This window comes from Nicotiana tabacum, chromosome 19 (genome assembly GCF_000715075.1).
Source record: "Nicotiana tabacum cultivar K326 chromosome 19, ASM71507v2, whole genome shotgun sequence".
Classification (NCBI taxonomy): domain Eukaryota; kingdom Viridiplantae; phylum Streptophyta; class Magnoliopsida; order Solanales; family Solanaceae; genus Nicotiana; species Nicotiana tabacum.
Window position 1 is genome coordinate 81,923,304 of NC_134098.1, and position 72,089 is coordinate 81,995,392.

Sequence of the window (72,089 nt, forward strand, 5' to 3'; positions counted from 1 at the left end):
CGACCATCGATTTGGTAGCGTTGGAATCATCGGGAGCTACGAAAGACCTGGGAACCCCGTAATCGTCGTCTTCACCCATCTCCTGTTTCTCCGGTTAGGACGGAGCCGGTATCAGTAGTTGCTATTTGGTTTCTCCCTTGTTGACCGGACCCATCTCCTTAGGTGCCGAAAGTGTTGATATCGGAACCACCTCGTAGACTTCGAACATCTCTTTGGCGGCAGGTTGTTGTCCGTAAACCGTTTTTGTTCCTCCTGGCACCGAGAACTTCAACACCTGATGTAGAGTCGAGGGTACCGCCGTCATGTTGTGAATCCACGGTCTTCCGAATAGAGCATTGTACCTCATGTCCCCTTCTATCACATAGAACTTTATTTCCTGAAAGGTCCCGGCGGTGTTCACAAGTAATGTTATTTCCCCTTTAGTGGTATCATATGCCATGTTGAACCGGGTTAGGACTCGGACCACGGGCACGATCTGATCCTGTAGGCTGAGCTGTTCCACAACCCTTGATCTGATGATGTTGGTCGAGCTACTTTGATCAATTAACACATGTTTAACTCGAGATTTATTTATGAGTACTGATATTACCAGTGTATGGTTGTGGGGCTGCATGATCCCCTCAGCTTCTTCATTGTTGAAAGATAAGGTTCCCTCCAAAACGTAATCCGAGTCCATTTTTCCCTTGTGATAGATACTTTTGTGTGCTTCACCATCGGCCCCTGGAAACATCGACCCCACCGATGATCATGTTAATGACATGCTGAGGTTCCTCCTGTTCAACCTGTTTGCCAGAATCTCTATTCCTAAAGTGGTTCTTGGCTCGATCACTCAGGAATTCTCAGAGATGCCCGTTATTAAATAGTCGGGCTACTTCCTCTCTTAACTGTCGGCAATCTTCTATCCTGTGGCCGTGAGTGCCATGATATTTGCAATTAGGTTAGGATCCCTTTGGACTGGATCGGATTGTAGAGGTCGAGTCCATTTGGTGTCTTTGATATGTCCAATGGAAGATACGATGGCGGCGGCGGCGACGTTAAAATTGTACTCCGATAGCCTTGGCGCTTCTTTCGGCCCGATGGGTCTATCGAAACTGTTTTTGCTCATGAGTCCCCGATTCTTTTGGCCTCGATCACTTCTTCTTTTAATTTTCACGGGGTTTCGCCCAGATCCACTACCTCTTCGGTCTCCATTGTATGGCTGATACCGATCCATGTTCGACCTTGGTTCACGATCAATGTCTCTCTTGACTTTGTCAACTGATCTCACGGGATAAACGGACCTAGAAGGGGCCCCGAGTTGATCATCTTCGGCCCTGATTTTTGATTGATACCGATTATGCACGTCGGCCCAGGAGACAGCCGGGTATTCTACCAGATTTTGCTTCAACTGCTGTGAAGCCAACGAGCTGTGAACATTGAGTCCCTGTGTGAAGGCTTGAACGGCCCAATCGTCTGTGACCGGAGGCAAGTCTATTCGTTCTATTTGAAACCGGGACACGAATTCCCTGAGCATCTCATTATCCCTCTGCTTCACTTTGAAAAGGTCCGACTTCCTGGTCTCGACCTTGATAGCCCCGGCGTGTGCTTTTAAGAATGAATCTACAAGCATAGCAAACGAGTTAATAGAATTGGGAGGTAGGTTGTGATACCATATTATAGCTCCCTTGGATAGAGTTTCCCCAAACATTTTCAGCAGGACAGACTCGATCTCGTCATTCTCCAAGTTGTTCCCTTTGATGGAGCATGTGTATAAGGTCACATGTTCATTTGGGTCGGTCGTTCTCTTGTACTTAGGAATCTAGGGCATGCGAAACGTTTTTGGGATCGGCTTCTACGCTGCACTCGGAGGAAAAGGTTTTTGAACAAACTTCTTAGAATCCAGGCCCTTCAATATCGAAGATGCTCTTAGGATTTGGTCTACCCTGGAATTGTAGGTTTTCACCTTTTTGTCATTGGCTTTGATTTTCTTCTCCCCTGATTCTATCCGTTTTGTCAATTCCTCGTGCATTTTTATGATCTCGGGGTTAGTCCCTGATTTATTTTCATTCGGCTTCTTCGTGATCGGTTCATTTCTGCGGGTGACTTCCCGGGATGGTTCGGGCTCAACCCTGCTCGGCACTCGGCTTTGGTTCTGCAGCTGGACTATCGCTGCATGTTGAGCCTATAATATTTTGAAGATCACTCGCATGTTGATCCCGTCATTTTCACCGGTGTGCGTATTCTGGGCAATTGACCGGACTCCCCTGCGTACATTGTTCTCGGGATCGGTAGGCAAATTTGTGTTGATGGCCAAATGCGAACTGGCGACGATGAGGTCTGCCACCGGAACTCCACTGAGATCAACTGGGGGCACCTCGATATCAGGTGCTGCATTGTTGTTCTCGCCACGGTGGCCAGACTCCTCATCCGTGTTTAGAGGGGCAGATTGTGGGTTTGACATTTCGATTTTAACCTGGAATCAAAGTCACTTCAAAGAACAAGTGTAAAATAGGGTGTGTTACGGGAATTTGTATTAAATTTTCGCTATTATCCTTAGCCCCACGGTGGGCGTCATACTGTTTACCCTCAAAATCGGATAACAATTAAATTTGTAAGTGGTTTTAAGGATACACGGATTAACTTGATACAAAGCGATAAATTAAGTTGTTACTGAATAAATAAAGATAAAACAAATTTAAATCACACGAGTTGGATAGTTTCAGCTTTAATGGAATAATCACTCTCGAGCCTGGCTCACCACGACCGGTGTCAGTCAAAAAAGAACAAAAGTTTAAATAGAGAGAAAATAGTAATATATTGCTTCTGAGTGCGTATTACCATGTATCAAAATGAATTATTAGACCCCTTTTATATAGTAGGAGAGTCCTATCTTAGGTACAACTCTATAAAAGGTAAAAAAATATTTTGATTCACTGATTGTCGGCTCCTTATCGATACGCGCCGAGATCACCGCCGTAATATTCGGATGGTTCCGGATATTTCGGCCTTCTGTTGGCTATGTTGTATTGTCTGACAATGTTCTTCGAAGTCGCTCGAGGCTAAGACCGATTCCGGGATCATGGCCTCGATATTCTTAAAGGCAGGCGTCATGCTCTCGGCCCCCGGGTTCTAGTCCGGTGGGACTTTGGCTCGATTTTGGTCCCTTATTGCCATGTCTCGAGCTTGGCTTATCTTGTCGGAGGTTAGGATGCATCATGAGCTCGGTTTTACCCGTATACATACCTTTAAATATAGTACTTATGATTTAATCACTCTCTATATATTCGACTTCCGCAACAAAAATTATTAATTTAAAATTCAGTAAATTAAAAAGATTAAAATTTCGAACCCATAAGTTTTAAACCTTAGCTCCGCCTCCGTGGGTGATTATATCTTAATCTGCTTGTTTATGTAGTGAGGTTGACATTTGCATTATATTTGGATCTTCGAATTGTAATTTTTATTCCTTTTGCTTAAAATGCTTTGTTTGGAGTTAAAGCTACTGTTTAAAATGGATGTTTTCAGTTAGAGAATGGGCATTTTATTTGGTGATTCTGCTGGTTGATGAAGAGATGGGGATTTGTTTTAAAGGTTTTCTTGGTATATGTGATGGAGTAATTAAAGTTGGATTTTGGTGTTTCAGACTTCCAATATTGGATGAGGATCAAATTGATTCTTGAGTGTATTGCTGGTCTGGTAGTTAATTTGGTTGCTCACCTATACTGCAGCCTAGGTCTGGCCACTACTAGTTGCTGCTGATTGTTATGTGTTCATCCACTTGCCGAGAGTATTGAAGGGCTAACTTCAGATAACTTTACAAATTGGGCCCTCTTCTACTAAACGAATAAATTCATTATACTTTGAGTTCAACTATGTAGTAACAATCTAAGAAAAATTACACTATCAAGTAAATGTCAATAATATATAGTAAGATAAATGAGTTATCTTGAAGAAAAATCAAGTAATCTGATATAGTAATAGTTTAAATTGCATCAAGCAGAGGGTAGGAGTTTGGTTCCTTTAAAGTGGGGGCCACGGGTTGTTGGTCGAAACTATTATATTTGATAGCCAAAAAATGTATAAAGTATATATATATTATATGTATATGATTTTTATATATATTTTGTCGGATATTATTTTTGAAAGCATTAAAGCCCAAGCACTATCAATTCCCAGCGGCAAAAGACAGCACTTAACTTTTTTTGCCTCCATTTACAAGAAGAAGGGATTTCCTTTTTGTTTTAATAAATATGTGAATGACTCTCTTGCTTATATTTGAGATAAATAGAGTCATATATTAAAGATAGATCTGTATAGAGATGAAAAAGGTTGATGCAATGAACAGCATTTGGTATGAAACTCATTATTAAGAAAACATTTAACACAAATGTCTTGGTTGAGTAGCCCAATGTTAGGTCTTGAGTGTGGTATCCGTTGTGTAGTGCCCAAATTTATCACATGCTTGACTTGAACATCAGTAATTAGCTAGAAATTAGAGTTTCACATATTAAACAGTGTTGTTTTAAGCTTTCAATTGAATAAAAGAAGAAAACAAAAAAAATGATTTGAAGTTTTCCATTTAGACTTAAAAGCATATAATACAGCGACAAGAATAAGGTGGGGGTGCTGCCGAAAGAGCCCACGTAGGAGAAAAATTGAAATCAAAGGCCCTCCGACAAAATATTTTATGGTGCAAATTAATTTATGGGCCAATTATAGCAATACAAATTTTGATTAATAGGTTAGTCCTTTTTGTAGATATCGTTTTCATTGGTTGGTATGTCGACTTAGCTAAGAACAGCTTCTTTAATTTCTACTTTCATTTGATATAAATGGCATAAAGAATAAGAGGTGCTAAGTCTTACGTTTGATCTCTGCTAGTGTATTTAGATTAATGCCATTGACATTTTCCTATCTCTGCACTATTTAGTAGGCATTTGGACATGAAATTTGTAATTTTTGAAAAAAATTAGTATTTGGAGTTAAGTTGAAAATAGTATTTGAAATTTGAAATTATCTTTAGGACATATATTTCACTTGAAAAAATGTTGCAGTTTTGTAAGTGCGGATAAAAACAATTATGAAAATTTTGAAAAAAATAGTCAAAACCACTTTTTGGTTTTCGAAAAGCACATTTTCAAAAAAAATTCAAAAACTTACAAAATTTCTTTGGCAAACACGTTTATGAGAAAAAAAAATTTAAAAGGAAAAAAACAATTATAGGCAAATGGGGCCTTAGTATCCCTATTTAGAGTCCGTTTGGCCATGAAATTTTTTTCACTTTTTTTTCGATTTTTTTTTCTTTTTTTTTTCAAAATCAGCGTTTGACCATAAAATTTTCAATTTTCACTTGATAATAATTTTTGGAATTTTTTGAAAATTTGAATAACTCTAAAAAACTGTTTTTCAAAATTTTTACTCAAATCACTCACAAAAATTCAAATACAACCCAAAATTATATTCATGTCCAAACACAACTCTAATTTTCAAATATCATTTTCACTTGAAAAAAATTTCACTCTTTTTCGAAATTTTACAATTCTTATGTCCAAATGCCCACTAAGTACCCTGCTTCCTCTAACTCTTCAGAATCCTACACACCGAAATAGAAGTCGCAAAAGAAAGAAAAAACAAAAAATACTATTCAACTTACTGTTTGTCTCTTGTAAAATAGGTTTAGAATTTGTGTGGTTACTACTTCTTTGCTTTATCCAATGCCCAGAATTTACTAATCTGATAGTCTAGATTCACGTCATGGAAAACTGATCAGTATGAGAGTTTTAGCACTTCCTACAGAAAATGAATTCATTCCCAAAATTCAAACTCGGTACAAGTTAATAAAATGAAAAAAAACTTTTATTATTTACTATTCGACTGCACCCTTCGACAGTTGAGTGGTCACTAACCATCGCAGTAGAAAGTAGAAAGTTTCTTTGAGTCCCTTTTAGAATGCCTTACGTTAGGGGTTAAGAATATAAGATATGATCTTTTTGTCAATTTTTCCAATTTATTTGATGCTGAGATTCAATTTACTCAATTAGGAAAAAGAAAGATTCAAATTGTTCATAGCGCTATTGACCAAATTAAATACATTTAACTACCCAGACGCGGTAATCCAAAAGAGGAAGAAAATAATAAATATCTATTTAAATTAGAGGCTAATACAAGATTTAAAGTTTATAATTGTTACTGCGACTTCAAAATAGGTTCACATTTGAATAATTCAATATACAAAACAAAAAATTACTAGATTCACATTAGCTCGTATGGTAGGCTATGGATATGCCAATGATATATATATATATACACACTTGCCATAAACCACCAAGAAATAGAAAAAGAAAAAAGAAAAAAAGGGAGAAGCTGAAACCACTTTATGCTTTTTCAAGCATATTCCATCTGTTTATTTCTTTAGGATGACGCTTCTCTAAAGCTGGTGAAGTATATATGAAGTTTTGGCTTTCTCTTCTCCTTTTAACTGTCCGTTCTCTAGTTGGAGTGTTCCTGACGTTCCTCATCAATATAACAGAAAGTAAACTCTAGCAATTTTAACTTCCGAGTGCTGTGCACATTTTGACCGACAAAACAGTACTCATGTCGTACTCAATCTCAAAACAGTTGAATTTAATTATAGAAAAATATGTCTATTAAATTTTTATTTTTATACTCAAAAGATATGTCACAACTTGGCTGACCTATCACATGACCCTTGATATGAAGATAGGGAGATCGAGGATTAGGGTAGTAGAATAGGTAGTCTAAAGTGTTCATAACAGTAGTATTGACACGCAATCTCGCTTTCTGTTGGTAGTAGATTTTTATAACTAACCGTTGTTTTCTTTCATTGTTGATCACCTTAATATCTTGTTATTTTTATTCTGCTTTTATATGGCGTTTTGGTGTTGTCTCTTCTTGTATATATTTTTATTAATGTGGTGCTTATATTTTCCTGAGCCGAGGGTCTATTGAAAACAGTATGCGTACACACTACACTCCCCAGACCCCACAGTGTGGGATAATACTAGGTATATTGTTGTTGTAATTGTTAACCTACCTAGCTCTAATTCTTTATTCGAATTTGGATCTGCTATACTTGCGAAACTCATGTAGATAATTATATATTCGTTTAAAAAATATAGATAATTATAAACTTTCCCCGCCTCAATTTATGTGATTTACTCCTTTTAGTCTGTCCCTAAAAAAATAATATTTTTTTTTATTTAAAAATAATTTAATTTTAAACTTCTCAATGGTTGCCTCATTAAAAACCTCACCGGAAAACCCATTTGGGACAAAACCGGTCTAAGGGAAAAAGAGTGCAACGCATGCTTTCATACCTAAAGGCTTCGTGTGGAAGAAATCCATTGTTGTTTTTGGTCGAACACCTGCAAGGGTTAGTTTAAAATATAAATGAAAATGGAAGGGGTCGTACCTTAGCAGTAGTATCGTTTTAGGTGCGATACGTTCCAATTGCTGGGCAGTTGTTCGCCATTCATCGTGCCGAGCTTGTAGGATCCTTTTCCGATGATTTCGAGAACCTGGTACGGTTCTTCCCAGTTCGGACCCAGTTTCCCTTCATTCGGATTTCTGGTGTTGAGGGTGACTTTTCTTAGCACCAAGTCTCTGATGTTAAAATGTCGAAGATTGGCTCTTCGATTGTAGTATCTTTCGATCCACTATTTTTGAGCGGCCAATCAGACGGGAGCGGCTTCGCGTCTTTCGTCCAACAATTCTAGGCTCGTGTTCATGGTCTCGTTATTCGATTCCTCTGTTGCATATCGCAACCTAATGCTAGGTTCTCCGACCTTGACCGGGATCAGAGCTTCGGCGCCATAAACTACCGAGAACGGTGTTGCTCCGGTGCTAGATTTCGATGTTGTGCGGTATGCCCATAGAACCTCGGGTAATATTTTTCTCCATTTTCCATTGGCGTCGGTCAATCTCTTCTTAAGATTTTGGATGATGGTTTTGTTGGTCGATTCGGCTTGTCCTTTCTCGCTGGGATGATAAGGTGTTGATAGGATCCTTTTGATCTTGTGATCCTCGAGTAATTTAGTTACTTTGCTGCCGATTAATTATTTTCCATTATCACATACAATTTCGGAGGGCATCCCGAATCGACATATGATGTGGTCCCAAATGAAGTCTATGACTTCCTTTTCTCTGACTTTATCGAAAGCCTGTGCTTCAACCCACTTAGAGAAATAATCAGTCATAAAAAAAATAAATTGAACTTTACCTGGGACCGACTGGAGAGGGCCAACGATTCCCTATTTCATGAAGGGTCATAGGGACAGGACCGAGTGGAGTAGTTCCCCGGGTTGATGAATCATGGGCGTATGCCTTTGGCATTTGTCGCATTTTCAAACGAACTCCCTTGCATCCTTCCATATCGGTCCAATAGTACCCTGCTCTGATTACTTTGTGGATCAGCGATTTGGCACCGGAATGATTTCCACAAGTTCCCTCGTGAACTTCCCGTAGGATGTAGTCGGTATCTCCCGATCCAAAATATATTGCCAACGGTCCATCGAACGTCTTTCTAAACAGCGTTCCGTCTTCGAACAAAGTGAACCGTGTTGCCTTTGTGCGCAGAGCTCTCGACTCCTTTGGATCTGATGGGAGTTTCCCATTCTTTAAGTACTTTATGTATTTGTTTCTCCAATCCCAGGTTAAACTTGTGGAGTTTATCTCGGCGTGACCTTTTTCGATTACAGATCTCATTAGTTGTATGATAGTCCCCGAGTTGAGTTCGTCGTTTTCGACCGATGAACCTAAGTCTGCAAGAGCGTTGGCCTCGTTGTTCTGTTCTCGAGGTACATGTTGCAAGGTCCATTCCCTAAATTGATGTAAAGTTACCTGTAATTTATCCAAGTGCCTCTGCATTCGGTCGTCTCGGACTTCAAAAGTCCCGTTAACTTGGTTTAGCATGAGGAATGAGTCACACTTAGCCTCTATGACCTCCGCCCCCAAGCTTCTAGCTAGTTCAAGACCTGCAATCATGGCCTAATACTCGGCCCCATTGTTAGTCAATTTTGTAGTTCTGATAGACTATCTAACTACATTACCTGTGGGTGATTTTAGTACGATACCTAATCCGGACCCCTTCGCGTTCGAAGCACCGTCCGTGAAGAGGGTCCAGACTCCCGAAGATGTACCCGATTTTATCGGTAGTTCTTTTTAAACCTCGGGTATGAGAGTCGGCGTAAAGTCAGCCACGAAGTCCGCCAAGATTTGAGAATTGATGGCAGTTCGGGCTCGATACTCAATATCGTACCCACTGATTTCTACGGCCTATTTGGCCAATCGACCCGAAAGCTCGGGTTTGTGTAAAATATTTCTAAGAGGATAAGTTGTTACAACACATATTGGATGACATTGGAAATATGGTTTTAGTTTACTAGAGGTGCTTATTAAAGCAAGCGCTAATTTTTCTAAGTGTGGATATCTAGTTTTGGTCTCACCTAAGGTCCGACTAACATAATAGACATGGAATTGCGTACCTTGTTCTTCTCGGACCAGGACTTCACTTACAGCTATCTCCGAGACTTCCAAGTATAGGTAAAGTTGTTCGTCCACTTTAGGGGTGTGAAGCAGCGGCGAGCTCGATAAATACCGCTTTAGTTCCTCCAAGGCCTGCTGGCATTCCGGAGTCCATTCAAAATTTCATTTCTTCTTAAGCAACGAGAATAATCGATGGCTCCTATCTGAGGATCTCGAAATGAATCGTCCTAGGGCGGCTATCCGCCCCGTCAGTCTCTGTACGGCCTTTACAATACCCACTACCGTGATATCCTCAATATCTTTGATTTTATCGGGGTTGATCTCAATTCCCCGATTGGACACCATGAAACCAAGAAACTTGCCCGAGCCAACCACGAATGCACACTTTTCGGGGTTGAGCTTCATATTGTACTTCCTCAGTATATCGAAAGTCTCATGCAAATACTTTAAATGGTCCTCTGCTCGCAGGGACTTAACTAACATGTCATCAATATAAACTTCCATTGATTTTCCTATTTGTTCTTCGAACATTCAGTTTACTAGGCGTTGATAAGCTGCACCAGTATTTTTTAGACCGAATGGCATTACATTATCACAGTAGGTACCGTACTTAGTGATAAACTAGGTCTTTTCCTGATCCTTCGGATTCATCTGTATCTGATTGAACCGGGAGTAGGCATCGAGAAAACTGAGAGTTTCGTGGCCGGCCGTGACATCGATCATACGATCTATATTAGGCAAAGGAAAAGAATCCTTGGGCATGCTTTATTCAAGTCTTTATAATTTACACACATTCTAAGTTTGTTTCCCTTCTTAGGGACTACCACTACGTTTGCTAACCATTCGGGATACTTTACTTCCCGAATAGATCCTATTTTGAGAAGTTTGGTTACCTCGTCCTTGATGAAGGCATGTTTGACCTCGGAACTGCCTTCTTTTTTGATTCACCGGGCGGAATTTAGGGTCCAGGCTCCGTTTGTGAGTGGTGATTTCTGGTGGGATCCCTGTTATATCGAGGTGGGACCAAGCAAAGCAATCCATGTTAGCTTTAAGGAAATGAATAAGTCTTTTCCTGAGCTCGGGGGTTAGCCCCGTGCCCAGGTATACCTTTCGTTCGGGCTGATGCTCGGCCAGTGTGACTTGTTCCAGCTCTTCGATCATCGATTTGGTGGCGTCGGAGTCATCGGGAATTATGAAGGATTGAGGGATCCAGTAGTCGTCATCCTCGTCGATCCCTTGTTTCTGTAATTGGGTCGAGGCCGGTGTGTGTGGTTGCTATTTGGCTTCCTTCTTTCCCTTCGAATCCGATCCCTTCATTAATGAGAGCGTCCATACCGGTATCACTTCATCGACTGCAAACATCTCCTTGGTGGCGGATTATTTCCCGTACACTATTTTGACTCCCTCCGATGTCGGGAACTTCAGAACTTGGTGAAGGGTCGATGGTACTGCCCTCATGTTATGGATCTAAGGCGTTTCCAAGCAAGGCGTTGTACCTCATGACACCCTCGATCACATGGAACTTTGTTTCTTGGATGGTCCCGGCCACGTTCGCTGGCAGAGTAATTTCACCTTTGGTGGTTTCGCTCGACATGTTGAAGTCGTTAAGTACTCGGGTTGCAGGCACAATTTGACCTTGTAGGCCGAGTTGTTCTATGATCCTCGATCGAATAATGTTGACCGAGCTACGTAGACCAATTAAAACACGTTTAACTTGAATTTTATTCATAAGGACAGATATTACCAGTGCGTCATTGCGGGGTTGTAAGATCCCCTCTTCATCCTCGTTATTGAAAGACAAGGTCCCTTTCGGTACGAAGTCCCGAGTCTGCTTTTTCCCTCATGACCGACACCTTGGTGCGTTTGAATATGGGCCCCTGAGGAATATCGACCCTCCAACAATCATGTGGATCACGTGTTGCGGATCTTCTTGCTCATTCTGTCTGTTTGAATCTCTGTTCTTGAAGTGGTTTTTAGCCCGATCGCTTAAGAATTCTCGAAGATGCCCTTCGTTGAACACACGGGCTACCTCATCCCTTAGCTGTCTGTAATTTTCTGTTCTATGACCATGGGTGCCATGATATTTGCACATTTGATCAGGATTTCTCTGGGCCGGATCAGTCTGCAGAGGTTGGGGCCACCTGGTGTATTTGATGCGCCCAACGACCGATACAATAGCTGATGCATCAATGTTGAAAGTGTATTCCAATAATCGTGGTGTTTCTTTGGGTTCGACATTCCTGTTGAAACCGCTCTCACTCATGAGCCCTCGAGAGCTTTGTCCTCGATCATTTCTTCTATCAATACGAACGGGGTTATGTCCAGGCCCTATTGTTTCTCCGATCTCCACTGTATGGCTGATATCGATCTCTGTTTGACCGTGGTTCCCGGTCAATATCCCTTTTAACTCTGTCGATGGTCATGTTTGGATAGACGGACCCGGAAGGAGTCCCCAACTGGTCATCTTCGACCCTAATCTTTGACTGGTACCGATTATGCACATTGGCATAGGTTATAGCTGGATATTCGATCAAGTTCTGCTTTAACTATTGTGAGGCTACCGAACTTCGTACGTTTAGGCCTTGAGTGAAAGCCTGATCGTCCCAATCATCGGCGACCGTGGGCAGATCCATACGCTCTATTTGGAACCGGGATACGAACTCTCTAAGCATCTCGTTGTCTTTCTGTTTTACCTTGAAGAGGTCCGACTTTCTAGTCTCGACCTTTATTGCTCCGGCGTGTGCTTTGACAAAGGAATCTGCAAGCATGGCAAAAGAATTAATGGAATTAGGTGAAAAATTATGGTACCATATCATCGCCCCCTTTGATAAAGTTTCTCCGAATTTCTTCAGCAGTACGGACTCGATCTCATCGTCCTCTAGATCGTTCCCATTTATTGCGCATGTGTAATAAGTGACATGCTCGTTAGGGTCGGTAGTTCCATTATACTTGGGAATTTCTGGCATACCGAATTTCTTTGAAATGGGCTTAGGAGCCGCGCTCGGGGGGGGGGGAGGTTTTTGTACGAACTTCTTTGAATCCAAACCTTTCAAAATCGGTGGTGCCCCCGGAATTTGATCAACTCGGGAGTTATATGTTTTCACTTTTTTGTCATTCGCTTCAATCTTCTTCTCCCCCGATTCAATTCTCTTTGCCAGCTTCTCTAACATTTTCAAGATAGCGGGGCCAGTCCATGACTCATTCACATTTGACCTCCCCGGCACTGGTTCGGCCATGTGAACAACTTCCTGTGGTGGCTCGGGTTTGATCCTACTCGGTGCGTGGTTCTGATTTTGGAGTTGTGCCATTGCAACTTGTTGAGCCTGTAGCATTTTGAATATTATTCGAAGGCTGATTCCGCCTTTTTCGTCGCCTTGTGCGTTCTGACCGGCTGATCGAACGTCTCTGCGGATGCTATTTTCGGGGTCGACGCCCATATTTGCATTCAGGGCAACATGGGAACTGGCGTCGATGGGGTCTGCAACTGGTACTCCTTCGAGATCAACTGGAGGCACTTCGTTTCGTGGGGCGACTATATTGTCGTTTTCGCCATGAAAACCAAGACCATTGTCGATGTGTATAGGTACTGCTTGAGAGTTCGACATGCTGATCCTTGAATCAAAAACGCTTACAAGAACGAGTGTATAACAGTTTGTGTTATGAAAATTAGCACCAAGCAATCACTATTATCCTTAGCCCCACGGTGGGCGCCAAACTGTTTACTCTTAAAATCGGATAACAATTAAATTTGAAAGTGGTTTTAAGGATATGTGATTTCACTTGGTACAAACTGAGAAATATAAGAATTGAAGTTAGAAATTAACTGTAATATGAAGCAAACTAATGTAACGCGCAACTTTGGCCCTCGAGCTAGGTCGCCCTCAAACCAACTGAGTATATTATTGAGGAGCAAGAACTGAATAACTGAATAAGAGAACTTAAGAGAGAAAACGTAATATATTGCTTTGTTATGCGTCAATCCCCCTTACAAAATGATTGGAACCCCCCTTTATATGGTAAATGAGTTCTACATATGGTACAATTCTAAATACAGAAGGAAATCTTCTGATTGGCTAATCAACCGGTCTTGACTTGATATATGTCGAGATCTCTGCCACAATCCTCGCCCGGTCACGGATTCCTTGGCTTTCTGTTATTCGACTTAGCAAGCTTCCTTCGATCTCGCTAGATCCCTATCTTTCTCGGTCTCGACCTTAGCTGGTCTCGATCTCGATCGATTCCTGAATCACGAGCTAGGCAATATTTATTCACGCAACAATCCAATATAATTTGGGATTGAACCTCGGTCTGCCACCCCGGTCTGTATTAACCATACAAAATCGAGTAAGTACAATTTTGACCGTATATAGATATATGTGGCCCTTTTCCGAACTGAAAATCCTAAATTATAGATACGGCGAAGTCATCTTTTTCTTTTTCTCAGGATAATGAAAAGTGATCTCTCTATATTTTTGCCAGGATAATGAATTATAGAAATACAAGTGGCTGGGAATAGTTGGGAGTAACTAGAAAACAATATCTAATGGGGACATAAAAGGAGTAATGGGAGTCACATTTCTCGTTGCATGTGAATTTTAACTGACACTACTCTAGTTGTTTTTTGTGTCGGCGCTTATTTGCTTCCCTTCTTTCCAATCGGTGCTCTCTATTTTTCCTCTCCCGTGATCCCTCCATTTACTCTATTTTTGCAACGACTATTTAATTCTTTTGTTTTATTTTATATAATTGTATTTGACTGAATATAAAATTTTAAAAAAAAGTTGACGTATATGAAAAATATTTTTAAAATTTATAAATTTAATTAGTGTGACATAATATTTGTAATTACAAAATTATATTATTAAGGATAAAATAAAAACTTAAGATCAAAAGTTAACTATAGAAAAGATGACATTTTTGTTTACACATATAAGAAAAACTATCGTATAAAATAAGACGAATTTTTTTTTTTGGTTGTTGCAGTTTGTAGGATACTCTTTCTATTTTATTGTCTTTTGAAAAGAAAGATATTTTTTTATATTTTTGAAAATTATATAACTTAATATTCTCATCGTACACATAATATATTCTTGTAGCTATAAAAATATTGTGACATGTTTAGAATCATAAGTTTCAATAATAGTTTTGATATGCGTCGAAAGTCTTTCTCCTTAAGTACACTCCTTCATATTATTTATAATATGTTAAAAGCACAAAAATTCTTAGCAAAAATTCATTTATTTTTTTGAACTTGAATATAATTTTGTACAAGAAGCACCAAAAAGGTCTCACACAAGTGCACAAAACCACCATTTAAATAAATGAATCAAGAATATTCATGCATATATGATCGTACAAAGAATAATTGAATTATATTCTTACTACATGTATATATTTAGAAACATTTGTTAGAAGTTAGTAGAATATATCATGAACGCTCATGTTATTAAAGTGACCAATATATTATGAACGTTGATGTTATTAAATTGACCATGAAGTATATGGCTAAGCATATCTATATATAAAATACAATATGATTGAATATTCATTCCTAGTGTAAAATATTATATAGGACCACGATTTTCATAGCAAAGTTGAAATATTAAACTTATGGAAAATGCATGTCAACAGATTTAGACTCAACTTTCATTTAATTAGTCAATCTTTAAAATTTTAATACCCACCTTATACATGGGTAAAACAAGATTTATTTTCCGACCCAAAATCTAACTAGTCGTGATGACACCTAACCCAACCCGCTAGGTAAGCCAACTAATAATAAATCAGTTCAAATGATATTTATTACGAGAAGAAATGATAATACAACTGAACTATTATACAAAGAATTTTTCAAGAACTGGTAGTACAAATCATGAGTGTCTAAGAGTTAGATTTCTTTACAAAAACTGAATTGAAATAATTGAAACATCTGTTTGAAATGTAAATGAACATAACTCGAATCTAATGCTGCCAAGGACTAGTGATAGCCATAACTGGAACGCAGGTACACCTTCTGATCCAGCTCCCGGCGTACGCAGCAACATCAGCATCCAACATCTGCACGCAAGGTGCAGAAGTGTAGTATGAGTACAACCGACCCCATGTACTCAATAAGTAACAAACCTTACCTTAGGTTGAAAGAAGTGACGAGCTGGGACAAGGGTCAGGGTCCAACTCTAATAACCAGCCACAATTCATAACAATATAATAAAAGTGGTGCAAGAAAATAATTCGGAGATAAGATGTTCAACTCGTTCACAGTTACGAAAAATAGGCATGCTTTTTAAGTATAATAGTAAATCCCAAATCTTTCGCCGAAACACCAAAAACATATGAGTAAGTTTAAAAACTGTATTTTTCTCATAAACCTTTCAACAATAAATAAGATATTTCATTCTCAGATAGCATGAGTAAAATATATCTCTATGCCTACGTGTCAATATACATGTGAAATCATGAATGTCACCAAAATCGGGTAGTAGAAGGAAATGCATCTTTATGAATATTTCTCAAGTACGCATGTCAAATGCGATGCATCTCAATGATTAACTCATCTACTCACACTCTCAAAGTACTCAATCTCATTGTCTCACACTTTTCACTCATCACGCTCAATCACTCGACATACTCAATCACTTAGTACTATACAGGGCAGATCCAGCCCAAATATAATAACTGCTAGCAACTGCGCCTACTATGGATGTGCAGACACCGGAGGGGCCGATCCAGCCCAAGCGCTATAATAAGTCAAATGCTGGTATGAATCAATAAATCTTGATCCGCACAGACAACTCACGTGCCATAGTATCAATATCTAGATCTGCACGGATAATCCACGTACTATAGTATTAATATTTGGATCCGCACGGATACTCATGTGCTGCGCAGATAACTCACGTACTATAAAATCAATATCTGGATCCGCACAGACACTCATGTGCTGCACGAACAATTCAAGTTTTATAGTATCAATTTCTGGATCCGTACGGATAACTCACGTGCTGCACGGATAACTCACGTGCTACAGTATCAATATCCTCACAATGAGGCCCTCGACCTCACTTAGTCATCTATCTCTCCAGTCTTTGGGGCTCACAATGTCATGAGAAATCAACCCAAAATAATGATGTGATGTATCAATAAATGGTAACAGAGACTAAGCTATAATGTGCAAAGGAATGCGTATGACTGAGTACGTAATTGCAATATAAACATATAACCCAACAACATAAATGACCTCAGTGGGCCCCAAAAGGATAAGCATATAGTCTAAACATGATTTCTAGCATAAATTACAGCTCGAGTGCTCTAACCCATAGAGTTCAGTAAAAAAAATGTTCAGATAAGATAGCTACACAGTTCCATGGAATTAACTAAATCACAATTCACACGGTGACCACTCACACATCCGTCACATAGCATGCACGTCACCTCGACATCAATCATATAACACGTAATTCAAAGTTTTATACCGTCAGCACCAAGTTTAGAAGTGATACTTACCTCGAACAAGCCAAATCCAATACCAACCAAGTCAAACGATCCTCCAAAAATGTCGTCTCGCGCGTACCGATCTTCCGAACGACTCGAAACTAGACAGAAGCAACTCAAATACATCAAATAAAGCCTAAGAAAATAATTCCTAATGATAAAGGTCGAATCTTTACTCAAAATCCTAAAGTCAACAAAAAGTCAAATCCGGGCTCGCGCCTTGGTACCCGACAAAACTCACAAAATCTGACAACCCATTCAATTACGAGTTCAGCCATATAAGTTTCATTCAAATCCGACTCCGAATCGATGTTCAAAACTCAAGAATTTACTCAATTTAATAAAATTTAGTCAAAACCCCCAAACTTTCTCTTTTGAAATCATCAACCAAATGCTAAAAATAAAGATAGATTCATGAAATATAAACAAAATCGAATAAAGAACACTTACCCCAATCCATATGGTAAAAATTTCTTCAAAAATCGTCTCAATCCAAGCTCCATAGCTCCGAATATGTAAAAATGGGTGAAACCCCCGAAATATAGTACTTTATAATCACTAGACGAGTCAATGAATCGCGATCGCGAAAAACAAATATTAAACTGCCCAGAATCACCCTATGCGATCGCGGAACAAACTTCGTGGTGGCGAAGCACAAAAAGGCCCACCCTCGATAAGTCACTACGCGAATGCGGCCCCAGGCTCGCGAACGCAATGAAGAAGCCATGAAGACCTGCCAAGCTCAGCTCTACACTGCGAACGCGTGCGCACCTGCGCGAACGTGATGCGCAATATGCCGCAACCTATGTGAACGTGGACCATCATTCACGAACGCGAAGAAGGAGAAATACTCTGCTCCAATTTTCCCCGTACACGATTGCACCTCTAAGCCCGCGACCGCGAAGAACATTCAGTGCACTAGACTTCAGCAAAAACCAACAATGCGATATGAAGAAAAAATGGTCCGAAATCGATCTGAAACATGCCCGAGCCCCTTGGAACTACGTCCGAACATTCCAACAAGTCTCGTAACATAATACGGACCTACTTGAGGCCTCAAATCACACACAACAATATCGAAACGACGAATCACACCTCTATTCAAACTTAGATGAATTTTGAACTTTCAACTTCCAAAACTCGTGCCGAAACATATCAGATCAACCCAGAATAAACTCAAATTTTGCACGCAAGTCCCAAATGACATATCGAAGCTATTTTTCATTCCCGGAACCACAATCCAAATCCGATATCCTCAAAGTCAACTTCCGGTCAAACTTATGAACTTTTTAAACCTTCAAATTTTTAACTTTCGCCAATTAGTACCGAATCCTTCTAAAAATATCCAAATGCAAATCCGGACATACGCTCGAGTCCAAAATGATCATCCGGATCTAACAGAACCATCAAAACCCCAATACGAGGTCAAATACTAAAAAGTCAAACTTAGTCAACTCATCCAACTTAAAGCTTTAATCATGAAGTTCATTCTTCCAAAACAATTTCGATAACCTGAAAACCAAACCGACGATTCACACAAGTCATAATACATCATGCGAAACTATTCATGCCCTCAAACTACCGAGCGATGTGCACATGCTCAAAATGACCGATCGGATCGTTACAATTTTTAATAAAAAATTGTCTATACTCTAAATCTTACTACATAGGAATAGGAATACGGCCTATTTATGTAATTAGTCGAGTGTAAATGAAGTATCCTAGAAAGAAGTTCATTGGTAAAGTAAGGTATGATAGAGTTAAAATAAAAAAATTAAAAATTTATAAGGACTGTAGTATTTGTACATGGAGAGTTCAGATACCTATATGATTTCTAAGGTATGAACAGGGTAAAGATACAAATTTTAGCATTTTCATAAAATTAGTAAATGCGAGTAAAGAATTTTTAGTTATTGGTAAGTTATCATACACGATTTTTGTGTAAAGTTGAACGGCCTTCTGTACCTTTCAATCAGATAGTACTCCTATAATATTTTTGTACAAAGATTAAGCATGCTAGAACAAACTAGAGGAAGAACCATTAAAGCAGATCTAAATAATCCTTAAACATAATTAACATTAGTATTATTTTGGAACTTAAAATTATTTACTAATTTTATTTTATAACACGAATGAATCTTTTAGATATAATTTATCTTATTTCTAGAAAATTAATTCTAATTAATAAGGAATATACTCATGAGTGGCGAAGTCAAAATATTTTTCTAGGGCGTTCGAATTTGAAAAAAATGAAAAAAAATTAAATATATTTTATATACTATTAAAATTTAATATTTAACTTACATACACAATATAAGTTAAATATTGCACTACATTCTACTTGTACTACTATAAATGCACGAACTCAACCAATTTTTTTCACACAACCAGTAAGAAGAGAAGAAGATAAGAAAATATGAAGAACAACATTTCTTCAAAATTCATGTTTCTTCTCCTTTTACTTGCAGTTGAAAAAATCCATGGAAGCTACCACGACTACACAGACGCATTAACAAAATCCATTCTCTTTTTCGAAGGCCAACGTTCTGGTTATTTACCACAAGACCAGAGAATGAACTGGCGAGGACATTCCGGTTTAGGCGACGGGTGGACAGTGAATACAGATTTGACCGGCGGTTACTACGACGCCGGCGATAATGTGAAGTTTAATTTTCCGATGGCATTTACCACTACATTGTTGGCTTGGAGTGTGATTGAGTTTGGGGAGTATATGCAACCCTCTGAGTTAAGGAATGCATTAGTCGCTATCCGTTGGTCCACTGATTATCTTCTCAAGACAGTCTCTCAACCCAATCGCATTTTTGTCCAGGTTTGCTAATTATAACCTTTTTTGCCTTTTGATGGGACTAAACGAAACGAACACCATTCATTTTATCAGAATTCGGACCTTTTTTTTGTTCTCAATTTGTACTGGACTTGTATGTCGTGCATGTAAAAATATTAATCCACTCATTTCATTTTATACGACGGTACTTGATTAATGAACACGGAAAAAGTAAAAAAGATCTTTAAAATTTGAAATTAAGAGCAAAATAAGATATTTAAAGTTAAATTATTTTTAGATATATAAAGCTATGATTATTTTAGAACAGAAGGCGAACCTTGGCGTAACTAATAAAATTGTTGTCAGGTGACCAAAAAGTTATGGTTCGAGCCATGAAAATAAACTCTTTCAGAAATGCAAGGTAAGATTGCGTACAATAAACCCTTGTGGTACGATCTTTTTCCGAACCTCACGCATAACAGGAGCTTAATGCCTCTTTTATTATTTTTAAAACAGACAAAAAAAATCCACGTAAATTGAATCAGTTTGAAAGTGATATTGAGTTGGAAAGCTTTTATTTTCTCTTTTACTATCAATGGTGTATGTGCCAACTCGCTTTATCTCTATTAATTCTATAAGTGGTAGCTATCTTTCATCGGGGCACAAAGATAGGATATCTACCCATCAGTCAAAGACTTAGGCAGATACCTTTTTGTTGGGATTTTACTTATTTAATTAACCGCTAAATCACACTCTTAGAACTTTGATTTTCACTCATTTTATTAGTATTTTAATTTCAATGATTAGGTAGGAAAAACTTGGTTTACTTAAAGAATCAGTTGAATAAATAAAGGATTCTTCAGTGGCAGGTTTTATGGTTCTTCTGATATGAGACATGTGAACCTATGAGTTAATAATAGCAGTAGTAGTACTGTGGGATAGATGATGGGGTTGGTTGAAATTGATTCTTAGAGTGGATATGTTTTGTCTCTTTTTTCTCAACTCTTTTCTTTTGGGGCATACGGCGCTATCTTTTGGTTTCACCAAAATTTTAGTACCAGTGCAGCTCAACTTCCTATACCATCTTTGCTTTTTCTTGATTCATCAAAATGGAGTTAAATAAATACTCCTTGTTTTAGGTATAATAAAATAAAAATTAAGTGATCATCTACACTCTCCGGTCCACAATAAAATAAAAATTAGTTTTTTTTTGTGGTTTTTTAGATTTTAAGAATGAATTAATTATTTTTTTTCCTATATTGCCCTTGGAGTAAATAATGTTGGAATATGTGTTAGGAGTGTTTATGTGAAGAGATAGTAAAAGTTAATATGATCAATTTTATTATTAATTAATGTTAAAATATGAATTTCTTAATCTGTGTAAAAACATTCAAAAAATTACTTATTGTGGACCGGATAGAGTATTAAATAATCGAACTTTTGTCCTTTTGAGATTTGCATAGGCAAGAAAACCTAATTTTCTCCAAAATTCAGAAAAGATTGGTGCACGGGCATGGTTGGTGGGATCTTGATTAGATTTATTACCCCATGTTAGTTCCCACTAAAAAGAATTAGTAGGTTCTAAATATGTCTTTATTTCTTGTCATAAACGAATTTATGTCGTTGTTTCTTGTCTCAAACGAATTTAATTATACAAATTACCTATCTTTTTGCGGGTTATTCTTCAAGTAGTCAGTGGCGGAGCCAGAATTTTTATTAAGTGGAGTCAAAATATAAAAAAATAAACTCACCAAAAAATCAAGGAATGCATGTGACTCCGCTACTGCAGTAGTCGCTTTTAACTAACATGGTTATGTCAATTTTTTCTTTTTACCGTCAGAGATTAAAATTACAATAGTAACTCAAATTTACCTTATGTGTTAGTAGTATTTTGTAAAGGTAAATTCTATTTCGACAATCACGTGAATTTCATACGTTTGTTTGTTTTAAGTATTACCGCCCAACTAAAAACAATTGTTACCTATAGGCTATAGAGTAGGTCACGTTGCATATCGCGCGCTTTTGTGCTAAGTTTTTTTGTCCTTTATTGTGTCCGCTAAGTACTCGTGTGATTGCTCCCTCGTCCGTTTCAATATATGTGAATCTATTTCCTTTTTAGTGCATACCAAAAATAATAATCTTTTTTCATATTTGGAAACAATTTACTTTTATGCAATAATTTATAGCCATATAAAATATATGGGTCTTATTTTTTACACCACAAATTTAAAAATCTTCTCTTTTTTCATACACAGTCAAATAAGTTCACATAGTGTAACTTAAAACGGATAGAATATCATTCTTTAAAGAATTTAACTTATATAAATTTCAATATAAAAAATTAACGTTATAGCAAGTATCAGATTGTGATTCCCACTATTTATAAAAGATTATTAATAGTTTTTAAAAGTAGTTTGATATAATGTAATATTTTCTATACTATTAGTGTATCTCGAACAGCTAGTGCCTCATGTGACAATTTATTTCCTTTGGATAGAAAAGGTAAGAGAATTAAATGGGACATTACTAGCAATAACTTTTGGTAGCTGACTTATTTACTTCTTTTGGTATTTTGATGCTATAGGTGGGAGATCCAGTCCTAGACCATAACTGCTGGGAAAGGCCAGAAGATATGGATACTGCTAGGACAGTATATACAGTGGATGCTCCGAATCCGGCATCCGACGTGGCCGGAGAGACTGCAGCTGCGTTCGCAGCTGCATCCATTGCTTTCCGGTCATCGGATCCCGGATATTCCGACACACTTTTGAGAACATCCACTAGGGTGTTTGATTTTGCAGATAGGAACCGTGGAGCTTACAGTGACAATGTCAATATTAGAGATGGAGTTTGTCCGTATTATTGTGATTTTGATGGATATCAGGCAAGCATTCTTCTGTTGCTAACTAATTAACTCATTTATTGTAGATCATTTGACAAACAACTAATCCAGGCATAATTAAGATATGGCCTATGGGTATGTGAAAATAATTATACAATCATATCATTTATTAATATAATTATAGGTAAATATTTATGATAACCATAATTGGTAACTTAATAAAATGCTATCAAACCTTATATCATGATTAAACATCTTTTAACTTAGAGAGTATAAATGATACAATCACAATCTTTTCATAGTTAAAAATATTTTTACAATGTATATTTAATAAAAATAAATTGTTATTCTCAAAATAGTCCCTAGACTCCTATTTGTGAGAATTCACTAGATTGTTGTTGTTATATTCTCAAAATAGTAATGATGTCGCACAAGGCAGTATAGTAATCTGTGATCTAGTACGGGCACTTTTAACACTATTGAAAGTTTTCGAATAAGTACCTATTATAACATGTTAAACTGCATTGATCGTTGAAAGTGAAAAATAAGGTAAATAACATATTAAACATGTCAAATAACATTGAATATATATAAATTTATTTATATTGTCGGTAATTATGAGCCTTTGTGTAATAGGATGAGTTGTTGTGGGGAGCAGCGTGGCTTAGGAGGGCTACACAGAGTGACACTTACATGAATTACATACAAGAGAATCGCCAAACACTTGGGGCCGATGACAACATCAATGAATTTGGATGGGACAATAAGCACGCTGGTCTTAATGTTCTTGTTTCTAAGGTCAGTTTCATTATTCATTCTTCTACCTACTTTTGGTAATTATTTGGTAAAGTTTTGGAGCGGAGTAACATTGTCTAGTACTATTACTTTGAGAATAAAGATAAGCCGCAGAGATTAATAATGCAGGAAGTCTTAGAAGGGAGCGTGTATTCGCTTCAATCTTACAAAGCATCAGCAGATAGTTTCATGTGCACATTGATCCCAGAATCATCATCTTCACATATAGAATACTCTCCCGGTGGCCTAATTTACAAACCAGGAGGAAGCAATTTACAACATGCTACAACCATCACATTTTTACTCCTCATCTACGCAAATTACTTAGAAAAATCATCACAAGTCTTGAATTGTGGCACTATTAGTGTCAATCCATCGATGCTTCGAAAAATTGGTAAGAGACAAGTTGATTACATTTTGGGAGATAATCCTAAAGGAATGTCTTACATGGTTGGTTATAGTAATTACTATCCTTCAAAAATTCATCACCGTGGCTCGTCCCTTCCATCGATTAAAGATCATCCTCAGTTCATCGCGTGCAGAGAGGGTTCGATTTATTTTAACTCATCGCAGCCAAATCCTAATGTTTTAGTTGGTGCAATTGTTGGTGGACCTGGAGAAGATGATGTTTATGATGATAGTAGGGTTGATTTTCGCAAGTCCGAGCCAACTACTTATATTAATGCACCATTTGTAGGTGCACTTGCTTATTTTGCTGCTAATCCTAACATTAGTTAAGAGTCCCAGAGCAAATGCTTCTGCTGATGATTTGTATATATAGTCTCTCGTCTTGCATATGCTAAGAAGGAAGAGGCTCTTTGGTTTCAATTCATATGAGAATATATATAGTCACAATAGCTTATTGTGGCATTTATAGTGAGTGAGCATTATTAAGTGGTTCAAATTTAATATAAAGATGTTACATGTTGCTTTAAAATTTTAGAAAAGAATGAAGTACTAAATCTTAAAAATGATTGTGCCTCTCCTTGGATGAAGGACCATTCGTAACTCGTGATTTTTGTTGTTATTTTAAATTGGACATAGATCACTGTGGTCAAAACTATTTATATTCGATAACCGTAAAAATATATAAAATATATATATTTTTTGTGTATAATATATATATATATATATATATATATATATACAAAAATATATATTTTTCGACTATTATCTTGAGAGCGATTATAGAATATCATTTTCTTTTTTAAAATTTAAGGCTTTTGCAAATGAAGTAGTTGGATCCTCTCAACATGAAATTTTCTTTCTATTTTTCCATATGTAAAAGTTTAGTTAACCGCTTAACCATTCTTGTTTTTAATGGTTTTTGTGCCACTTGATGATATATTTTTTGTCGCATTAATAGAATTATAAAAACCGAAAACTCAAAAAACAGCATTTTTTGAAAACAATTCTCCTGAAGTTCCATTGCAACACTCGTAAAAAAAATTGTTTTCTAGTCCATACACCATTGAAATCTTTTAAACTGGTACATCCAAATTCACTTCGAAAGAAGAATAAGAAACACAACTATTTTGTGTCAATTTGTAATTTCGTTTTGAATTTGGTAAAAGGAAATTGAAGAGATAAAAGAAACAAGGCAGAGGAATCACATACTATATTAAAGAGTAATTTTCAGAAACCACTCTTGTTTATTAACTTCCTATATCTATCATATACATAATCACTTCATATAACTATTATTCAGTTGTTACAGTAGTGTATTCGTTATATTCGCATTGTTGTATTCATGAATATAACAGCAAAAAGCGCCTATAAATCAGGGCAGTCCAGCTGTACGTGCATGTATTCACATGTATTTGGGCTGCTGTATTCATGAATACAATAGTAAAAAGCGCCTAAAATAAAGGCAGTTCAGTTGTACGCGCATGTATTCGCGCCATGTATTCATGAATACAGTAACGACAATCACCTTTAAAATAGGTAATTCGGTTGTCTAAGAGAGAGGAAAAACATAAATAGTGTATTTCATGCCTTATTTCATGCCTCAATGGTAGTATATACCATAAATACTTATTTTGCTATAAAATATAAAAGGTAGCTATAAAAAATAATATTTTAAAATAATTTTGATTTATAATAAATAGGGTGTATACCTTTGGTACAGGAGGTAAAATTTCCTTGATCTTACTACCTTACAAGGGAGCCTGGCCCAGAGACGAGAAGCAGGTGTGCATCCATTTATTATCTTGAAGAATTAACCCAAATAGCCGCTCATCCAACCATTAAACTAAAAATTGTTGGTGGATGTATAATTTTTGCAGAATTTATGTATTATATGTGTATAATTATATATAATTAATGTATAATCTATATGTATGGCTAGAAAAAGTAACAATAATGACCGGCTATTTGTGTAAAGATCCCTTATATCTTTGGTATCGAAAATTTATCCACATTTTGTCTTTATAAATCAAATTAACTACTAATCTTTAGAAGTGACAAATTGAGGTAATATATATACCTCATTCATTTTATTCTATATGAAATTCTTATCGTTTTAGTCAATTAAAAAAAGAATGATATATTTGGAAATTCTTTTACTTTGAACTTTTTAACTTACCATTAATGAAGATCACAAGTTGTAAGTTACTTTTGATAAGTAGCAATAATATTATTTTTATTTCTTAAATTCTATGTTTAGTTACACAAGGATATAAAATATATAGATCGTATTTAAAGGGTACAAGACTACGTAAGAAATATGATTGCCATTCCAATAACAGATCCGTTGTAGTCTAGGTGGTTAGGATACTCGGCTCTCACCCGAGAGACCCGGGTTCAAGTCCCGGCAACGGAATTTAACTTGTTTTAAACTTTCCATTTATTTTTAATTTTGATTGTCACACCAGAATACGCTCAATCCCTTAATTCGAAACTTCAGAAAGCCCAAAATTCTTTGTTCTTTGCGTCTTTTCCCCGAGAAGTAGCCGAGGGTGAAGCTTCATTCTTCTCAGAATCTCCTGCCTATTTCGTATTCCGGTGAAACCATAGATTCTATAACAGAAGAGGCAAATAAGCAGACGTATAGGTATTCTTTTTGAATTTCTTTTGTTACTTCTTTTTTCTTTAAGCTCGCTGGTTATTTTAGAGAAATCTGGCACATAAGTAGACGTTGTGGATTTAGGGTTTTTTAAGTGTGCTCCTCGTGATTTCTTGAAGTGATAAATTAACATATCTGGCTTCGTATGGGTAGCTTACTATTTCGATAATTCATTTATTTTCTTATTCTTTTCATTGGGGGGAGATAGTAAAGTTCAAGTTTTGAAGTCGCATTTTCCAGATATTGTTTCAAATTTCTTTCAACCCATTTCGCAAATTGCGGGCTGCGGCTATATAAAGTTAGGTGATTTACTAGATATAATTCATCTTGATTTTGGTCTATATTTTCTTCCTTTGAAAACATTGATGTGGTGGCGTGAAACTTGATTTAATTATCTAATAGTATTATAACCAATGATTTATGAGGAACTGTTGAACTCAATCACTGAGATTCTTAAATTTTGTTAGAAGAGTAATACATGATTGAAGTGACAAAACTTAAGTATTGCTGAATGTCTTTGACTTGGCAAAATGTGATTGTAAACTACTGAATGTCTCGTGGGTACATGACAATTGATGACTTTGACAAAGAGGAATATGGATTTAATTTGGGTTCTTTAGCATTTTGCTGGTACTTCGTATTTCCTTCTCTACTTGTTCATTCCAGAATTAAGATGAAAGAAAATTGTAAAGTTTGGACTTAAAGTCAATTATTTTCACCTTTTTGCTGTGTGGGAGAGGCTTGGGGTAGGTAGAAGTGGAAAGGAAGGCCAGGTAAGGATTCAAGTTAGGAGCTTTAGGAATGAGCTAGTACTGAATTCTCGTCGATGTGGAAACTGAATGGAGAAAAGGTTATACCTTTGGGTATTACTCATCATAGAATTGCATCCTTGAGGAATAATCGCATATCATTAGTTTCTATATGTGAAGGGACCCTTTGGTTATTCTGCTTATTATCTCTGAATTTCCAAAGATATATCATAGTCAAAACTTAGGTTTTGGCGTATAAGGTGTTTTACTACTGATGTTCTAGTATATGCAAATTCAATGGTTGCTTTCTATCATTTACTGACGATGTTATGTTGGTTCTGTCTGCTGTACCTGCAGTGTGGTTCTGCCTTGGGATTCTGTCAACTACGCTGAGACTTTACATGATGAGTGACTCTTTTATTCGAGTGAAATCTTCTTTTCCCTTCTGGTTGAGTAGGGATTAAATCATTAAATCCAATTCCTCCATCCCTCTATGCTTCTGTATCTTTAATCCTTACATGGCTCTTCGTAGTGACACTTAGCCTTTAAACTGAATCCGTCGTTTAGTTAAGCAATAAGTACTGCTACAACAACTGAAGATATTCATCTGTCTCTATCTGGCTGGTATTATAACTTTTTAGGTTTTATCCTGAAGAATTTCCCTTGTTGTGAATTGTTGATGCAAGTAACCCACTTTTTTTGTCGTCATCTTGTTATTGATACCTCAGTTTCAAGACATTTGAGATCGTTTCTTTGTGGTTTTCTTTTAGTTGCTAGTGCTTGGACTTGGAGTCATAAACCGCAAGTGTATAGAGGTCCTGAGATAGAACCCCAATTACCGCCACAAAGAAAGGGACTTCTTAAAAGCTAGTCTACTCTATATTTGCTTACTTAATTCAGTCAGACATACTGTATTCTGTCAGAAAAAGTGAGTTAATTTGGAAATGTTCTGAGTCGATTGGTATTTTTTTGATGAAGGTAGATGGTTTCTTGGATCCTAGTATTATAAAATGTTCGTTGATAGTTCATGAAGGCTTTACCTATGTACTTTCTGTTGCAGGACGGTTGCTAAGGAATATGGCTGAACTTCTCTCCATGGCCATGGCTGATGATGATGACATGAAAGATGTCAGTGTTTCTCCACTTGATCTAAATTCCATAGGTGGCAACGAGAGTGAAGATGTGCTTTCACCTGAGGATGTAGCATGGGCTGACTCATGCCTCATTAAAGATCTTGCTATATCAGACCATGGCATGGATTCTTCGAAACATGCGTCACCGGACGCTTTTCCTTCCCAAAAAATCTTTTCTGCAGTCTTGAGGGATGACTCTCCTCAAGAATCTTGCATTTTCCCCACCGTCGAAGAGACAGGAATTTCAGGGATGATAGATGACACCATTGATGATGTTTCTCCAACCAATGAACAAGAAGGGAATACAACTCGTCATCGGATTAACAACAAAGATACAGATAGTTCTTGGTCCAGAATTAACTCAGAAAATGATTTTCCTCCCACCTATAATGAGGATCTGAGATTAGTTGAAGACTCCCATTCTGAAGTAGATTCAGAGTTTTCAACATTTGTTGAGGAAAATTTGGCTGACATATTTAAGGTCTGGGAACTTGACATTCCAGATGAGGAAGATGAACTTGTTAAACAGTTCAACAAAGCGCTTGCAGGAAGCTCCTCAGACTCCACCCATTCAGAAGCCGAAAGTCTTGGAGTACTGCTGGACGATAAGTTACTTGATGATCTCATTTCTGGCCTCGATGACCTGTCGTTGAGTCCAATAAGTGACTAAGTTATGTTGCAAATCCAAATTCTGGTTGAGAGCATCCGTTTGCAGCTTACTGTTTCTGATTTTTCCCTGTTCTGTGTTTTAGTTACTACCCCTGTTCAGCTTGATAATTAAGTAGCAACTAGTGTAAGAAAACAGGCTTTGTCCTTAAAGTTTCCCTGTATATAGGTATAGATAGATAATTTCCTTCCTTTGGGCTGGAGTCTATCAGGTGATGCAAGAGATTGGGTTTTAGCTTTGGTGCGTGAAATTTTTCTGAGTTTTTCTTTCAGCCGTCAAAAATTTGAGACAAACAATTAATAGTGGGAATTAGTTCTTAGTAGTTGCTAGTCACAGATCTAAATTTGCTGAGACCTAATGATCCAGTCTCTTTAGACGAATTCAGTGGGTTAATTCGTCTTTAAAAGATGGATAGTTTTTTCATTTACCAATTTAGCTCACTGGATTGACGGAGACAGATTTTAAACAGTAGCCTTAGAAAAGTTCATTTGCGCAGATGCTTATGTTGAAATTTTTGAATTTAAATTTATTCGATATCTACTCTGGTGGGAGGTAGTAAGTGTCCGGTCGAATAGGTATGAAATAATTAAGGTGGTGCACGCAAATTACTCCGGAAATTGTTGAATTTAAAGTTATTCGACACCTACTGAGATAGTAGGTATTTGACCATGAAATAATTAAGGTGCTGTTATTGAAAAAAAAATTCTGAATATTTGAAAGTCATTGTCAAACCCAATCCTAGAACTGAACCATGACCACTGATCACCTCGGGAGCAGCAAGCAAAACAGGGAAATGCTACCAAGCCACTCAACTACTCAAGGGTAGGATTACTAATCAGAGCCTCACGTTTGGCTTCCATTGCTTTGAGCAAAAACCAACTTATTTGTAATATTGTGTAATTTGATTGTGATGCCTGCTTCAACCATCAAATAATTCCAAAAATCCAAGTAAGAAAAAATCAAGGTTTTTAAACTCCACAGACCATAATTCACTTTTTATGAATAGTTTTTACGAGGTGGGAATCATTCCTTCTATTTCAACCACTTGTACTATGTGCCAAGTAGACAAATTAACCAATATTACATGGCAAGCTGACATTGGTTGGAGCATAACAACCTCAAATGAGACATCTTTAGTATCAGATTAGCACAGTTATAAATTATGGCACGCTGTTTGAGAAATTTGTGTGGCAAAGAGTAAGAGTGAGAAGAGAGTGTGCTGAGATAAGGAGATTATAGTAGAGAGAAGAAAAAAAGGTTAGAAAAAATGGCCTCAGCATCTCTACTAAAGTCATCCCCAACAGTTATTGACAAGTCTGAGTTTGTAAAAGGGCAAAGCCTTCGTCAAACTTCTGTCTCAGTTGTTCGCTGCCACCCCACAAATGCTTCTTCTCTCACTGTCCGCGCTGCTTCCCCATATGCTGATGAGCTTGTTAAGACCGCTGTAAGTTTTAGCTTAGCGATTTTAAGTTCTATGCAATGTCAGTGTAAAGATTTTTTTTGCTATTGGCTTAAATGGACCTAAAATATTTGTAATTTTCTATATATCTAGCCTGATTTGCTACCCTGAAAAATAGAGTAATAGTTTGTTATAACCGATTAAATTGAAAGATTTCTTTTGAATTGTTCATTTTAGATGTTCATATTAAATTAGTGGTATCTTGCTCAAACAATGAATAGAGTTGAGCTTATAGTTAAAGTTGCTGATAGAAAACCGAAATAACTAGATACAGAAAGCATGAAAAGGCTAAATTAAATTTTAGGATGACTGGCCCCTCTAATCCAGCTAATATAATGTCTTCCCGAGGAGCTAGAGGAAATGCGTCTCAGGTACTTCAATTAGCTATTCCGTGGAGAAAATGGGGGAATGCACATTTGCTTGAAATAGTTTCCAAATAATTGTACGCCTTTGATTGTATACAAATTCTTTACACTTTCACTCTATAAACTTGAACTCTTAGGTTTGAGTTTGTGTTCTGTGGACCGACAATGTAAAAACTTGTTACTGATAGTTAAGTTGACCTAGAGTAATATAACTAGGTTTAGTTAAACTAATCCTTTTCAATATGTATGTGATAACCTTGAAATGTAGTTATTTCAAAGAATTCAGAATTTTGAATCCGTTAAGTTTCATGTTTAATTCGGCTTGAATTTAAATTAGCAAATCATAAATGGAATAAGGGCTTTAACAATGAAGTGTTTGTTGCTTGTAGAAAACTGTTGCATCACCAGGACGCGGAATTTTGGCTATGGATGAGTCCAATGCCACCTGCGGAAAGCGTTTGGCTTCCATTGGTTTGGAAAACACTGAGGCTAACCGCCAAGCTTACCGTACCCTGCTTGTAACAGCTCCAGGACTCGGACAGTACATCTCTGGTGCTATTCTTTTCGAGGAGACTCTCTACCAGTCAACCGTTGATGGCCGCAAAATAGTTGATGTTCTTGTTGAACAAAACATTGTTCCTGGTATCAAAGTTGACAAGGTATATTAACCTACACCCTCAACTTTAACGTCAATAAAATATATAGTGAACTTTTAGTAACTTCTATTTTTAATTTTATGTGTAAAATATTGGTCTCAGATGAGCTTAAACAGAACGACATTATACGTGAGGATCTATATAGCCGACCCCAACTTGCTTGAAATTCTTGTAGTAACAAGAAAGAGGAAAGGCAGGGTTATGTATGGGTAGCAAGAGTTTATTATAGGGCGTTCAAACTTTTAAGTTTGACTCTTAAATAAACTTTAACTTGTTCAACTTAGAGTTGTTTATATGGCGAAACTAGCTCAGACAAGAGTTAATCAGCCTATGGACTGAGTATTAAATGAGAGGATTTCAAGTTTAATGATTAATTGGACTGAAATGAGATTTCTATCAAAATCCCCTAATCATTTTGTCTGTTAACAGGGTTTGGTTCCCCTTGCTGGTTCAAATGATGAGTCATGGTGTCAAGGTCTTGATGGCCTTGCCTCCCGCACTGCTGCATACTACCAACAGGGTGCACGTTTCGCCAAATGGTATATTCAAGAATGCCTCATAATTTTCAAAAATATTGACTTTGTTAGGTCTAAAGATGATATTTGCTAAAATTATGGTAACTTATGCAGGCGTACCGTGGTGAGCATTCCCAACGGACCATCTGCATTAGCTGTGAAGGAAGCAGCATGGGGTTTGGCTCGCTACGCTGCAATTTCTCAGGACAGTGGTTTGGTCCCAATTGTGGAGCCAGAGATTTTGTTAGACGGTGAACATGGAATCGACAGGACTTTTGAGGTAGCCCAAAAGGTTTGGGCTGAGGTCTTCTTCTATTTGGCTGAGAACAATGTCATGTTCGAGGGTATCCTCTTAAAGCCGAGCATGGTCACTCCTGGTGCTGAATGCAAAGACAGGGCCACTCCTCAGCAAGTCGCGGACTATACTCTAAGTCTCCTTCAAAGGAGGATTCCCCCAGCTGTCCCTGGAATCATGGTAAGTCTCCTTTATTTCTATGAATTTAGCTAGTTTTTGACTGAGCACGAAATTTAACAAACAAAGAGAGATTGTCAGTACATTGCCCAAGTAGCCTTAAAACGTGTGCTCTTAAACATTTTATGACATTTCTATGACTATATGAGCATTGAGAAGTTATTAAAGACTTATTATTTTCGAAAGAGATTAAAAAGGAAAGTACCGTATAAGATGGAACTGAGTCAACATATAGAATATGAATCATTAGTATCTGACTTCCCGTGATATATATAGATGAATAAGTGAATAAACACTCAACGAGACTAACATAAACATTGGCACTAGGTATGAAATTACTATTTAACTGGTGCTAATTGACTCGATATTGTTGCAGTTCTTGTCTGGTGGGCAATCAGAAGTTGAGGCTACATTGAACTTGAATGCCATGAACCAAGCTCCAAACCCATGGCACGTATCGTTCTCATACGCGAGGGCTCTTCAGAACACTTGCTTGAAAACATGGGGAGGACAACCCGAGAACGTTAAGGCTGCTCAGGATGCTTTACTTACCAGGGCCAAAGCCAACTCTCTTGCTCAGCTCGGAAAATACACCGGCGAGGGTGAATCAGATGAAGCTAAACAAGGAATGTTTGTAAAAGGCTATGTCTACTAAGTTACTGCACTGAAGTTTTTAAGAACAGAAGAAAAAAGGATGATGAGCTGAATGATTATATTGAAGCAGAGAAATTATGAATTCTCTCATATAAGTTATGCAATTAATAGTAAAGCCATAGAGAAGAGTATTTTTGTTTTTGATTACCTGTACTTTTTTAATTAACCACTTTAATAAACTTTATTGCTGATTGAGACTACTTAGTGTTGCTTAATGAAATATAAACCTGGAATTGTTTTGTGCTATATTTTATCTTGAAATAGCTTCTTTCTTCATTGTGGATACTATTAAAGTGGTAAAAATACTTGATGCCATCGTGCACGTTTATACAGATTAAATTGTAAGTAACCAATACATGAGATGTTAAACCAAGTGGAGAAGTATTACAGTTTGTCGCTATTTGGTTTTTGGAGATTTTTATGGGAAAATGATACTCTTAAAATAAAAATAAAGAATTAACCCAACTAGCCGTTCATCCAATTACTTAAACTAAAAATAGCTGGTGGAGATATAATATATGCATAATTTATGTATTATATGTGTATAATTGTGTATAATCAATATATAATCTATGTATATAACTAGAAAAAGTAAACTATTTACATTTGGTAGCCGAAAAAGTGTATAAAATTTGTATAATTTTTATATATAACATACAAAATGTATATATATATATATACAAAAAATATATGAATTTTATATATTTTTCGACTATTATTTTTATAACGGCTATACAATAAAAGTTATCTTTGCCTTATTTATATATATATATATATATATATATATATATATATATATATATATATATATATATATATATATATATATATATAATAAAGATGGGCATAGTAAATCTGATGTGGCATCTTCCAGAAATGAGGATTGCTATTTATCTTTTTTCCTGTATTTTTGCTTTTATCCCTAATTTTTTCTATTTATTTATGTTCAGTGATAAGGTAAATAAAACTTAATGTTCTTCCAAAAAGATTGAAACTGTAGCAATTTGAACGGATGCCTCCCTAGATAAAGAAAAGTTTACAACAGTGAATATAATGGTGCCAATTAGTATGCCTCTCTTCCTCCTTAAAACTAATCTTTCACCCATTTTCATCTGGTTCATAATTACCTGAAACTTGGGTTCTCTGTAGCTTTTCCAAATGGAGAAGCTATGTACAGAGTTTCTCTTTCAATCTTCTATCAAATTGAATATCGCATGTGGTGCATCTGTATCTTTTTTATCCCTATAAGAAAATATATATTTTGATTCTTGGAGATGAGATCCCCTTTTATACTTTATTTTTATCGGTCTAAGAGAGTTGTGTGGACGCCTGTAATTATTTATTTAATTTGCTGATATATATTTTTGTTCTTGTATATGAGATTGCTGGTTTGAGTGATCATAATCTATGGGTTGTAGGGACAACTGGAGGTGCCTGTTTGTATAGATAATAATAAGTGTCAATATGGTATAGCAAAACCATTGTTCTACTGCCTTAAGGTTAGAAGATGTGTTACCTATATATGTAAACATATGCTTCTTCCTAATGCATGGCCAATATTTATTTTTATGTTTTTCAGTCTTTTACTTCTTGGTTTTATTGTTCTACTGGGTTGATTAAAAAATATGCTTAATTCCACAAATAACAGTGTTGCAGGAAGAAGCTCAACGATAAAGGCATTTACATGCTGAGATCCATTGTTTCAGAGATTATTAAGGTAAAAAATTACTTACAGAAAATTTATCATTATTTTCGATTATGATTTTAATATATTTTAGTATTTTCACCTTATTTTTATTGGCCTTCCAGAATCGAAGAGAAGATTAAGGAATATAAACGAAAAAAAATAAAACAGTGGAAAAATGAAAAAGAATATGAAAAGAAGATTGTAACTTGCATTGATATTTGTTTCTTTTTTCCTCTTTCTATTTTGGTTTATGTACTTTTCATTTCATGTTTTATTATATTTGAGAGAAAATTTTAGAAAAACAAAAGTTTTACTATTTAATGGAAGAAAGAAAATCAAAATCTAATAAAAATATTTATATTTGTGATTTCATCAATTTATCAAATTAGTTTTTGTATGTATATGCTATGTACGTGACAGAAAAAACTTCTCAATCTCAACAAAGTATACAATTTTATTTAAAATAAATTACTAACATCATTTATAAAAAAATCAATAGTTCTTTTATAACGGTAGGTCTATTTTTTTAGTGCTTCAAAATACTCCTAATGAGTCAAAAAAGGAAGAAAAAAAAAAAACTCATAATGAAGATTCTGGAATTAACACACAAGAAAGTAGGAGTACAATATTTTTATATTTAATTTTCGTCGAACTCAAAAGTTTCACATATATATGCTTGGGAAAAGAAAGGCGTTTCCATATATGTTTAGGAAAAGGAAAAAAAGGTTTCCATATATTTTGGTTAAAAAGGAAGTTACCATAGCTATTTCTTCGGGTGGAAGTAAATTAATTTGACAACCAATGAAACCCTTACTTGTTCCCCAATTAATATTTTTCTAAACGGAGACCTGCAGATATCTATAAATTCATAGGAATATACTCCGTAACTCAGAACCCTCGCTCATACACTACGTACGTTCTTTTCATATTCTTCTTCTTCTGCTTCATTGTTATTGTTTATAGAAAAAAATCCAAGAATGGAGCAGTTGCAAGAGGGTTTTCGTTTTCGTCCTACAGATTCAGAACGACTTATGTTTTTGTTGAGATTCATTGCTAAACAAGAGATGAATGATTCTGGATTTATCACAACAAACATCGACGTCTATGGCAGAGAAGAACCCTGGGAAATTTACAATCACGGCGTATCCTGTGGTAATGAAGATAATGCGGACTACAGCAGTAACTATCGCTATTTCATTACAAAGCTGAAGAAGAAAAACAAGGCGAGGCATAATCTAGAGGTTGGAAATAAAGGGAGTTGGAAACAACAAGATAAGGGTAAATCAGTTCACTACAAAAATACGGGAAATTCATCTTCTGTGGTTATTGGATGCAAAAAGAGCTTGTGTTACGTGAATAAAGATCAGTGCTATAATCAGAGCGATGGACATTGGCTAATGAAGGAGTACGAGCTTTCTAATGTTATTCTTCAGAAATTCGACGAAGATTGTAGAGATTATGTTCTTTGTGCCATCAAAAGGAAGTCATGTTCTACTGATTATATTGAGCGGCCATTGGCAAGGGTGCAGTATCAAGTGAATGATTTGGGGGACTATATGCAGAGCAATTCAGGGCATTATGTGGAATCTGAAACGGACATGACGACACAGAACGAGGTGCCCGAATTAGAAGTTCTTGATTATCAATTAGAAGTTCTTGGGATGAAAAGGACTTAGCTGATTTAAATTGGATGTTATATGATATGCCTGTGGTCGATCAGACGGTGAATATTGTCGAGCAGCAGAGGAACCAGAGGTCAGTTATTAATAAGAGTGATGAATTCTATCAGATGTTGGCACAAAACGAAGCTTTTGAGTTCTATTGATTAACTGTATAGTCATATTCTTGGTAGATGATAGAGATTTGATTAACAATGGCATATGTCCCACTTTGTAGAATGGAATTTAAGATAGTAGTACATCTTTATATCTTTGTAATCAAATGGCATTTAACCTTCCTGATTATTGTCATTCTTTTTATATAGAGAAATATTAAGGAAGAATAAGAAAGATTGTTTCCTTTCTGAGTTGGTGAGTCATATTGATTCTTGGGTGGTTCAATTACTCCCCAATAGTTTGTGTCAACCTTGAATGATTATGAAGTCTAATAACAGAATTGCTACAGAGACAAATACAAACCAGATGAGACTAAAAAGTTCATTCATGACTACAAACTGCAATAAAATGAATGACACCACTACATAAGTGTCCCAGTTCATCTTGAATCTGTAAAGATTGTTTTTCCCATTACTCAGTACAAGAAAATACAGAGGTAAATGTGGTGATTGCAGCCTTATCCTCTCCTCAAAGAAAGATGGCAGAACTTCTTTCTGATCTTCTTCTTGAAATATAGGCATGGAAGTGGTTGAATAATGAACTTCAGAGTGCTCTTTCACTCCAAGAGAAAACTCAACTTGGTCATGACTAGTTCAAACGCTTCGCCTTGCTTAAAGCTCTGACATTATACAGAACTCAGCTAGGGCCGGCAACTCCAATTCATAATTCAAGTTTGAATTTTGGAAGGGCAGCAGCAATCTCACATCTGCACTTAAGAGAAATAAGAAACATTGAAAGTTTATGCTACACTTTGATATAATTTCACAGATATAGTCAAAGCAAAAAACACTTCCAGATCATCAACAGTAGTGCGGCAAAATTGATCATAAACTTGGTACGAACATCTAGCAATTCTATTATAAAGCTAGATATCTTACTGAAATGTTACAATTTGAAGTAGATATTCAATATCCAGCTGAAAATGTAGAGTGCAACCCAGTTCACTTTTTATGGGCTTTTCAGCGTTTCTAGGTTTTAGGTCTATTACAGGCTACATGGTGAAAGACCAGGGTCCACGAGAAGAACAAAAGAAGGGTTAAGAGATAATTCAATGGAGAACGGCATAAGTAGTATTACGATATAAAGGTAACCACCAAACAGACTGTAAATGCGAGTGGTCTGAGCAAAGGCCCTGTCCTTCAAAGCTCCAGCTGAGGGAAAGCAAAAGTCTATATTCAAGTTCCGGCCCCAGTTTACACTAATGAGTTCAGTAGCAAAGTAAACATTTATTTGCATCATTAAAGAAATAAAGGGTACAAAACGGAAAAAAGAAATAAGCTTAGATGTCTCAAGCAGGTCAATGGAGGGATCGTGCAGGACATTTTGATAGAACCGGCAATGTCAGATCCATGAAAGGCAAGGGCATCGAATTTCTAATCATATTCCAATATTCCCCTTGAAGAGCATAATAACTTATACAATTTAACAGCAGAAATTCAGGGTAGCTAACTAGCCAAATATTTTTCATGAACCAGGCTTCACAAATAGAAGAGCTGGAAAATGCAAGAATCTCATAGGATCATAAGGCCACGTACAGAATAGCATTTAAAGCATTGTCTTAGTTACATGATTCGGGGGGGAAAAAAAGGAACAAAAATGCATTAATTAGTGTCTAAGAAGGGGGGGAGGAAGGAGAAGAGGGTGTTCCCATGTAGTTTCTTGGGTCTGTTAACGGATACTAAACGTTGAAGATTTTGCATAAGATGATACTAGGTTTTAGAAATGGGAATTTGCATCCTACACTTGAAAATATTTGCCCCAATCCTATTAACAAAGGGAGGGTATTTCAATTAAAAAATAGCAGCGGGAGAGGGATATAAGTGGATAATGGAGGGTGACGCTGAAATGTTGGTACTCTCCGTAGCGAGTGTGTTTAAGGGCAAACTATTTTCACCGACTGACAGAGTAATGCTTTTTCAACCCCTACTTATTGCCATACCTGCAGTAGTTATAAAGGAGTAAATGAAACTATATCACAGAACTGAACAATCTTCATTTTTCCTTGATGAGTCAGAACTGATTCTTTTTTTAAAAAGTTAAACTAATAATAAATGACAAACATTCCCAATAATTGGCTAGTTTTATCTGAAGTCTTCCAATACATCCTCTGCTAGTTGAACACTTAATCGAAGTAAAAGGTTATCTAATCAACAAGAATAAAAACCCCCTTATTTCCCCACTAAGAAATCACCATAGGTAAAGGTGCTTCATTCAAGTCTAAAGAACCATAAGAGTCATGAGATAATGAAGCATAACTAGATGAAGCCCTCTACTATACTACAGATTGCAAAAGAAAGAACAATGGAGCTCCAACCACACCAAAGGCATTATGTGATCATTTTCAAGGGAAGGTGCCAATCGAATCGTACAACTATTTTTTCAACAACTCATATTAGGAACCAAAGGCAAATCAAACATCCTATTTGGTAGAGTTATAGTGTATACAATTCTCGGGGCATGGATAGTAGTAGAAGCACGAAATTATTTTATTTTGATGGTTAAATATTAACATTCTTAAGGTGAATAGAAATTTATAGGCAGATTACCCTTTATTTTTAGATAACAATCTGACAGAAGAGGACAATCTAAATATTTTACGGAATAATACAATTTTAAGAAAGTTAATATTAGAAGTTTCAGAAAATTAAAAGTCAAAGAAATACATAGTATTTCATACGTGATAATTTTTTCTCTGGGAAAATTGTTGGGATGGTTTGGTTTTCAATATTAAATAATAAGAAACAATTTTGAAGCCGAACCAGAAGATGGGGTCAATGAAAGAGAGAACCGTGCGTTTCCAGGTGCCCGGGCACTTTCATGCAACCATGGAAAGAATTTCTATATCTTATTTAATGCTTAGGTTTTCAGTTGTGCACCATCTTCAAAGAAAGAACTGAATAAGGAACTGATTTTGTACGTTATTACTTCTATTTCTTAATGAGTTATCCAGAATGAACTTATAAGAATTGAGTTATGCAGTAAGGCGCTTAGTAGAATGATTTCTTTAGGCATAACTCAATTCTTATAAGGCCCCCTACGAAAAACAAAACGAGAAATGTGTTCCTTGTGCATGGACGACAACTTTTTTATGTTTGTTCTGTTCCTTTATTGGTTGATAAAACCAAAATAGTGTTGTTTTCAATCTAATTTGAAACTACCCATATACACTTTATGACTCTATGTATGTACTGTAAATTCACTACCACGAAATCCACCAAAAACTGAAATGATTGGGAAGGCAATTCTCCCTCTTCCATCCCTGCTCTCTTTGTTAAACTTGTAATGCTATCCTCATCTCGTAAATTCCTAGTACCAGTGAGGCACTCAAGAAAATCGCAGTGAAAATACATCTCAACTAAAAGGTGCAATTGCTCTCCGGTATCTTTCTTAAACCGACCACCTTGAAGCGCACCTTAACGTTTTTAAACACTTCTTCAGAATTTTTAAATAAGTATGGCATATTGCTTATGTATGTGCACATTGTAATTCATAAGGTAAAATTCAAAATACTACAAGACTTTGACAAAGTTGAGAGAAGAAAGACATTCCAAACTCAAATCCATTAAGTAGATTATATACCTTGATCACTTCTCTGGCTCTCGTTTGAAGGGTCCATCAGGAACCAGGCCGACTGACTCATGATTGCTGCCACTAAGCATGTCCATTCCTTGTTCCTGCATTTAATTTAATACTTACTTGGTACCGACGGCTGAGCAAAGAGAGTGAAATAGTACATTCAATTTGAGTAGATTACCTGATTATTTGACGATTGACCATGCATCCTTTGAGGTCTGGAGTTAAGGTCAATCAACTCATTCTCCATTTTCACACTACTATTCACATTATTTTCTAGTGCTGCCTTAGCAGTGTCCCTATTTGGTTGGTGGTTGTCCATCATAGGGAGCTTAAAGGGCTGTGCGGGCTCCCTCCTTACATCACCTTGTTCAGTAGATGGCAATCCTAGTTCATTTGAAGGGCCCAATTTATCCCCTGGAAACTACAGAATGACATAAAAAGACGGAATGAGTATAGACTTTTTCCCTAAAAACTACAGGAACCTGAACCAGGGTTTGTCTTAGCAAGAATTTACAAACCTCAATTCTCTGCCTTATAAGGAGATATCTTCCATGGGTTCTTTTACCTCCAACATGGACAATCATATCACATTGCAAACAAAGGGAACTTCCATCGATCTCACAATAAAAGAAAGCTACATAAAAGTATCCAGCAAAGAAGCACATACTTCATATAATTTTGCCATCTTGACCAGCAGAAACAGGAAAAGGAAATGAGAAAGAAATGAGTCTACATACCAGGTGCATTTTCACATATGTCGCAACGTTGGATTTTACTGGGGTCAGCAAGCCCAACTCTTACATGTCGACTTGCAAGCTTGTTGCACATATGGACCTTATCAGATAGAAGAAAATTTCTTTCAGTAGAGTAAAGATGGATTGCTACTTTTGAGTTAAAAAATGAAAACAAACAGATATTAACTAGATGTGCCAGTTATATTTTACCAAACAGATATTTACCAAATGCGCCAGGGTCTTCTAACCTTATTAAGGTCATGTAACATCCTACAACTTGTATTTTATTTTTGTGTTTCCAAACACTAGAAGCGTCTTGGCAACCAAGAATAAGTAAAAGGGCATGTAGATATAGGCGAGATGAGGTGTGAATAAGCGAGTGCTAAATATGAAGAAGTTTCCAAATCACGCATTGGAAAATACACCTCTAACTACAGAAAAGTGTTATGAAGAGAATCATTCCAAAGAAAGACTGATAGCCAATTAGCACCCAAGGTTATGGCCTAGCAGTCAATGAAGTTACGTCGAATCACACCAGAGCAGAGGAAGAGCCAGCATTTCAACCTTATGAGATCTAGATTTTAGAACGACGACTTCAAGTGTTAATAACTGGGTTATAAATTTAATATTTGTAAGTATTTAATGAATCTTTTGACGCAAATACATTGTTTGAGCATAAGCTATTAGGTTTGCCCGAACTCGTAGCCGGGGCTACTAGCTCCGCGCCTGCACCCGAAACAAAAAGAAACTTGGGTAATTTCTTCCCTAACTGCCTAAGCCTTGGGAGGGAGAGTATCTGGTACTTATGCTGGTGGTAAATAGTAGGTACTTGTTGGAACAGTCAAGGTGCACCCAAGATGCAGACACCACTGTTAATCTGTTATCAAACGAAGAAAAAAAAAAGGCATCTAGTCTATTCAGGTTGATCAAGGGGTGGATGTTGAATTCCAAAAGATGCAGTTACGAATAAAGGGATTGCATTGAATTGTATACTCCAGAAGAGCAGGCATATTAACCCAGTGGAATATGTAAACAATCCTAGATCCATCTCTGCTGAAAACTAACAGAATAGGAGGCTCAAAGTATATAACTTCATCTATGTAAGTTAGATAGTGTATATTATTTCATAAAGTAGAAACCTTGAGTTACAATATGGATCAATAATGAATCAACCAATTCAGGATTATTAAAAAAAGGCCATGTCTAAGCATCAACTAGAAAAAGAAATCGACATATATAAGGGTTACAAATGGCAGATAAACTGATAAATACTGAAAATGGAATTCGATAAATACCTTTTCGTCACAAGCACGACAAAGAGCAGCCTCATCAGCAGCACAAAATAGTATAGCAGCAGCACTTTCACAAACATCACAAAGGGTTCTCATATTTGTTTATATCTATTTTTTTCACTCTTCAAGTCATTTTCCAATATCCACTGACCCAGAAAACCATAGAATTAATCAAACAGAAAGATGTATGAAACAAAGTCAAAATCTAACTGTGCCTGTAGTGTACCACACAAAGTTAAAGTTTTCTCTTGAGAAGATGAAGGAGACAAAAAGAGAAAGAAGAGGGGGAAAGGAACTGGTGGTTGAGTAGTGTTAGGAAAAGAGGAAGAGTGCTAAAGGGAAGGAGGAAAGAGAGAAGAAATGAAGAAACCAAAAAAGGAAATGAGAAAAAATAAAGCGTGGAGAGACAACACACAACCAAAAGGTGGCTATTTTTTTTTTTAGCCTTCCAACTTCTAAGGTTGGTCATTTTCTTTTCTTAATAGCCCTTTCTATCAGTTACGATATTGGTCATTTTCTTGTCCAAATAGCCCTTTGCAAAAATATAATACTTAAATAGTCGGCAATGTTACATGGTTTGGTGTGGTTGCTGTTGCTTTTGCAGGCAGATGGTCATTTCATCCATATGTTGTTGGTTGAACTGCATTCATTTTTAGTATGTTACATAGTTTTGTCGTAAAGATAAAATAGCTCATTTTTTTGGTTGAGGCGCACACAAAATGATCCGAACATCACTATTAAAAAAATATTCATTTTGTTGCTCATTACGTGGGATTATGATTGTAAGCAAGTGTGCTATTTCTATGTTGAGGAACCTTTGTATAAGTATACTTTTTCAGAAAATGTAGCAGCATATGTGTGTGTATATATTGAAGATAGTTGCCACTATGCCTAATTGCCACTGCCATCTATTTCCTTTTGTCATGCCCTATGGGATATGAAGCCTAAAACAAGTTTTATGTACATGATTTAAAAAATAAGAGGGGTTGCTCAAATGGTCCCACCTAAGATTGTGTGTATGAGTCATCAAATGAGCAATAGCTCCAACAAAAGAAGATCAAAAGGGAATAAGATAAATAATTTCAAAGTCTTAGAATTAAATCGTCAATAACACGAATAGTTATCCTACACATCACCTAACTTATTTCATTGTTCGAAAGACCAACAAAATTATACGAGATAAAGAAATATATAGTATACATAAAATTTTAATTTATATACGCGAATAGTATAAATATTCTACATAGATAGTATATTTTAATTTAAAAAATTACCTATTAAAAATATATTGAAGGTTTCAATTCACAAAGAGTATTTTACTTCTTATTTCTCAGTCCTAATTTGCCGACTCACCATCCCTTAAAATGAGCCCCAAAAAAAAGGTAAAAATGAAACAAAACAATTTTATTTTTTTTGGCGGGGAGGGGGGTTGAAAAGTTGGCATACAAAAGCAGATTATATTATCCGTGTGGAGGTGGTCCACAACCAATCCAGTAGAGGAGCCATGGCCCATCGCCATTGGACACGTGAGAATCCAGAAGCCGTGGCGAGCGTGGCTTGTTCTGGATTTTGTTGTTGGGCCCACAGACCAAATACAGATGTCAAAATCACAAAAGTAGATCAAATGAACCATTCTTAGCCACATGCTTCTAAAGTCTTGAAAGCTACCTCTCCCTCATTTTCACCCACTGATTCCCTCCCTCCCTGTCCCACATTTTAGAAAAACTTTATTATGTGTATAAGGCTTTATTTTGGGTGAAATTTAAAAATAGTCAGATTTACAGGTAGTAATTAAAAAATAGTTACAGCTTCAAAATTAATTAAATTTTAGCCACTTTTCATGTAAAAATAAATTTGAACGAAAATACTGTTCAAAATGCGAAAAATATTCCAACATAACATACTAGAGTTCGAATTTTTTACGTATGAACTTCCAGCATAATATACTGGAATTCCAGCATAATATGCTGGAATTCCATACACAGGTGCTCCAATCTCCAGTATATTATGTTGGAACTTTCCGTATGCTAGACTTCCAGCATAATATGCTGGAAGTTCATACACAGGTGCATCAATCTACAGTATATTGTGCTGGAACTTTTCGTGTTGTAGCAAAATAGTGGCTATTTTTCAATGACTTTGCAAACACTGGCGATTTTTCAATTACCAGTCTGAAACTGGCTAACCCGTGCTATTTTCACCTTTATTTTATCTCACAACAAAGTGGATCTAATTTTTGCATTTTTTTAAACATCTCCCAAATTAGGAGGATCTATAGTGTTTCCACACTTTTCCTCCAGCGTGACTCGAACCCAAGACCTAACGGTCGTAGGTGGAGGTCCACTTTCTTATAAGACAAAACATAGACTCACACAATTAGTGTCAGTTATACTAGTTGTGTGAGGCACAAAATAAAATAAAAAATATTTTAATTCCTATACCTTTATTTTTACTTTTTTTTTTTTTGCATAATGGTGTTCGGCTTAGTTTAACACACCTCGATAAATTTTTTCAGATACAATATTTTTTCCGATACCTATATTACCTCCTCTGTTTAATATATCTGTTTTTTAAAATATTAATTTGACTCATCTTTAAAATTAAATTGAATTAGATTAATTAAATATTTTAAAATTAAATTCAAATAACGTAATATTATACGAGAAATATTATAAATGACAATTCTTCTCATGTTAATATGATTAAAATATATTTTAAAATATTAATTAAAATATATATAGTCTAAATCTCAAGAAGCAAAAAATACCATATAAATTAGAACAAATGAAGTGCCTTTCACTACTACAGACGTTGGAAAATTCTATTTATGGAGGCTTAGACATATAATAATAAAATAGTATTTAAAAAAATTCTATTAAAATTTAAACTTTTGATCTCTCATACGGGCGGAGGGAGAATATGTCATCAACTGATAATTTAATTTTACATTTAAAACTTTGGTCATTATGACTACCTAAGTCTAAGAGAGACGATTTACTAAAGTCTTATAGACAAGTAGGATTTGAAATTACCAACTTCATTGTACTTGCGTTTGAAAAGATTTTTTTTTTTTGAAAAAACAAAGTGTAATCACTTTACTAAAAATGTTTATAATTCAAATTGAGACAATTGAACAACACATGAAAGATTTGTCTGTCCGATAAAATTTGTGAATAATTTGACAAGATAGGTGGTTAGTCGAAAAAACTTGTTAATAATTGAACACACATGAAAGACTTGCTCGTCTAAATAATTCATGAATAATTTGACAAGATAGACAGAATAAAGATAATACCAAGTTATGGTTGCTGGGCAAACTTATGAACAATTGAATAACGCAGACAAAATTAGTTCATCTGGCTAAACTTGTGAACAGTTGAACATGTACTCTTCCAAGTGTAATTCCAAGACTATTTTTGCAAAACTTCCTTACATGGGAAGAAAATAAGAGGAATTTTCATAAACCACTATAATTTAGAACCTAATAACTATAATATGCCTAATTATCATTCGTTAGCTACAGTCAATTGTTACTAACTTGTATCACTTGTATTCAAACGCGCAACGAATACAGCTTATGTCAATTATTCGTTCGCGCAATGAATACAATATGTATCAACTGTATTCGTTCACGCAATTATATTCGTTTGTGCAACGAACACAATATGTATCAACTCTAACAAAGGCGAAATACAATGGTGTATACAAAGGATACAACTTGTATCAACTGTATTTGTTCGCGCAACAAATGCAAATAAGGCAAAATATAAAAATACAGAAAAATAAAATGTTCTTGTTGAGATCCGAACTCAAGACCTTCACTAGCTAAGCATGCGCTCTAACCAACTGAGGTATGAGAGCTTGTTGCTCTCTCATTTCAGTTTAAAATAATTAATCTCTTATTTTATGAATTTGCTATAAAATTTAAATATAGCTATGAATGGTAAAGTTGCTGAAAGTATAACTACAAATAATAAATACAGTATAAATGTTTAATATGTTGCGTAATTTTCCCGGAAAATAAAGAGGGGCCTTAAATCATCCTATTTGTGCAAGTCTTGTATTCTTAGCTGTTCGGGCCCATTATTAACATTGGATACATGGAGCCAGCAGGCCTTCTCAACCTTACGTTCTTAGATAATGATAAATTTTCGTTAAATGAGTTTGAAGTCCACTCAAACCAGAAGAGTTGATCAACTAATGGAATTTCTGACAAGAGTGGGTTGTTCTATCGGTGAGCACCCTTCACTTTCAGCCAATAAGTTATGAGTTCGAGTCATCCCAAGAGCAAGGTGGGGAGCTCTTGAAGTAAGGGAATAAAAAAAAACTAATGGAATTTCTCACTTTCTCTATCAATTTAAATGCAAGAAAGGACTTTGTTGGTATTTCCTAATTGGTGTAATTGTCCGCACTTCGTGCCTGAAATAGATACAGTTTTTAAGGTTTAACTCATAGAGTTTAAATTTGGATTCACCTCTGCTTCGCGAGATTGTAAGAAAAGTTAAAGTATGGTTGAATGTTATAAATGTCATAAATTTTACAGAAGAAAACGAATCTACACTAAACACTTAATTCTTTACGAATAATAACAGCTTGTCCACCTAAATTAATAAATTCAGACTATATTTAAGCGACCACCAACAGACATAGCTTTGTTAGTATAACAACCCGTTCCTAACGTGGTAGCCTTAATCAACCTAACACTATTTATCCTTGCCGGACCATTAAAAAAAATCATTAGTTTTGGGTTTATCATTAAACAAGCTTTTCAAGCTTCATTTGAAATGTTAAAATGATAAACTAACCCTAGTTGTATAATATGATAATTAAGGAGCACGATGTTGAAACATAAAAGGGTTAGTTAACAATTTATTTGGATGGTTGTCACATGTCGTTTCATAATTGTGAGCATCTAATTTTTGACCATATTTGATTTCTCACTACTTCTTAGTATATAAATATTTTAGAAGTTTAATTTGCACTTTTTAGCTCTTATTTTACCTTTTATAGGTTTTATTTAAGAAAATTGAAAACCAACAAAAGATTGATCACATTTTTAGAGTATTAATTTTGTTCTAATTTATAAAAGAAAATAAATTAACAAAAAATATTTTTATCTTTTAATAAGTAAGCGAGCAACTCTACTTCTTGCAATTTTGTCTTTTTTCTAAAATTACTATATGTATATATTTACGTTAACTCACAGTCTCACAGGCACCCACTTTGCACTAAAATATTTATTCAATACATCATCTGCACTATGACAATTCCATAAAAGGACTCCACTCATTCTATCTTTCACAAGCACCTTACAAGCGCACATTTTCGTACTAAATTTTATCTCAGCTAACAAACTTTGATCCCCCAAAGAATATTTTCTCACAGCTAGCTTGCTCTCCAAGATCACTCGTCTTTATCTGTCTAGACTAGAGAGCACATGCTAATAGCTTGATCTCACAAAAATACACTATCACTTGTAGCCATATATATAACCTCACTCAGTCACAGAGTAGAGGACCTTAAGAGCAGTCCTAGAATTGAGCAAAATTTGATCTCCGTTTTCACGTTTTCTTCGTCAAAAACCCACACCATACCATACCAGGTAGGGCTGGGCATATATCGGGTATAACCGATAGCCCGAACAGATAAAATACTATTGGATTATCGATATCGGGTTATTGGGTAATAATTCGATAACGGTTTAATGTTATTTGACTATTGGGTTATCGGTTCGGGTCTCGGTTTGCCCAATTTTATTAACGGTTTAACCGATAGCCCATTAAATTTTAATAAAATTATTATTTTACTCACTAAATATATAAAGCCACCTTATGATTTCATTCTCTCAATTCTCTCGGCAATTACTCTTCATCTTCAAACCTTAATCCTTAGAGTAAGTTTTAAACTTTTCTGAATTTCTCATCTTAATTCTTCAGTTAAGATTTTTAGTTTTATACTTTAAAGAATTAATTGTTTAGAATTTTAGTTTTTCTATTTGTTTCTTTTGTTGCACTGATTCTTTAGTATTTATAAAATTAAGATTTTATTATGTTCCTATTCATTATGCCCACCCGCAGTGAGATAGTTAGTAAGATTAGATTGTTGAATGTCTTACTCCTTACTCCTACTAACTTATAACTTTAAAAATTGAGATCATATTGGGATTTTCAAATGTAAATTAAAGAAAAATTTCTTTTTTAAAGTTGAAATTTAATCCATCTTTTCTTATGAGCTAAAATTCAGTTCCTTTCTCTTAGAAGTATGATCACGATTTCTATAATAAAAACATAATTTTTTTTGGATATTTTTTATTCTTATCGGGTAAACCGATAAGGATCGATACCCGACAAACCGATACCCGACAACCGATATCTTATCGGTTTAGCATATTTATAAACCGACAACTAATATGCCGAACCGATAACATTCACAACCAGACCGAACCGACCGATGCAGCATACCAGTCCCTTGACGACCGGAAGCAGCCATGAAACTCACCGAAACAACCCCTTGAAGCCTCCATCAAAACGAGCTCAAATCTTTCACCAAAAACCAGCAAAAACAACCCCAAAAATCAGCTCCAAATCATCCCTGAACAACCCCAAAAATGCAGCCAAAAAACATTCCTCAAATTCGTCAAAAAATCTGTTAAATATGATTTTAATGATGAAAAATAATATATCACATTTGGTGCAGGATCACAAGGGATAAAACAATGAAATCAAGACTCCTTATCATTCAAGCATGGACTAAGGAAAACAATCCATCAACAGAAACAAAGGAAAGGAAAAGTATCAATGACTAGCTATGAAAAAGGAAGAAGCAGCGAAAATCCGGAAGAAGAATCAATCAATGATTTGATAGATAATTGACGGAAGCCAGTATAGGAAGGTTCCAAAATTAAAGCAAAATAAGAATGCAAAGTACAACACTGGAGATTGTTAAAGCCCGAAATTAGGGATCCATAAAGTAATGAAAAGATCGGCCCAGCGGAAGAAAAGCCTTTCAAGGATACAAGTCAAGGAAGGTCAACAGAAACCTAACCTTATTCTTGAAAAGAATCAATTTGCGATTTGGTTCAAGGATCAATTCTCTTGGGTTTGTAATCTCTCAAGATTCGCGTCAATCAAGAATCACGAAGGCCTCACGAAGCATATATGCATATGTTCGAGGCTTGAAGTAGATATACTTTGAACGAACCATTATCACTCTTTTTGTTCTACTCCAAAGAAGCATTGTACTTCTTTTTAGATCTACTGTGTAATTAGTGAGAGGAGAAAAAGAGATAAACACTGGTGAGACATTGTGTCAAGAAGGGAAAAGTGACATAGAAACTAAGTTGTTGGTGTAAAACTGCATCAACCAACTTGTACTCAAGACACTTCAAATACTGAAAGAGATCACCTTTACAACCCAAGGGGACTGGATGTAGGATTCACATTAAATTTAAACCAGTATAAAAATCTTGGTATCTTTATTTCCTGTACTTTATTCCTGTATTATTATTATTATTCTATTCTTATCTCTAGTCGACTAATTGGTAAACTAATCAACTACTTAGAATACTGAAAATAAAAACCGTCAATTCACCCCTCCTCTTGTACTTTCAATTGGTATCAGAGCTAGTCTCACACTTTTTGCTTAATAGCTTATGAGAAAAGATCATGGCAAATCAAATAATTGTTGGAGCACTCTTTCAAGAAGGAACGTCGCAAGTCAGGCCACCATATTTCAATGGACAACACTTTTCTCACTGAAAAGTATGAATGAAAATATATGCAAAATCCTATGATGTCAAAGTATGGCGCGTTATCAAAGAGGGTAACTATCCACTACCAGCAGCAGCTCAACCACCCACTGATCCGAAAGATATAGATGAATACACAGACGAGCAAATGACAATTGTTTAGGTCAATGCTAAGGCACGAAATTTACTCTATAATGCTATAAGTGGAGAGGAGTATGAGAAAATCTCAAGTTGTGATACAGCCAAAGAAATGTGGGATAAACTGGAAGTTACTTATGAAGAAACCAGCAAAGTGAAAGAAACTCATATAACCATGTTGGTTCATGATTATGAACTCTTATAGATGAAAGAAGGAGAATCCATTGAGGAAATATTTCAAAGGTTCAGCAAAATCATTAACGATCTAAAAGCTTTTGGTAAACACTACTCAAGTGGTGATCAAGTTCGAAAAATTCTAAGGAGTCTACCTACCACTTGGCAGACAAAATTAGTTGCACTCGAATCTCACGATCTAAACAAACTTTCATATGATGAACTACAAGGAGATCTTATAGCATTCGGAAAAACACATTTCAAGAAAACAAACTAGGAAGAAAAGAAGAAAACAATTGCTTGCAAAGCTACAACTTAAAGAACTGAAAATGACATTGATGACGACCCAGAAGCTCTTAAGAAGATATTGCCATGGTATCAAGAAACATGGATGGTTTAATGACAAGATATAGAAACACAAGAAGGGTAAGGATGCCACACAGGCGAACGAGGCAATAGAATGAACAAGACAAGAATGATGGAAAATGTTATGAGTGTGGAAGGTACGGGCATGTTCAAGCCGAATGCCCAGATCTTAAAAGAAAGGTATTCGGAGGATTCAATAAAAATAAATCCTTCGGAAGCTGGAGTGATGAAGACAGTTCAGAACACGAAGAAACAGCAAACCTGTGCTTCATGACCATTTTGGAAAACGACATGAATAGATACTCAAGTTGTTGGACCTATGAAGATGCATCAGACAATGAATGTAAAGAAGATACTGAAAATTATTTCATGGCACAAGGTGAAACAAGCGAGGTAAGATCTTATAAGTGCGATAGATGTAATGAATTGCAGGATATTCTTGACCTTACTCTAAAAGAGTCTTAAAAAATTATGAATGAACTAAGGAGACTCAATAGGGGAAGGAAAGACTAGGAACTTAAGCTTGAAGTCTGTGAAATCGAAAGAGATGTACTTCAAGATGAAGTTTAGGAATTGCAAATGCAACTCAATGGCATGCGCTAGTCCACCAGTCATAGTTATGCCATGTCTAACCAGGCGACTTATAGGTAAACTGGAAAAGGACTGGTTAGAACTGAGTCCACATGTACTAACACAAGTGGTAGACCAAAAATTGGATCAACCCCTATGTGTCATTACTATAACCAAATTGGACACAAATATTCTTTTTGTCGATTTCATAAATATAATATTATATGATGGATTTTGAAACCCAAAAACAATCATGATCTTAGTAAAACTAATCAACAAGGACCCAATCAAGCTTGGGTACCTAAAAGAAAGTGATAATTCTATTTTGCAGAAACACCACAGAAAGAGCCACAAAGGAAAATGGTACTTAGACAGTGCGTGTTCTAGTCACATGACAGGTGACAAAAACCTATTCAAAGAAGTTACTAGGATAGATGGAGGAAGTGTCAAATTTGGTGATGATTCAAGAGGAAAGATAATTGGCACCGGCACAGTTCCATTTAATAACAACTGTGATATTATTGAAGTATATCTTGTAGATGGACTCAACTATAATCTCCTGAGTATAAGTCAACTATGTAATTCAGGATACGGAGTTAAATTCAAGAAAACAGGATGCGCAATTGAAGATGAGTCTGGTAAAATAATACTTCCAGGAAAAAGGTATGGAAATGTTTACATTCTTGATGGCATTGAAAATCTAGTAGTCACATCTGCTTAGCATCTATATCTGATGATCCATGGTTGTGGCATAAGAAACTCGGTCATGCAAGCATGCATTTAATTGAGAAACTCTCCAAGCATGATTTAGTTATTGGTTTTCCTAAACTCAATTTTTCTAGAAATCATGTGTGCGATGCATGTCATATTGGTAAACAAACCAGAAACTCCTTCAAAAGCCAAGACATTGTGTCAACCATCAAACCCTTACAATTGCTTCACATGGATTTATTTGGACCAACCAGGACTACTAGCATTTGAGGAAAACGACATGCTTTTGTTATTATTGATGACTACTCACGTTTTACATGGGTGGTTTTCTTATCTCACAAAGATGAAGCTTTAAAATACTTTGAGATATTCTGTAAAAGAGTTAAAAGAGAAAAATGGTACCTTATTACAACCATCCAAAGTGATCATGGAGGAGAATTCAAAAGCAGAGCATTTGAAGATTTCTGCAATGATCAAGGATATACTCACAACTTTTCAGCTCCAAGATCACCTCAACAGAATGGAGTAGTTGAGCGAAAAAATCGAACCCTACAAGATATGGCTAGAACAGTGATATTGGAATATTCCGTGCCAAATCATTTTTGGGCAGAAGCAGTAAGCACAGCCTACCACATTCTCAACAGATGTCTTATAAGACCTATCTTGAAGAAAACTCCATATAAATTATGGAAAGAATCAGTACATGTCATATTTGATGAAAATAACACAACGACCGAGAAAGAAATTATTGCAGGTGATGAAGATATCAACCAAGAAACATCACAGACAAGCAAATCACAAAAGTCGACTGATAATAGAGACGGTGTCACGAGTCGATTAATGAACCTGTCAATAATCAACCAGAATCATATAAGGAGTCAACTACTAATACGATTGCAACACGTCCAAATGAGTGGAGAAGTGAATCGGAATATCCTCAGAAGTTTATCATAGGAGACCCAAGTGAAAGAATGAAAACCATGGGAGCTCTCAAGAAAAAGGCAAATATAGCACTCATATCTCAATTTGAACCAAAGAAGGATGAGGAAGCCTTAAAAGACTCTAGTTGGGTACAAGCAATGCAGGAGGAACTAGATCAATTTGATAAAACTCAAGTATGAGAACTACTACCTAAACCTGCAAGTGCTACTGTAGTTGGAACCAAATGGGTTTTCAGAAATAAGCTAAATGAAGATGGAAAGGTTGTGAGAAACAAACCATATTAGTAGCCCAAGGCTATTCACAACAGGAAGGAGTCAACTACGATGAAACCTTTGCACCAGTAGCTCGACTAGAGTCTATACAGGTTCTTCTTGCATATGCATCCTTCAAACGATTCATACTTTTCCAAATAGATGTCAAAAGCGCCTTTTTAAATGGCTTTATTAATGAGGAGGTATATGTAAAATAACCTCTTGGTTTTGATGACTCAAAATTTCCTTACCATGTGTATAAGTTGACCAAAGCTCTGTATGGACTCAAACAAGCTCCACGAGCCTGGTACGAAAAGCTTAGCTCATTTTTACTTGACCATGGCTTTACAAGAGGTAAAGTAGACACTACATTATTTATAAAAAGATCATCAGGGGGTAATCTTATTATTCAATCCTCTTTTGTGTAAGGAATTCGCTAGTCTTATGCAAAGTGAGTTTGAAATGAGCATGATAGGAGATCTTACGTTTTTTCTTGGACTTCAAATTCAACAATCTGAAGAAAGGAACCTTTGTGTGCCAGACAAAATATACAAAGGAATTAATTCAAAAGTTTGGCATGAGTAGTGCTAAATCAATTGGTACACCAATGAGCCCGTCAACAAGTCTCGACAAGGACTAAAAGCGGAAATCCAGTTGATGAAACTAAATATCGTGGAATGATTGGCTCTTTGCTTTACTTGACTACCAGTCGACCAGATATTATGTTCAATGTGTGTAAATGTGCCAGGTTTCAGCCAGCTCCTAAGAAAACGCATCTGACTGCAGTAAAGTGAATAATTAGTTATCTCATTGGAACCATGTCATATGGACTATGGTACCCACATTCTAACAATTTTAATCTTGAAGGTTTTTCAGATGATGATCTTGCAGGTGATAAGGAAGACAGAAAGAGCACCAGCGGAATATGTCAATTATTGGGAAAGGCATTAATATCATGGAACAGTAAGAAATAAGGCTCAGTTGCATTATGCACAACTGAGGCAGAATATATTGCCATTGGGCAATGCTGTGCACAGTTACTATGGATGTCTCATCAACTGGGTGACTATGAACTATTTTTTAAACCTAATCAAATATTTTGTGATAACTCTAGTGCTATATGTCTCTCAAAGAATCATGCGCATCATGCTAGGGCTAAGCATATAGATATTAAACATCATTTCATTAGAGATCATGTCCTTAAGGGAGATATAGAAATTATCATTCTAGGGCACCACTGATCAATTAGCAGACATTTTACAAATCCTTTACTTGAAGATAGATTTTGCTCCCTAAGAAAACTACTTGGCATTACTTCACTTGATCATAAAAATTAGGACCCATATATTAATTTTAATTCTTGCGTGTCTAATGTTTTCAGTTCTATCTTCTCTATAAGTACACATTAATTAAGTGCCTCCGATTTCCTTCTCTTTTCCCATCAGTCGCAACATTCAAGAAAGGAAAATCAATCATCATGACTCCTTACTGAAATCCTTTCCTTCCCTGTTAATCGATTTTGATGACATGAAGGCCCTCAAATGTAAGGTAAATGATTTATTTGTTTTTCAAGGATGGTATAAATTCCTCTCTGTACCCCCTCCCAAAGTTTATGAACCTTTAGTGAGAATGTTCTATGCCAATCTTCGTTCTAGCAAGCCTAATAAGTTAGAATCCCTAGTTCTAGGAAAATGCATTGTCCTTGATTGTGCCATGTTTGACTCAATTTTTCAGTGTAAGTGCTCTGGATTTCCCATGCTTTTCAAAAATACTTGGCCTGATGACTTTGAAATTTCCTTTGATCAAGCAAAACGTTGTATTGCTGAGTGTCCATCTGAATTCCTTCCTAACAAGTTAGGTCCTTGTGATGTTAGTTTCGAAACCCGAGTCCTGGCCCACATTGTTGCAACTACTCTCCTTCCTCACACTGACTCATTCTCCACCTTCTCTCAACGAGATACCTTTCTTGTCTACTGTCTAGTGACCAAACTTCAGGTTAAATTGTCCACATAGGTGTAACGACCCAGTCGGTCGTTTTGAGTATTATAACCCCGTTCCCCCATTTACTGCTCAAGTTATACTTTACAGTTGTTTTATGATTTACCGGGTTAGTTGGTTCGGGTCCGGAAAGATTTCAGAGTGAAATGAGACACTTAGTCTCATAATTGAAAACTTAAGTTGGAAAAGTTGACACAACATTGACTTATATGTAAATGACCTCGGATTTGAATTCTGATAATTTCAATAGCTCCGTATGATGATTTTGGACTTAGGATCATATCCGAAAAATTATTTGGAGGTCTATAGCGTAATTAGGCTCGAAATGGCGAAAGTCGAATTTTTGGGAAGTTTGACCGAGGGGTTGACTTTTTGATATCGGGGTCGTAATCCGATTATGGAAATTTAAATAGGTCTGTTATGTCATTTATGACTTGTGTGCAAAATTTAAGGTCAATCGGACGTGATTTGATAGGTTCCGACGTCATTTGTAGAAATTGGAAGTTTCAAAGTTCATTAGGCTTGAATCTATGTGTGATTCATGTTTTTAGTGTTGTTTGATGTGATTTGAAGACTCGACTAAGTTCGTATGATGTTTTAGGACTTATTTGTATATTTGGTTGAGGTCCCAGGGGCCTCGGGTGAGTTTCGGGTGGTTAACGGATCAAATTTGAACTTAGAAGAAAGCTGAAGTTTCTGCCTTCTGGTGCAATCGCACATGCAGAACTTGGCTTGCAGGTGCGAGCTTGCAGAAGCGCTATGGGCATAGCAGGTGCGCAAGGTCCATAGAATTGGACAAAAACTCGCAGAAACGAGTCCGCAGAAGCGACTCAAAAGTCGCAGAAGCGGAGGTGAGGGGAGCTGGGCAAGACCGCAGAAGCGGACAGCTTCTTCGCAGAAGCGTGTCCGAAGATGCGGACAAATCTCCGCAAAAGCGTAATTCGAAGATTGGTCGTAGAAGCGTGTACCGCAGAAGCGGCTTAATGAGCCGCATGTGTGAAAGCAATGGGGCAATGTACAAAACAGAAGGGTCCGAGAAATTTCGTCATTTTTGACATTTCCAAAAGCGTGTGAGGTAATGTTTGAGCGAGAAATCACGGGAAATCTTAAGGTAAGTCACTTGTAATCATTTTTACTCCATAATATTGAATTATCATCGAATAATCCGACTAGATTACATGTTTTTGAGGTGTAAATCGGGGATTCAAACTTAGGGATTTGAAGATTTGGAGGTCGAGTTGAGATCGTATTTTGGTAAAATTGGTATGGTAAGACTCATGGTTGAATGGGCTTTCGGATTTTATAACTTTTGTCGGTTTCTGAGACATGGGTCCCACGGGCAATTTTTGAGTGCAATTTTGGATTTTGTTGGAAAAATTAGTATTTTCATATAGAATTAATTCATATAATTTGCGTTGACTGAATCAAATTAATTGTGACTAGATTTGAGGTTTTCGGAGACTAATTCGCAAGGCAGGGGAATAGCGGAGTAAGAAATTACATGGTTTGAGGTAAGTAACACTTCTAAACTTGGTTCTGAGGGTATAAATCCCCGAATTGGTGTTATATAAATTATTTGGAGATGACGCACACGATAGTTGACGAGCGTGTGGACATGCACCATATAAATTGTGACTTGAATAAATCCTGTGAAGTTGTAAAATTAAAAAAATTCTGTTCGGACTTTTTGGATTGAACAGTACCCCACAGACTTAGAGGAAAATGTTTTGCAGAAGGACGCATTTCTGCGGCCGCAGAATGAAGCAGTACGTTGGCCAATTTGAGGTCAACTTTGAGGTCGATTGTGCAACCGCATAACCATTATGCGGACCGCATAATCCCTCTTGAGTTTTTGCGGAGGGAGTTCTACGGTGCATTATGCGACCGCAGAACGAGTATGCGGACCGCATACTGGTCGCATACCTGGACCGTAAGTTTATGCCCCTGAGGGCCATTTCTGCGGTCACTTTGCGGACCGCATAACCATTATGCGGTCGCATATGCGACCGCAGACATGTGTCGGGGCACCCATTTTCTTAATTTAAAACCCGACCCCCATTCCGTTAAAACACCCCTTTAGTCCATTTTGAAGCTCATTTCTCATATTTCTAGTGAGAGAGAGAGAGAGAGAGGGTTCTAGAGGTAGGGCCTAATTTTCATCAATTAATCTTCAACCATCACTTAAAGCTTGGAAATACTCAAGTAGAGCACCAAATTCTTCATCCAAAAAGGTAAGAATTCATCATCCCAGCTCTTAATTTCAAACATAGCTATAATGGTGTACTAGGGTAATACTTCATGGGTATGAGAGTGGTTCATCTTGCATGCATGTGATAAAGAGTTTGGGAAAAATAAAAAGTGAACTAGAACTATGAACATTTTCCTAATTTTGGGTTCAATTTGTAAATTACAAAAATAGATTGAGGTTGCTAAGGGTTCCGGATAATTGTAGAGTCTAAAGAAGCGCAATTGAGGTATGTATGGCTAACTCTTTTCTTCCTAGAATCAAACTCCTGGTGTCCGAATATTTGGTATAACTTTTGACTTGATCATACTAGAATTGTTTTTCTTAGTGAGTTGGGTTGGAAGATTCATGTTCCCTAATTATTTTATATGTTTACCATGTCATCATGCTATTTGAGAACGTAACTATGATTTTCCAAGCTCCCTCCCTTATGTGTGAAATGCCTTATGTGATGGTACTTATCAACATGAATGATGATGATATTTGAACGAATACAAAGGGAAAGACTTGAATTGTAAAATGTTCCCAAGTGCCAAGAACTACTTAATAAATGAGGCTGTTTGTGCCATGTAACGAAAGATGGGAAAGAGTTGTGAATTGAGTGAACAATTGAAAGAGGTTTTGTCTCAAGTGAGATGGCTTAGCCGATCGGGCCTAGATCGAACGACATGCTGTAAACATGGTGGCATTTGTGTTGGAATCATTGATTTACAATGTGGATATGGATATGTCTTACTTGAGATGGCTTAGCCGGTCGGGCCGAGACCGGACTCTGTGTAAAAACACAGTGGCATTGTGAGTTGTGGCCTTGGCACTAAAGATTATTAATCTAAAAAGATGGAAAGATTGAATTGGAAACTATGTGACCCTTACTTGGTGTTTTCTTTGTATTTGTATGAAACTCTTATTGATTATTATGATTGTCTTCTCTTTGTTTCACTGTTCATTCTACTAATATTGGTGTTTGCCTTACATACTAGTACTATTCGATAGTACTAACTTCCCTTTTGCTGGGGACGCTACATCTTTGAATGGATGTAGGTGGTTCCATCGTAGATAGTGTCGATCGCAGATAGGTGGTGCTCTCTTTCTCTCCCCACAGTAGTCTTGGTGAGCCCCATTTCTCCCAGGGGTCATGTAGTCCTTTTTAGTATAAGTTTCATATTTTGAGGTATAGCCGGGGCCTTGTTGCCGGCATTGTCATGTTGCGCTTTTGTACTCTTAGAGGCTCCGTAGACGTTTATGTGGGTCATGTATGTATGTTGGGGTGGTCGTTGGATCGAGTTGTATTTTGGGAACTCAACTATGGCATAATGTATATAAGGAAAAATGAACTAGCAACGTTTATATATTTATATAACTGATCTCTCCCCTGTTATACAAATGATGATGCAATCCCTTTTTGGATTATGAATGAGACGGATAGGAAAGGTTTAATAGGCTTGCTCGACCGGGTCCACTCGGTTAAGCGCCGGTCGCGCTCCCCGAGGTTAGGGCATGACAGACTTGGTATCAGAGCCTAAGATTTTAAAGTGTCCTAGGATGTCTCGGAGCCGTGTCTAGTAGAGCCCTTCTTATCGGTGTATTGTCGACCACATCTATAATTAGGGGGCTACTTGGACATTTAGGAATAATACCCTTCATTGTTGTTCTATATCGTGCGATAGAGTGGGATGTGAGGTTGTTCTCCTCTAACTCGTGCATTGTTCTAACTTTCAATAAATGGTACCTAAGAAGAGAGCGAGGATTGGTCAAGAAGCCAATGCCACACCAAGAGTGGTTGTTGATCCCTTATTTGATAATGCAGGTGAGGATAATCCCCCTACTATCACATTGCCTGATTCGTATACTCCAGAACACACTACCCCAGTTCCTACATCCGCGGAGGGTGCCACAATCCCTCCAGCCGATATACATGTTCCACCTCCAGCTCCAGCTCCAGGACATAGTATTTCTGATGGGGATCTTAGAGGAGCTATTCAGATGCTGACTCGGTTAGTAGCTTCCCAGGCTCAAAGGTCAAATGTTGCACCCACCTCATTTACCTTGCAAAGAGATTCTTCCGGTTCCAGGGTAAACATGTTCCTTCAGTTAGACCCTCCAGTGTTCACATGTACTAATCCTAGTGCAGACCCTCATGCTTTTATTGATGAGATGCATAAGACTCTCCGAGTTATGCGTGCTACTGAGATGGAAGGAGTAGAGTTGGCCTCCTATCGTTTGAAAGGGGTGGCATATTCCTGGTTTGAGATGTGGGAGGATTCCCGTGAGGAGGGGAGCCCTCCGGCGAGATGGAGTGAGTTCGTGGATGCCTTCATAGACCATTTCTTGCCTGCCGAGACTAAGGAAGACCGTGCTGTGGAGTTTGAGACCATTAAACAGGGTAGTAGGAATGTGTGGGAGTATCACATGGAGTTTGTGCGCTTGTCAAAGTATGCTGTTCATATGATGCCGACTATGGAGGCAAGAGTGCGTCGATTTGTGCAGGGCCTTAGCCCTTTGGTTATTAATGAGGCTGCCACAGCTGCTCTAAATTCTGATGTGAACTATGGAAGGATGGTGGCATTTGCCCAAGCTAAGGAGGCTCGAAAGTTAAAGCTCAAGATGGAAAGGGAAAGTAGTAGTAGGGCCCGATCAGCGGGCAACCTTGGGGATTCATTTGGAGGTGAGAGATCAGCTTTTCAGGGAGGATTATTAGGGCCATCCTAGTCTTATGCTCAGTCTTCAGCTAGTGCCCTGCCATCAGGGCACGGTCAGTAACAAGAGAGTCGCTTTATGCCCGGTCAGGGCAGCAGGGGGTCCCACCACCAGGGCCGATCAGGAGGGAGATTCCAGCAGCAACAGAGGGCTCCATGCCCTAAGTGTGGGAGGATACATTCGGGAGTCTGCTACCTGGACATGCCAGTATGTTACGGATGCGGAATGAGAGGCCATATTCAGAGGGAGTGTCGTGTATCCCATCAGGGTACAGGCAGGGGCACAGCTCAGTCATCCAGTCCTATAGCTGCTATGTGTATGCCCTTATTGAGGCTCTTCAGCACTCGCAGGGCGTGGTACATCCAGGGGTGGTGCACAGAGTTTAGGAGGACCCAGCCGATTCTATGCTATGTGTGGTCGACAGAGTGCAGAGGCTTTCCAGATGTCGTCACAGGTATATTGAATGTTCAATCTCATGATGTGTATGCCCTTATTGATCCCGGATATTCTTTGTCCTATGTTACTCCTTATGTTGCTACGAGCTTCGGGATAGAACCGGAACAGCTTCATGATCCGTTCTCTATATCTACTCCAGTTGGCGAGTCTATTATGGCTGCACAGATTTATAGGGATTGTGTTGTCACGGTGTGTGGTCGGGATACCATGTCCGATCTTATTGAACTGGGGATGATTGATTTTGATGTAATAATGGGAATGGATTGGCTCTATTCATGTTTTGCCAAACTTGACTATCGGACCAGAATTATGAGGCTTGAGTTTCCTAACGAGCCAACTGTTGTGTGGGAGGGGAATAATGTTATGCCAAAAGGTAGGTTTATTTCTTACCTTAAGGCCACAAAGATGATCAGGATGGGGTATATTTATCATTTGGTCCGAGTTACGGATACCACTGCTGAGGTGCCTACCCTTGAATCTGTACCAATTGTGAATGATTTCCCTGATGTCTTTCCGGATGAGCTCCCTGGAATTCCTCCAGACAGGGAGATTGATTTTGGGATTGATATGATGCCAGGCACGCAGCCTATATCCATTCCACCTTATAGAATGGCGGTGGCAGAATTAAAAGAGCTAAAGGAACAACTAAGGGATTTGCTAGAGAAATATTTCATCCGACCGAGTGTGTCGCCTTGGGGCGCACCAGTTCTCTTTGTCAGAAAGAAAGATGTATCCCTGCGGATGTGTATTGATTACCGGCAACTCAACAAAGTCATAATAAAAAACAAATACCCATTGCCTAGAATAGATGATTTGTTTGACCAATTACAAGGTGCTAAGTTCTTCTCCAAAATTGATTTGTGGTCCGGGTACCATCAATTGAAGGTAAGGGAGCAGGATATTCCGAAAATAGCTTTTAGAACCCGGTATGGGCACTTTGAATTTTTGGTAATGTCTTTCGGGCTAACAAATGTCCCGGCAGCTTTCATGGATCTTATGAATCGAGTCTTCAGGTCGTTTCTTTACTCCTTTGTGATAGTATTCATTGACGACATCCTTGTATATTCATGAAGTCGAGAGGATCACGCCGACCACTTCAGGACAGTTCTTCAGACTCTTCATCACCACCATTTGTATGCAAAGTTCTCGAAATGTGAATTGTGGCTTGAATCTGTTACATTCCTGGGTCATGTCGTCTCCGGAGAAGGAATTAAGGTTGATCCTCTAAAGATTGCGGCGGTGAAGGATTGGCCTAGACCTACTACTCCAACAGAGATTCGCAATTTCTTGGGTTTGGCCGGGTATTATAGGAGGTTCGTGAAGGGGTTCTTCAACTTGACTCTCCATTGACTAAATTTACGTAGAAGGTGGTTAAGTTCCAATGGTCCGATGCTTGTGAAAGGAGCTTTCAGGAATTGAAATCAAGATTGACTTCGGCGCCGGTATTGACCCTGCCAGAGGGTATCGAGGGGTTTATGGTGTATTGTGATGCTTCAAGGATCGGTCTTGGGTGTGTATTAATACAACATGGTAAGGTTATATCATATGCTTCAAGGCAAATTAAGCATCATGAAAGGAACTATCCAACTCATGACTTAAAGCTTGCGGCGGTAGTTTTTGCATTAAAAATTTGGCATCATTATTTGTATGGAGTCTATGTAGATGTATTCACGGACCATAAGAGTCTTCAGTACATTTTTAAGCAAAAGGAATTGAACTTAAGGCAGAGAAGGTGGCTTGAATTGCTCAAAGATTATGACATCGACATTTTGTATCATCCGGGGAAAGCTAATGTGGTGGGCAGATGCTCTTAGTCGGAAATCTATGGGTAGTTTGGCTCACTTGGAGGCATGTCAAAGGCCCTTGGCCCGGGAGGTTCACCAGTTGGCCAGTTTGGGAGTTCGTCTTGCGGACTCTAATGAAGGGGGAGTGATTGTGCGGAATAGGACGGAATCATCGCTTGTGACGGAGGTCAAGGAGTAGCAATATAATGATCCAGTGTTGATTCAGCTGAAAGAAGGGATTCATAAACATAAGACTATGGCTTTTTCTCTTGGCATGGATGACGATACATTACGGTACCAAGGGCGGTTATGTGTTCCAAATGTAGATGGTCTTCGGGAAAGAATCATGGCAGAAGCTCATACTTCTAGATATTCCGTGCACCCAGGTTCTACGAAAATGTATCATGACCTCAAGGAAGTTTACTGGTGGAATGACATGAAGAGGGGTGTGGCAGACTTAGTGGCAAAATGTTCAAACTGTCAACAGGTGAAGGCCGAGCATCAAAGCCCCGGTGGGTTAGCTCAGAGTATAGAAATTCCAATGTAGAAATGGAAAATGATCAACATGGATTTTGTGGTAGGGTTATCGCGCACTCCGCGTAAGTTTGACTCAATTTGGGTGATCGTGGATCGACTCACAAAATCAGCTCACTTTTTGCCGGTTAAATCCACCGACACTGCGGAACAATATGCTCAATTGTATATCAAGGAAATAGTCAGGCTTCATGGAACTCCAGTTTCCATCATTTCCGATCGAGGGGCCCAATTCCCAACTAATTTCTTAGAGAAATTTCAGCAAGGTTTGGGTACGCAGGTAAATCTTAGCACGGCTTTCCATTCACAGACTGACGGGCAAGCAGAGCGGACTATTCAGATGCTTGAGGACATGTTGTGTGCGTGTGTGCTTGACTTCAAGGGTAGCTGGGATGATCATTTGCCGCTCATAGAATTTGCTTATAACAATAGCTTACATGCCAATATTCAGATGGCGCCGTTTGAGGCCTTGTATGGTAGAAAATGTAGATCGCCGATTGGGTGGTTCGAGGTTGGAGAAGCCAAACTAATAGGACCAGACCTTATGCATCAGGCTATGGAAAAGGTTAAGATCATAAAAGAGCGGTTGAAAACTGCTCAGAGTCGTCAAAAATCCTATTAGGATGTTCGTCGTAGAGACTTAGAGTTCAAGGAAGATGATTGGGTGTTCTTGAAGGTATCTCCCATAAAGGGGATTATGCGGTTTGGAAAGAAAGGAAAATTAAGTCTGAGGTATGTCGGGCCGTATAGAATTACTCAAAGGATAGGTCAGGTGGTGTACAAGCTTTGATCTACCACCTGAGATGTCATTAGTGCACCCGGTATTCCATGTGTCCATGTTGAAGAAGGTAGTTGGAGATCTGTCCGCTATCGTGCCGGTTGATACCATCGAGATTAATGAAGAACTGTCATACGAAGAGATTCCGGTTGCTATTTTTGATAGACAGGTCCGAAAGTTGAGGAACAAAGAAATTACATCCGCAAAGGAATTATGGCGAAACCAGCAAGTCGAAGAAGCTACTTGGGAAGCCGAGAATGAAATGAAAAATAAGTACCCTCATTTATTTGAATATCCATGTAATAGCTCTATAAAGTTCCCCCCCCCCCCCAAAAAAAAAATTGTACCACTTGTTCGACTAATATAAAGACACTGCTTTCTAGTTATATGTCCCCCCCATGAGGCTTCAGTTGGTGTTCTTTTGCATTCTGTTGTGTCATTTAATTCTATATATGTTGCTAAGGTATGTTTCGGGGGCTCTCTGGCAGGTGGATAGGCCTAAATACAAAGGAAACTCAGGCGAAATTCTCAGAAAGTTAGGAAGTTAGGCAAATAAGGGGTTGATGTTACGTGGTACAACTGAAGCTGTGTTAAGCAAACCTTGATCCTCATTTGAGGACGAATGATCTTAAGTGGGGGAGGATGTAAGGACCCGTAAAAAAAAATTAAACCAAAAACTAGGGATTTCGTGGTGCCAAAATAGATTCCTGCGTTTAGACTTTTTGGATTGAACAGTACCCCACTGACTTAGAGGAAAATGTTTCGCAGAAGGACGCATTTCTGCGGCCCATTATGCGGCCGCATAATCACTATGCGGACCACATAATGGCCGCAAAGTGAAGTAGTACATTGGCCAATTTGATGTTAGCTTTGCGGTCGATTATGCGACCGCATAACCATTATGCGGACCGCATATCGATCGCATAATCCCTCTTGAGTTTTTGCGGAGGGAGTTCTACGGTGCATTATGCGACCGCAGAACAAGTATGCGGACCGCATACTGGTCGCATACCTGGGTCGTAAGTTCATGCCCTTGAGGGCCATTTCTGCGGTCACTTTGCGGACCGCATAACCATTATGTAGTCGCATATGTGATCGTAGACCTGTGTTGGGGCACCCATTTTTTTAATTTAAAACCCGACCCCCATTCCGTTAAAACACCCCTTTAGTCCATTTTGAAGCTCATTTCTCATATTTCTAGTGTGAGAGAGAGAGGGTTCTAGAGGGAGGGCCTAGTTTTCATCAATTAATCTTCAACTATCACTCAAAGCTTGGAAATACTCAAGTAGAGCACCAAATTCTTCATCCAAAAAGTTAAGACTTCATCACCCCAACTCTTAATTTCAAACATAGCTATAATGGGATATTAATAAGATGGTCCATGGGTGTGAGGGTTGTTTATCTTGCATGCATGTGATAAAGAGTGGGAAAAATAAAAAGTGAACTAGAACTATGAACATTTTCCTAATTTTGGGTTCAATTTGTATATTGCAAAAATAGATTGAGGTTGCTAAGGGTTCCGGATAATTGTAGAGTCTAAAGAAGCGCAATTAAGGTATGTATGGCTAACTCTTTTCTTCCTAGAATTGAACTCCTGGTATCCGAATAATTGGTATAAGTTCCGACTTGATCTTACTAGAATTGTTTGCCTTAGTGTGTTGGGTTGAAAGATTCATGTTCCCTAATTGTTTTAGATGTTTACCATGTCATCATGCTATTTGAGAACGTAACTATGATTTTTCAAGCTCCTTCCCTTATGTGTGAAATGTCTTATGTGATGGTATTTATTAACATGAATGATGATGATATTTGAACGAATACAAAGGGAAAGACTTGAATTGTAAAATGTTCCCAAGTGACAAGAACTACTTAATAAATGAGGCTGTTTGTGCCATGTAACGAAAGAAGGGAAAGAGTTGTGAATTGAGTGAACAATTGAAAGAGGTTATGTCTCAAGTGAGATGGCTTAGCCGATCGGGCCGAGATCGGACGCCATGCTGTACACATGGTGGCATTTGTGTTGGAATCATTGATTTACAATGTGGATATGGATATGTCTCACTTGAGATGGCTTAGCCGGTCGGGCCGAGACCGGACTCCGTATAAAAACATGGTGGCATTGTGAGTTGTGGCCTTGGCACTAAAGATTATTAATCTAAAAAGATGGAAAGATTGAATTGAAAACTATATGACCCTTACTTTGGTGTTTTCTTTGTATTTCTATGAAACTCTTATTGATTATTATGACTGTCTTCTCTTTGTTTCACTGTTCATTCTACTAAGATTGGTGTTTGCCTTACATACTAGTACTATTCGACAGTACTAACGTCCCTTTTGTCGGGGCCGCTACATCTTTGAATGGATGTAGGTGGTTCCATCGCAGATAGTGCCGATCGCAGATAGGTGGTGCTCTCTTTCTCTCCCCACAGCAGTTTTGGTGAGCCCCATTTCTCCGAGGGGTCATGTAGTCCTTTTTTTAGTATAAGTTTCATATTTTGAGGTATAGCTGGGGCCTTGTTGCCATCATTGTCATGTTGCTCTTTTGTACTCTTAGAGGCTCCGTAGACGTTTATGTGGGTCATGTATGTATGTTGGGGTGGTCGTTGGATCGAGTTGTATTTTGGAAACTCAACTATGGCATAATGTATATAAGGAAAAATGAACTAGCAATGTTTATATATTTATATAACTGATCTCACCCCTATTTTACAAATGATGATGCGATCCCTTTTTGGATTATGAATGAGACGGGTAGGAAAGGTTTAATAGGCTTGCTCGACCGGATCCACTCGGTTGAGCGCCGGTAGCACTCCCCGAGGTTGGGGCATGACAGTTATTCTATTTTCTCACAGATAGTGAGGACACGTACTACCAGATCAGATGGTCAGCCACCAGTTAGGGCCGCGAGAGGCCGGGGTAGAAGTCGAGATATAACTCTTACAACAGTTAGAGCAGCACAGCTCAGGAGCAGATTCCAGATGTAGTTGAGCCGGCGGGACTAGCTCAGGCACCAGCTGTGCCCATTGAGATTCCAGGCCCACAAGAGGCTTTGGCTCAGATATTGACAGTTTGCACTGGCCTTGCTCAAGTGGTTTCGGCTCAGTCCGCACCAGCCACTTCTCGGGCCGAGGGAGGTACTCATACCCCTGTTGCCCATACTCCGGAGCAAGTAGTGCAGGGACTTCAGATACCTGGGGCACTACCAACCCAGCCGGCTGTAGCTGCTCAGGCCCTAGTAGTCCCCGTTATGGCAGATGATGAGCAGAGGAGACTTGAGAGATTTGGGAGGCTTCGACCTCCATCATTTAGCGGTGCTGAGTCAGAGGATGCTCAAGGTTTTCTGGATAAGTGCCAGCGGATGCTTTGGACAACGGGTATTCTGGAGACCTGTGGGGTCTCGTTCACTATTTTTCTATTTTCTGTTAATGCTTTCAGATGGTGAGAGGCTTATGAGAGATGCAAGCCGGTCGGTGCAGTACCACTTACATGGCAGGAGTTCTCCGTTCTCTTTTTGGAGAAGTTTGTGCCGTAGTCTCATAGGGAGGAGCTGCGTAGACAGTTTGAGCAGCTTCAACAGGATGGCATGTTTGTGACCCAGTACGAGATGAGGTTTTCTGAATTGGCTCGTCACGCAGTTTGTTTGGTTCCCACTTATAGGGAAAGTATTAGGAGGTTCATTGATGGCCTCACATACCAATTACGGTTGCTTATGACTAGGGAGAGGGTATCCGGTGCCACTTTTGATGAGGTGGTTGACATTGCTCGGCAGATAGAGGTGGTCCGTAGCCAGGAGAGTGGTGAGAGGGAGGCCAAGAGGCCTCGAGGTTCGGGCGGTTCTGGTGGGGTACCTTTTGGAGGTCAATCCTTCCACAGCAGGGGTCGCCCTTACAGGCATGCTCAGACGGGTCGTCCAGTTCACCATGGTGAATCATCCAGCCATGGTTCATATAGATCTCATCAGGAGCAGTCATCTTTCAGTGCCCTGCCATCCCAGAGTACGTCTCGTGCTCCTTCAGTTCAGGGATCATCTGTACCATGTTCTTCTGGTAGTTATTCTAGTTCTCGAGGTCCGCCTCAGAACTCGCCACCATTTTTTGAGAGGGATTGCTATGAGTGTGGAGAGATGGGTCATGTGAGGAAATATTGTCCCCGCCTTACGCGAGGTCCAGTTCAGCAGATGAGTCAAACTACGACTTTTGCACCAGTTGTTCCACCACCTGCCCAGCCAGCTCGAGATGGGGCTCAGTCAGTTAGGGGTCGCCCAAGAGGGGGAGGCCGATCAGGTGGCGGTCAAGCCCGATTCTATGCTTTTCCTGCCAGACCAGATGATGTTGCTTCAGATGCAGTGATCACAAGTAATGTCTCAGTGTGCCACATGGAAGCTTCTATATTATTTGACCCTGGTTCCACTTATTCGTATGTATCATCGTACTTTATGCATTATCTGGATATTCATCGTGCGTCCATAGTTTCACCTGTTTGTGTATCTACACCGGTGGGTGATACTATTATTATGGATCATGTATATCGGTCGTGTGTGGTAACTATTAGGGGACTGGAGACTAGAGTTGATCTCTTATTGCTTAGTATGGTTGATTTCGATGTAATCCTAGGTATGGATTGGTTGTCCCCATGTCATGCTATTCTGGACTGTCACGCAAAAACCGTGACATTGGCAATGTCGGGGTTGCCAAAGGTCGAATGAAGAGGTTCTCTAGATTATGTTTCCAGTATGGTAATTTCTTATTTGAAAGCCCAACGTATGGTGGGGAATGTGTGTTTGTCATATTTGTCCTTTATGAGAAATGTTGATGCAGATACCCCTACTATTGATTTAGTACCGGTAGTGCGAGACTTTCCGAATATATTTCCTGCAGACCTGCCGGGTATGACACCTCCGACAGGGATATTGATTTCGGTATTAACTTGTTATCGGGCACACGACCCATTTCTATTCCTCAGTATCGTATGGAACCAGTTGAATTGAAAAAGAAACTTCAGGAACTTCTTGATAAGGGGTTTATTAGGCCTAGTGTGTCACATTGGGGTACGCCGATTCTGTTTGTGAAAAAGAAAGATGGTACTATACAGATGTGCATCGATTACAGGCAGTTGAACAAAGTTACAATCAAGAATAAATATCCTTTGCCGCATATTATTTGACTAGCTTCAATAAGCGAAGGTATTCTCTAAAATTGATATGAGATCCGGGTATCACCAGTTAAAAATTCGGGACTTGGATATTATAAATACGACATTCAGGACCCGCTATGGTCATTATGAATTTCTCGTGATGTCTTTTGGGCTGACCAACGCCCCAGCAGCATTTATGCACTTGATGAATAGTGTATTCCATCCGTATATTGATTCATTTGTCATAGTATTTATTGATGATATCCTGGGGTACTCACATATCCATAAGGAGCATGTACAACATTTGGGTATTGTATTACAGAGGCTGAGAGATGAGAAACTTTATGCCAAATTCCCTAAGTGTGAGTTCTTGCTTAGTTCAGTGGCATTCTTGGGACACATAGTGTCCATTGAAGGAATTAAGGTACACCAGAAGAAGATAGAGGCAGTTCAGAGTTGGCCCAGTCCATCTTCAGCTACTGAGATTCGGAGTTTTCTCGGCTTGGCCGGTTATTATCGTCGCTTCGTAGAGGGTTTCTCGTCTATTGCGACGCCTATGACTAAATTGACCCAGAAAGGTACTCCGTTCAGGTGGTCGGATGAGTGTGAAGAGAGCTTTCAGAAGCTCAAGACAGCTTTGACTACAACCCCAGTATTGGTATTGCCTAAAGGTTCAGGGTCTTATACTGTGTATTGTGACGCGTCGCGTATTGATCTCGGCGCAGTGCTGATGCAAGACGGTAGGGTAATTGCCTATGCGTCCAGACAATTAAAGGTACATGAGAAGAATTATCCGGTCCATGACCTTGAGTTAGCAGCTATTGTTCACGCCTTGAAGATTTGGCGGTATTATTTGTACGGTGTCCATTGTGAGGTTTATACCGATCACCAGAGTCTACAACATCTATTTAAACAGAAGGATCTTAATTTGCGACAGCAGAGATGGTTAGAGTTGCTTAAGGATTATGATATCACCATTGTCTATCATCCCGAAAAGGACAATGTGGTGGTCAATGCCTTGAGTCGTAAGGCTGAGAGTTTGAGAAGCTTAGCATACTTACCGGTAGCAGAGAGGCTTTTAGCCTTGGATGTTCAGGCCTTGGCCAACCAGTTTGTCAGATTGGATATTTCCGAGCCGAGCCGAGTTTTGGATTGCGTGGTTTCTCAGTCTTCTCTTTATGATAGTATCAGAGAACGTCAGTATGATGACCCACATTTGCTTGTCCTTAAGGACACAGTTCAGCACGGTGATGCCAAAGAAGTCACTATTGGAGATGACGGTGTATTACGGATGCACGGCAGGCTATGTGTGCCTAATATAGATGGTTTGCGTGAGTTGATTCTCCAAGAAGCTCACAATTCGCGGTACTCCATTGATCTAGGTGCCGCGAAGATGTATTAGGATTTGAGGCAGTACTATTGGTGGAGGTGAATAAAGAAAGATATAGTTGGGTTTGTAGCTCGATGTTTAAATTGTCAACAGGTAAAGTACGAGCATAAGATACCAGGAGGATTGCTTCAGAGAATTGAAATTCCGGAGTGGAAATGGGAGCGTATTACCATGGATTTCGTAGTTGGGCTCCCACGGACCTTAAGGAAGTTTGATGTTGTTTGGGTGATTGTGGATCGGTTGACCAAATTTGCGCATTTTATTCCAGTTGGTACTAATTATTCTTTGGAGCGGTTGGCTGAGATTTATATCCACGAGATAGTTCGCCTACACGGTGTGTATGTGTCTATCATTTCAGATCGGGGCACACAGTTTACATCACAGATTTGGAGAGCAGTGCAGCGAGAATTGGGCAAATAGGTTCAGTTGAGTACAACATTTCACCCTCAAGCAGATGGATAGTCCGAGCGCACTATTCAAATATTGGAAGATATGCTACGCGTATGTGTTGTAGATTTTGGAGGTTCTTGGGATCGATTTCTGCCACTAGCAGAGTTCACTTACAGTAACAGCTATCAATCGAGCATTCAGATGGCTCCGTATGAGGCTTTATATGGGAGATGGTATCGGTCTCAGGTGGGTTGGTTTGAGCCGGGTGAGGCTAGGTTATTAGGTACTGACTTGGTTCAGGATGTTTTGGAGAAGGTTAAATTGATTCAGGAGCAGCTTCACATGGCGCAGTCTAGACAAAAGAGTTATGCCGACCGAAAGGTCCGTGATGTTGCTTACATGGTTGGGGAGAAGGTTCTTCTCAAGATTTCGTCCATGAAGGGTGTGTTGAGGTTCGGGAAGAAGGGAAAGTTGAGCCCTCGGTATATTGGGCCTTTTGAGGTACTTAAGAAAATTGGAGAGAAGGCTTATGAACTTGCTTTGCCACCTAGTCTATCAGGTGTTCATCCAGTGTTCCATGTATCCATGCTCCGAAAGTATGTCGGGGATGTCACGACCCAAACCGCAGGGTCGCGATGGGCACCCGGTGCCTTACACAACCGAGTACCAACGTAACATATTTTGCTTATCATACCGTCATGGGTAAGTAGGCCAAAAGGGAAGTCACGAGATAACGGGAATAAAACATAAGGGAATACCAGACATAGGACGACCCAACATGATATAGAAACTTATACATGTGACATACGGGCCTATAAGGCCGACATGATCATTTGTATACTCAAAACATAGGCCGATAAGGCCATACAAGTATCCATATACATGACATTTGTCTACAAGCCTCTAAGAGTACATAAATGTCATAAAGGTGGGGACATGGCCCAGCCATACCAATCAATACATATTCAAATCATACTGGCCAAATAGGCAACTCCGGAGCAAGTGGAGTGCACAAACACCTTCTGCTGAGCTGATAGCCTACTAGGAGAACTCTCAACCTGTATATCGGGACCTGCGGGCATGAAACGCAGCGTCCCCAGGCAAAAGGGACGTAAGTACAAATAAAGTATCGAGTGTGTACGGCATGAAAGTAGTATATAAAAGACATAAAAGAATCATGATGTAAGCAAAACTCAACCTGTAATTCTGAATAGCTTTGTGAATCATGAAAAATTTATAATGTCATGCATGTGCGTATAAATGTCATACCATGCATAGGTATATACGTACATAACATCATCAAGCCTCTAAAGGCATCCCATCATATCATCTCAGCCACTGTGGGCGAAATCATCAACGTATACCAGCTGATCAGGTGGTGGTGCGTATATAACGTCATAACCTTTCCCCATACCCTATATACATATATATACGCATATATAACGCCATCTGGTCATGGGTCAATGTACATGTATAAATGAATGCAATGCATGAGAAGTAAGTCAATAAGATCTCTCGAAATGTCATAAAA

The 72,089-nt window shown here is 37.9% G+C and overlaps 5 protein-coding genes and 1 non-coding gene across 7 annotated transcripts; 5 read left to right on the top strand and 1 right to left on the bottom strand.

Moving 5' to 3' along the window:
* The first annotated feature begins 19,317 nt into the window (after positions 1-19,317).
* Positions 19,318-24,276, top strand: LOC107797425 (endoglucanase 24). Its single transcript, XM_016620325.2, has 4 exons — positions 19,318-19,804; positions 22,344-22,643; positions 23,238-23,399; positions 23,526-24,276. The coding sequence occupies exons 1-4, from the start codon at positions 19,391-19,393 to the stop codon at positions 24,132-24,134; spliced, it is 1,485 nt and encodes a 494-aa protein (XP_016475811.1). The 5' UTR covers positions 19,318-19,390; the 3' UTR covers positions 24,135-24,276.
* A 1,868-nt stretch (positions 24,277-26,144) lies between these two features.
* TRNAE-CUC (transfer RNA glutamic acid (anticodon CUC)) lies at positions 26,145-26,217 on the top strand. Its single transcript has one exon. It is a non-coding gene; the product is annotated as a tRNA-Glu (tRNA).
* A 38-nt stretch (positions 26,218-26,255) lies between these two features.
* On the top strand, positions 26,256-29,331 carry LOC107797423 (uncharacterized). Of its 2 annotated transcripts, XM_075238917.1 has the most exons (4): positions 26,256-26,448; positions 27,567-27,833; positions 27,980-28,187; positions 28,270-29,331. In XM_075238917.1, the coding sequence occupies exon 4, from the start codon at positions 28,287-28,289 to the stop codon at positions 29,010-29,012; it is 726 nt and encodes a 241-aa protein (XP_075095018.1). In that variant the 5' UTR covers positions 26,256-26,448; positions 27,567-27,833; positions 27,980-28,187; positions 28,270-28,286; the 3' UTR covers positions 29,013-29,331. The 2 variants fall into 2 exon arrangements, with proteins under 2 accessions (XP_075095018.1, XP_016475808.1); XM_016620322.2 differs by lacking the exons at positions 27,567-27,833; positions 27,980-28,187 and having other exon boundaries at positions 26,257-26,448.
* Positions 29,332-30,194: 863 nt separating this feature from the next.
* On the top strand, positions 30,195-33,328 carry LOC107797422 (fructose-bisphosphate aldolase 1, chloroplastic-like). Its single transcript, NM_001325632.1, is given in 5 exon segments — positions 30,195-30,453; positions 31,223-31,492; positions 31,919-32,028; positions 32,119-32,479; positions 32,853-33,328. Coding segments are annotated over 5 exon segments (1,197 nt in total). The 5' UTR covers positions 30,195-30,276; the 3' UTR covers positions 33,132-33,328.
* A 781-nt stretch (positions 33,329-34,109) lies between these two features.
* LOC107797421 (NAC domain-containing protein 78) lies at positions 34,110-36,843 on the top strand. Its single transcript, XM_075238918.1, has 3 exons — positions 34,110-34,629; positions 34,779-34,847; positions 35,781-36,843. The coding sequence occupies exon 3, from the start codon at positions 35,795-35,797 to the stop codon at positions 36,491-36,493; it is 699 nt and encodes a 232-aa protein (XP_075095019.1). The 5' UTR covers positions 34,110-34,629; positions 34,779-34,847; positions 35,781-35,794; the 3' UTR covers positions 36,494-36,843.
* Positions 36,844-36,891: 48 nt separating this feature from the next.
* LOC107797424 (B-box zinc finger protein 19) lies at positions 36,892-42,762 on the bottom strand. Its single transcript, XM_016620324.2, has 6 exons — positions 42,258-42,762; positions 40,966-41,062; positions 40,747-40,862; positions 40,407-40,649; positions 40,232-40,326; positions 36,892-37,358 (listed from the first exon to the last, which is right to left on the bottom strand). Exons 1-5 carry the CDS (start codon positions 42,348-42,350, stop codon positions 40,237-40,239), a joined length of 639 nt encoding a protein of 212 aa, XP_016475810.1. The 5' UTR covers positions 42,351-42,762; the 3' UTR covers positions 36,892-37,358; positions 40,232-40,236.
* Between the last annotated feature and the right edge of the window lie 29,327 nt (positions 42,763-72,089).

Excerpts from the sequence above, each read along its gene's own strand:
- LOC107797425 (XM_016620325.2), top strand. The coding sequence starts at position 19,391 with ATGAAGAACAACATTTCTTCAAAATTCATGTTTCTTCTCCTTTTACTT. Across the intron at positions 19,805-22,343 it reads CCAATCGCATTTTTGTCCAG|GTGGGAGATCCAGTCCTAGA; the intron begins GTTTGCTAATTA and ends TTGATGCTATAG. Across the intron at positions 22,644-23,237 it reads GTGATTTTGATGGATATCAG|GATGAGTTGTTGTGGGGAGC; the intron begins GCAAGCATTCTT and ends TTTGTGTAATAG.
- LOC107797423 (XM_075238917.1), top strand. The coding sequence starts at position 28,287 with ATGGCTGAACTTCTCTCCATGGCCATGGCTGATGATGATGACATGAAA.
- LOC107797421 (XM_075238918.1), top strand. The coding sequence starts at position 35,795 with ATGGAGCAGTTGCAAGAGGGTTTTCGTTTTCGTCCTACAGATTCAGAA.
- LOC107797424 (XM_016620324.2), bottom strand. The coding sequence starts at position 42,350 with ATGAGAACCCTTTGTGATGTTTGTGAAAGTGCTGCTGCTATACTATTT. Across the intron at positions 40,863-40,965 it reads CATATGTGAAAATGCACCTG|CTTTCTTTTATTGTGAGATC; the intron begins GTATGTAGACTC and ends ACTTTTATGTAG. Across the intron at positions 40,327-40,406 it reads GTCAATCGTCAAATAATCAG|GAACAAGGAATGGACATGCT; the intron begins GTAATCTACTCA and ends AATTAAATGCAG.